Raw genomic sequence first — 72,089 nt, forward strand, 5'->3', positions numbered from 1 at the left:
ACCAATTCTTCAAGTACCGCAGGATGGCGGGGATGGCCGTGACAGGCTCAAGTCCACCAAAGCATCTCAGAACATCTCTTCCGGCTGCATGTGATGCCGAGAACTGCGTCCTGATGTCTATCTACTAACCAAGAGTTGCATAGTCAGCCAGGTCACGGAAGGAGGCCACGGAAGAGCACTGGTCCCAGAAAGTACTAAAGTCTCCTCCCCAAAGATGGTGAAAGATCCCAAGGTAGAACTTGATACAGGAAGAGGAAGATTATGTCATTTCCCATCATGCAGGAAAAATAAACAAAGCATGCCATACGAAAACCATCTCTTCTGAGCGTGATGACAAAGCCCCGACACCACATCCTGTGGCGCCGCGTCCCGTGATGCCTCCCCGGAGACAGCGTGGTTTCAGGAGCCTCGGGGATGGATTTGATACTGAGGGTTAGTGGACCGTGTTACATACGTCACAGATAAAGCGTACGCTATACGGTCTACTATCTCTCCAAGTACCACATAGAGACTCCGAGGACAGAGACCGCTGGTGCGTCCAGAAAGCCCTCCGGGGCGAGGCGCTGAGCCGGCTGGACCAGAGGACAGGCCGGGCAGGACACATGCACCATGCGACAAGCACACACAGGCTAGGAGTCTTGTCTTCATGGCCATGGTGGACCAACACTGGCACCAGCTCATCATCCCTCCAAGTGGCAGCGCTTCCGGGAAGCCCTCCAAGGCTGGAAGTCCCGCTGAGCGGAAGTGGATGATGCCACGAATCTCATCACTCCATAAATGCTGGTTCAGGGGCCTGCTCTGTCCTGGGCACTATGGTTAAGTGCCTACTCTGTGCTGGCACTATACTGAGTCTGAAGGCATGGGCTGTGGGTAACAGTGGGAGGGAAGACATGGCATGTAGCTGGCAAAACTGTGGGTGGACGGTGGAGAGCAAAACTCAAGACTCCAACATGGCCGTGCGGAACCAGAAAAACCACCTGTGCAGGCCACGCACATCTGTCGGGACATGGGAGACACGGACCCCACCGCCTGCTGAGCCCTCGCCCACTAGTGTGCCACAGGGGAAGGCCTCAAAGCAGAGGTGTGTCCAGGAGAACCTACACCGCCATCATGCCATCTCCATGACTTGGTCAACGGCCTGTCTACGATCAGAGCCTCTGGCTCAACCCCCCGCCTCTGCCAAGCCCCGGGACGGAATGTGATCTGCGGAAGGATGGGCATCCACGCAAACCTGGGCAGCGTCGCCAGGGAGAACACGGTGGTAATGGCGGGAGGCAGCAGAGCGGAGGCTGACTCGTGGCTCTCCCTCAAGGTAAGACTGACTCCACGGCGCCTCGGGAAGGCTGGCGGCCGGGAAGTGGCGCGGGAGGTCACACAAACGTCTCCTCCTCGTGCGTCTGCCATGTGGGAAAAGCACCTCTTCAAGTGTCATGGCTGCGGATGCAACTGGGGGAGGGGGTGGTCCCCACGTTGTATGGCCTCTAGAACATTCCTCAAGTGGGGGGGAGAGGGGGCACACTGAATGCCCAGAAGAGATGGGGTTTTGTTGCGTGGGTCAGACATCCTCAACAGGAAACAGGAACTACAGAGCGGACGGAGGCTCTACCCAGCATTCCCCTTCCCCGGTGCAGGCCACACCTCCAGGGTGCCTTCCCAGGACGGATTGGATACCGAGAGTTAGTGGACCATGTTACATAGGTCAAAAATCATAACGCCTACGTTCCATAGTCTACCACCTCTTCAGGAACCATGTGTGGCGCTGAGCCCAAACCCCGGGCCTCGCCCCTGAAGCTGGCGTCATTCCCAGAGAGCTTCTCAGGCTGATCTGGCACTGGGAAACAGGTGTGTGGTGAGCATAAGCGAGCTCCCCTGGAAGGGGGGGCGGGGTGCTGACAGGGAGTGGCCTCTCACCCCAGCAGCGCCCATGCCAACTTGGAAGAGCAGGCAGAGGCAAGCCACCGGGTTGGCCGTGCGTTATGTATGACACGGTCACTGATCCCTTGGTCAAGGTGCAGGAGGGCAGCGATGGGAGCCCCATGGACGACATGAAGGGATGAAGGGAGGGCGGGGCCTAGGTGGCAATGCACCCAGGCTACCCCACGGACACGGACTCACACCTCAGGACTAAGACAGTAGTGGGCCTCTCCATCTCCTGGGGAGCACCTACACTCCCCCAGCAACTCTGTCCACACCCCATGAAGGGGCGCCGGGCCCTGAGGACTAGCCATTCTCCAGGGACGGGCCAGGCAGGCACCCAGGCATGCCCCTGCCCGCTGGCCATCCTCACTTCAGATGTGGAGGTGCAAGCCCCTCAGAACAGCCCCCGGGGCTCCAGGGGTCACCCTGCCACGCCGCCCCTGTCTTGCACGTGGCTGGGAGTCCCTGCCGCACATGGTGGGTATCTTCCTCCACTTCCTCCACCCAGTGCACACCTCTGCCAACCCAGCTCTCAAGCCCTGGGCGACAGGGTCCTGCTCCAGCCCGGCCAGCACGGTCCCTGCATGTGGACCACCTGGTCCATGGTGCTTACTCAGCACCCAAGAGGGACTAGTGATGGAGACACGGATTCATCTCTGAGCCCTGCAGCCCCTAGCTTAGCAGAAGACACACAGGAACTTAGTAACTTCGTACGAAGCACTGGACTGAACTGCCAAAGAGGCCCAAGCGAGAACAGGTACTGTCTCGGAGTCAGGGAAAGTTGTTTCCGTTTCCAGCAGAAAGAAGTGAGCGAGCAAGAAGCGGAGGAAAGCGGACGAGGCAGGCAGGGAGCAGAGCGCTGCCGGAAGTGAGGACTGTGGATGGATGGGCGTGAAATGGGCTGAGTAGGAGGCATGGACTCGGGAGATTCTCAGGGGAACCAGAAATGGGTCTGGGGGCCCAGGAGGGGTTCAGGTCATGGCAGGCCTTAGGAGAAAGGATGCAGAGGTTGGATTTTGTCTTCAGGCCAAGCAAAGTCACTGGAAGCGGGTATGGGACACAGTACGAGTCTCACATTGCGTGATCTCCCTTGCCAGCACAAGAGGGGAGTGCGGCCCGGAGCAAGGCTGAGCGCAGGGGCGAGTCGAGGAGCCACGGTGGGGTAGGAAAGAGACGGGTACGATGAACACGGCCGAGACTCCAGGAAGCAGTCGCAGGGCATGTGGCCATGCTGTCTACGGGGAGAGGGATGGAGATGAATACTAAGAAAAGGCCCACAGCCCCAAAGGTGTGGGTGGGTGTGGAGGCTGGCGAGGGGTGTCACGCTGAGTTGGGGTACACTAGCTGGGGAACAACATGGAGGCCAGGATTTCCCTCTGAGTGTGGGGCCCTGGAAGCTGTGCAAAGCGGATGTAATGCACTGGGGCTGGCCAGCAGGTTGGGCACCGGTGGGCTTTTACAAGGACTTCCTCAGCAGAGCGTGTTGGGGACCAAACCCACGGCCCATGGAGAAGCTAACAAGCCACCAGCAAGAAAGAGAGCCAGAGGAAGGGCAGTGCATGGTGCTCGTGAGTTTTAAGTTCAAAGGCACCGTGGCGGTGTCACCGCTGACGGGAAAACAGCAGGAGAGAAGGCCACCAGGCCAAGCTGAGGGTCCTGTGGCCCTGAAAGGCGAGAGTCTGAGCTGGGGTACAGCCAGATTCACCAGGACCAGGCAGAGACAGGTGATGAAGACTATGCCAGGAGGCCGGGCAGATCCCTCAGGTCCTCCCGCTTGGGTCTCAGTGGGGCAGCAAGGGGCCACTCAGGCCTCGTGCCTGCAGCCCCAGGACCCAGCCTGGGGGGTCCCCACCACACAGCAGCAAGGACAGAAGGAGGAGGCGACGCCAGAGGCGGAGGTGAACTCTGAAGGCAGCCCCCAAGCCCCGCGAGGTAATGTGGCTTAGCCCCCCGCCCCCAGCTGTCTACAGCCAAGCAATCCTATGTTCCTACCTGGTATCCCACCTGGAGACACCCTGCCCACCTTCCCCCTCCCCGGGCCATCACCACGGGGAATTCCATCCAGCCATCTGCCCCCTGTAGGGACTCTGGGTCCCAAGAATTCACTCCAGCACACAGTTCCCAGCCCCTCGGCAACCCCTCCTGCGGTGCAGTGACACGAAGCACATTCTAGACCGTGGCCCACACAGAGGCAGAGGGCGATGCGGGGCCTTAGAGAAGCTCACAGTCCAGACCGGGGGAAGGCACGACACAGCCCATACAGGACAAGGGACCCCCGCTTGCAGAGACGTAGCCTTGGAGTCCACAGGAAGGGGTCCCAGTCCCAGCGACTGCCCTGTACTGGGGACAAAGAGAACCACCTGTACCTCCTAAAGCCCAAGCCAGAGGACCCAGGGGAACTAGTGGAGAAAGCAGCCAGCCATGAAACCTACAAGGCCTTCCATCTGTAAACATGTGGGCATTAGAATGGGAGGAAACCACAAACACTACACTGACTCGTTTCACACAGGGCAATGTCAGAGAACTCACTCTCTCTCTTTCTCTCTCTCTCTTTTTACTAGCACAGTTTTTAAGAAGCTGAAATAGAAACACCGACAGATTGAAAGCTGGTTGGTTGTTGTGCTTTCTGAATCGCCAGAGAAAATTAGAGAAAAATATAATAGTCTGTATGATATCACAAAAAAGGGGCAGGGGGAAAAAGACGAAAAAATAAGACAAGCATAGAGTGCAGTTTTTTTTTTAAAGCTCAAACATGCCAATCAAGAAAAAAAATGTAAATGGCTTGTACGCCCTTAAAAATAAAAATTTCTCAACTGGGGTCAAAAGCCTCAAATTCTAACTATATGTTGTCAATTGGAGATGCATTTTAAACAAGTTAACTCAAGAAATTTCAAAACCAAGGGATGGCACGGAAAATAGGAGGCCCTAAGTTTCATGCAGAACTTACAGGCAGCCCACGCAACCATTCACTGCTGCCTCCCACGCCCCGAACCTCACACAGCAGCTGACTGCTAGAAGCACCCCCCACACCCCATGGGCCCGGCTGGTCATATATAGAAGTGTGCTCCATTTGCTGGCGCAGTCATGTACATGGGTTACAGCAGAGGCTCTCCACAGGTCATTTTCCTCAGGAGGAAAAGGAGGATCCTCCAAGATACTGTAAGGGTCTGCCCAGAGACCACCGCTCAGAGCCATCTTCAAATAGGGCAGCTTTGATTTATTTTTGTTGGGAGAACTCTAGGTAGTAGTTGGACTGAATTTTTTAAAGGGTTTAGTAAAACTCAGGATTTGATTCTGTTTCCTACTTTTGCTTTGCAAGTAAATGGAAAATGGGAAATCAAATTGCTGATAACTTATGCTAAAAGCATAGCTCTTGTGTACACTTTAGGAAATGGAACATGGAAACCATTTGGCAGGGCTGAAGCAGCCCATATTTAGCTTCAGTAGGTGAACTTAGGGGCAGTCAACTGTGTGTTTGGAAAGAACAAAGCTAAGGGATGCCCGGTGCAATGTTAGGGAGCCCCAGGGTAAGGAGAAAGCCGTCAAGCCCTCAGCAAGCTGTGCAGCATGCCAGTCCATCCAGCTCAACTTCCAAACACCACGTCACCTTCACTGCAAGCTTCCAGAAGCAATCACATGAAAAAAGAAGGTCCCCAAATGGGAGCAAAAAGCAAAAGCAAACATGCATGTGCTCTGCAGTTTGCAAGTCAGTCAGCAGGCCAAGGAAATCACCTCAGAGAGAAAGCAAGAAAGCAAACCACAACCATGATGTCCCACCACACACATGCACATCGGGGAAAAAGAAAGTATCCCAAACATAGAAAACCAGTCTCCAGACCCTCAAAGTTAAAGGCAACAATCATACATAACAGAAAATGAGAAAAAAATTTAAAGATGCTCACTTCGTTAATATTAGATTATACATTCCCCCAAAACTTTAAGCAACAGAACAGATCAAATATTTATAGATTATAGTTATTTATAGATTTCAATAAAGTTCTAAGAAAATCCATAAGTATCTTTACAACCAAACTGATGTCACACAAACAAGTAACAAATCTTGCTTTAAAGGTCTATAAAGCACTTACAAAATTTGAGTATGTTATGCACAAAAATACATCAGTAAAGTTCTCAAAGTAGAATTTATATGTCCATATTCTCTAGCCACAATAAAACAAAAATATAAATAACACAGTGGAAATAAATCAGAAGTTAATTTAAAAGTAGGCTTGGCCTTTTCACATTTAATTCGCATAATCATCTCTTCTGACAACGAAAAGAAATGGAAAATGTAATTACAAATATTTAAAAATACTGAAAAGACTTCACAGCAAAACTTTGGGAAAAAGCAGTCAAAATCATAACACGAGGCAAATTCATTCCCTGACATGTTTTCATGGTTAAAGAGGAAGAGCAAAGGGACAGAGCCATAAAACAAACTCAAAGCAGAAGGAAGAAATCACTACAGATAAAGGCAGATATTTTTTGTATATGTCAAGACAGAGACATACACCTACAAAAGTTGAATGGCCCAAATACCCCCAAACTGATTCTCTCTAAACAATTTGTTTTCAGACCAAATTAAAAATAACAAAGCCACATAATCACAGAAATAGATAAAATTCTATAACAGAATATGGTTTATTGCTCTATATGAATATTTTTTCAACCTCAGAAAAATGGATTATTTTCAAGGAATAATAGATACAGCAAGCAATCATAGAACATACCCTAGTGACTCAGACCCAGCACAGAGCATTTCAGAGGGGTCTTACTAGGTTCTTTTTAACCACTTAGCAAAATAGGAAATTGGAATGAGGAAGGAGACATCATTTTTTTCTAAGGTTACATGGAAATGTAATTTATCAGATTCAATTGATGACAGGTTTAAACACTGAGATATGCTACAAATAAACAAGCAAATCTTAAAAGATGTAAAAGATCTAAAAATTCCAAAATGTCCCAAAGAAACAGCAAATATCATGAAACATATCCCAAGAGACCCAGGAAAGCAGATATTTTCCCCTCAAATTTTCATGGACTAAGTCATTTAATTGATGTATATATGGTACAGAATACAGAAAGCAGTAAAAAAATATTCCCTAATATTACATATAACCAGTATAACATTGATACCAAAACCCAATAGCGAATAGATTTAAAAACTCCTTAATGAGATACAATAAAAGCAAATCTTATGAAAAGAACAAGATACAGCAATCAAGTAGAATGTGATCTAAAAATGTTTCATCAACATGAAACATTATTATAGTTCATCCCATCAACAAGCCAACTGAGAAAAACAATGTAAATACCTCTTTGACATCAAAAAGGCAGTTCACAAAATTCTCAGTTTTAAAGTCCATTCCTGGTTTTAAAATCATCCACAAACTAGAAATATGTCATTTGCATCTTAGAAAAATAAAATCTAGACTGAGATAGAGATTTGTAATTAGACAGTGAACTAGAAACCAGATTTCTGTTATTACCCATTAAATATTTTATAATATCTAGACATTGATGAGATAAAATGAGACAAAATTTACATTATAGAGCTCCAAATGAGTCTTTACCTAGAAATTCCAAAGTACTCAACTAAAAAGTCACATAGCATATAATTCAGGGAGACAGACAGCAACTATAAATACATAAATGTGAACCTCCATCTCAGTAACAACCCATTAGAAAGTATGAAGAAAAGGAGCCCTGTTCACCATAGAAGCAACACTCAATTCTTGGAAATAATAACACAGGATGCAGCTGTCAAATGTGATAAAAATTGTTTTTATATAAATATCAAACTGTAAAGTATCATGTAAAGCTAAGTGAAAAATACTAATTCTCTTTTAAATTAATTCACAATTTTTGGTGAGGTGGTGTCTCACTAGGGCAGGGCATTGAAATTCACATTTTCCCACGTCAGCCTTCCACATGCCCAATGTACAAATGGACGCCTCTGTGCCCTGACTTTAATTCACAATCTTACAAGAAAGCTAGAGTATTTTAAACTTCATAGCCTCAACCAAGTTCATCTGAAAAAATAAACAAGTGAGACTAACCCGGAAACATCTTCCTCAAAATACCAGAATGAAGGAAGAGCATTGTCAAGGCCATGCCATCTACAGACAACAAGGAGGACAGTCCATTAACACAGAGCTGGCCTAAAAATGAAGAAACCAATGGGATCATGGGAAGGCACAATAAGAGCAAAAGCAGAAAAGCATCTATGATGGGGGAAGTGTGGAAATGAAACCCAGTTATTTCTTAAGACAATTACCTTGATGGATTAAGATTCAAATATCAAACGTGAAGAAATCAGGACTAGTCAATAACTTGTGGTGTACGTGAGCTGCCCCCAGGAAGACCCCTTTTGTATTAGGAAAAATGCAAATGAAAAAACTCTAAGGAAAAGTTTGTGATAGGTTTGCTGCCACAAAAAATTGAAATGAAAAGGAACTCCACAAACCAAGTAGAATGGCACGTGACAAGCAGAGCGGTGGGAAGAGCATGGTAAACAACCAAAGAACGGAAAAGAGCTCTTGTTCTTATTTTAACAGCTTCAGAAAACAAAAATCAAAGCAGAGAGGGAAAGGCAGGGACGGTGAGGGAAGCATCTCTGGGTGTAAACACACTCAGGAACAAAGACAAGGGTGGGGCACCTGAACCCTCCTGAACCCAAGTGTCTGCCTCTATCTGCCCTGGGCTCTGAGGGCAAGGCAGGCAGAGCCTGCCTCCACCACCGCTGAAAGTATGTTAGGGCCCAAACTCTGGCCCTGCTGGGAGCGTGGAGCAAGTTCTGTGGTCAGCACCTGTGCAGTGCTGGGGTCTCCAGTGGAGAGCAAACATTTAAGGACAGGAACTCCAAAGCAAAGAGGCAGAGGAGGAGGATTTGGCCAGCGGATGCTGAGGATGTAGAAACATGCGGAGGCAGCGCAGTGATGGCGGCCTAGCATGTCTGAGGCCCTCACTTTTATCCCTAGGATTACCCTGGAAGGAAGGAAGAAAGGAAGGAAGCAAGGAAGGAAGCAAGGAAGCAAGGAAGGGAGCAAGGAAGGAAGCAAGGAAGGAAGCAAGGAAGGGAGCAAGGAAGCAAGGAAGGGAGCAAGGAAGCAAGGAAGGAAGCAAGGAAGGAAAGAAGGAAAGAGAGAAGCATGTCCAAGAGGAGCTCCACCAAATGAACGTAGACACACAGCTCCAAAGAGCTCCACCAAGCCACACCAAGACAGAAATTCATGAGTTTCAAACTAGTGGAAGACAACAAAAAAATCCCACCAGTTTCAGAAAATCTAAGGGGTCGCAAAGGCGAATAGTTCTGACCAACAGCTCTAGAAGCTAGAAGACAATGCTGAACGATTCACAATCAGAAGGAAAAAGGTTTTCTGCATGGAATATTACACCTTGCCAAGTTACCAATGTCAGTGTGGATGCTTCTCTACTTGGACATGAACTTCCTCCAAAAATTTCCCTCACAGCAATGCTGTAAGACATACTCTGGTGAAAGGGAAGGGAAGGGGGAAGGAAAGGAGAAAGGAAAAGAGAAAGGGGGGAAAAAAGCAAACACACACACATACACACACACTCACCAACCACACACAGTAAGTATTAATTCCAGAAAAAAAAAGTAAGGGGGAATTAAGTCCTTATCTTCACTAGTGAAAGTCAAGAAGATAATGCCTAAGCTTAAAAAAAAAAAAAGAAAGAAAGAAATTAAAGAAAATCAAGAAGTAGAGAAACATAAGACTGTCACTTAGAATTCGATGCAAATGTCAAGAGACTCAGCAAAGCACTTATCGGGTGCAGTGGTTGCTTGCAGGGAACATTCTGGGTGGGGCCGGGGATGGGGGTGGAGTGAGGCTTTGCTAACTATCTCGCAGAACAATTCAACACTTCAGATGATGTGCGTGCATGGCTTTGACAAAGACAAACTGTATGAATCATGAAAAGTGGAGAAGTGTGGCAGAGCCTGAACTGATACCAATAAGCAACCCAGGAGAGAGAACAGTGAGCCACAGGTGATAGAATTGCAAAGGAAGCGAGCAAAATGCCATGTGGGACAGAGCAGAGGTACGGTCTCACTACCAGAGAGGTTGACACTGGCAAAGTCACGGGCCCAGGTCTGGGGAGGGTCATCTGGCTGTAAGGTGCTCTCCAGACATGCAGCACTCCTCCCAGAATGAACTGCAAAGATGGATGAGTGTTCCCCTCAGGTTCACCAACCGGCCACAAGAACCAACTGAGTACATCAGGTATTTTATTGCCTTCTGCTAGACTACTCTACAACCATGAAAAAGCACAAAAGGTAGGAAAGTGCCTAGTGGTATTGGAAAAGGCTCACGGGATACAGTCAAATGAGAAGAAGAAGAAAAAAACAGATGGCAAAGATGAGACACACACACACACACACACACACACGTACGTAACTAAAAGCTAGAGGCTGGTTGCCAAGCGCTGGCGTTGTTATCTTTTGAGTGGTAAGACAAGGAAGATTCTTATTTTCCCATTTGTTCTTTTCAATATTTTACAAGGGTGTGAAATTAACATATATTTTTAAATGAGACAAAACATTATTTCAAAATTATTATACATGATAAAGTCTATGAATTCGGGATCCTTCACAGGAAGATCTTCCATGACCTCGCAATAATTACTGGCTTCCCCTTGACAGAAAACAGCTAACCGAATGACGTTCTCTGTATAACTGTTAAGGTTTTATGCTTTTCTCTCTCTCTCTTTTTCTTTCTTTCTTTCTTTCTTTCTTTCTTTCTTTCTTTCTTTCTTTCTTTCTTTCTTTCCTTCCTTCTTTCCTTTCTTCCTTCCTTCCTTCCTTCTTTCCTTCCTTCCTTCTCTCTCTTTTTTTTTTTTTTTTGGTCCAGTCGTGGGGCCTGAACTCTGGGCCTGGGCGCTGTCCCTCAGCTCTTCAGCTCAAGGCTAGTGCTCTACCACTTGAGCCACAGCACCACTTCTGGCTTTTTTCTTTTTGCTTATGTGGTGCTGAGGAATCGAACCCAAGGCCTCAGGCATGCAAGGCAAGCGCTCTACCACTGAGCCACATTCTCAGCCCCTCTCTCTTTTTTTTTGAGACCGGGTTTGCTATGTAATGCAAGCTGGTCATGGATTCACAATCCTGCCCTCACCTCCTACGCTCTGGGACTACAGGCATGTACCACCACACTCATCTGCATTATTTCTATAAAGATGATGGACTGGGGAATCAACATAGCCCTGAGTCTCAACTCAAGCTTCCACTGAGGATACTGGTGTCTGATCAGCCTGAAGTCAGCAGCCCCCTGACCCCCATTTTGGGGGTACTAGAGATGAGGGCCTTCTCTGGCCAGCTTGGTCCACTCAGAGGAGCAATGGCCCGGGCTGGCCCAGCCTCTAGTCCATCAGGCTCTGGGGAAGCGCAGAGCTCTGGGCCCCTAGCTGGGGGACCTGGGACCTACACCCCGGCCAGGCGTTCACACACTGCAGCCCTCATCAGGGCCCACCTTCCACCACCTTCAGTGTTGATGCCCTAAGAACAGGTCTGTGTGTCCCCCGGGTGCACAGCATCACAGACGGTAACCATGAAAAGCAGAGCTCACCCACAAGACTGCGCTGCACCCAGTAGCATCCTCCCAGGAGGCCAGGGCCCCGGCGACCGCATCTCTCGGATCTGCGCAGGACCTTCCAAGACAGAAGGCATGGGTCACACAGGGGAAGACAGGGCTGACAGCATGGTGGGGGCAAAAGCTGAGGGGCCACCGGCCAGGGGCAGGGGCCCGGGGCTACACCCTTGTCTACTGCAGGATGCAGCGGGAGAAAGGGGCGGCAAGAAGGCCAGCACACAATGCCAGGCAGGAAGCAGGAACCTAGTGGCAGGAAGGGAGGCGAGGGGGGGTCGGTGTCAGGACTCAGCACTGGGGAGCCTTGGGGAGGATCCTGAGGAGGATGCAGGAGAGGATGGGTGCAGACAGCTGCAGGGACGGCCCTGGAGGCGCCTCGCGGGGTAGAGGCTGGGAGGACAGGCCTCATAGGGTCGGCTAAGGCTATGAGCCCACTCTGATTTAGACCACCTGAGTTGCTGATATTATTCATTATTATTACTATTGTTTGCTGTTTTCCTTAACAGTGAGACCCACCCAGCAGCTGATGGGAGTGTCTCACCACCCCCCTTCCGCCTTGGCTCACGGCCGGCTTTTACTTTCTTCATTGAACTTCGTCACGATTGTACCGCACGTTTGCAGGCATTCCCCGGTGACTTACGTGCACTGTCTGCTCCCTGGGCAGGCCAGACCTGGGCTTCCTTTGGGCTCTCAGGCCTGAGGCGCTGGGGTCCCCGTATCCTCCCTGTCCCAGATTCAGGAGCCACACGGCAGCGATCAGGACAGACAGGAGACTCAACAGGCTGTCCTGGCCGGGGAAGAAATGAGCGCAATTAGTGAACACCCCATCAAAGCTCTCCCTCTGAGCAGACGGAGAATCTGAGGGCCATGGGGCGGGGCGGGGTATGAGGTGAGCCACACAGCCCACGGAGAAGGGAGCGGGACTGGTGGCGGCAGGGCAGAGCTGTGCGAAGCAGCACCCGGGACAGCGGCCGCGGGCAGGACGGCCCGAGGCTCTGCCAACCATCACCTTAGTGAACGTGGCCAGCAAAGTGGAAGCGGTTTCTCTATCTTTTTTCATCCTAAAGAGCAAACCCCGAGCAAGTAGAACTAAAATGAACGAATACTTCTCAAAAGAGAAAGGCTCTGGTCCAAGACAGCCATCTAGGCCGCTTCTGCCGTAAGCTCCCCGCCCAGGCATCCTGGGAGAGGCGGCCATTCCTGGAGGCTATGCTGGGGACACCCCCCTTCCTTCCCCCCCCCCAACCCTGCAGTGCAGCTCAACTCAGCCCCGTGGCCGCAGGGGCGGGAGGAGCGGCTCCCATGGGGACCCTGGGCCCCCCCCCTTCTCCAGCTGCGCCGGAGGTCTCCTTCCACGCCCCCTCAGTCGCCCCCCCCCCCTTCTCCCTCCACCCAGCCACACTGCGAGCCCTGCGGGGGGGAGAGAGGGGGACAAGAGCACCTCAGGGCTCCAGCCCCCCTTGCACCCCATCTGTGACTTCAGAGGCAGGACATGACACTGGAAAGCCCCTCGGACTTCGCGCGTGGGTCCCGAGGGCACCATCCACCGGGGTGTGGAATGTGTGCCTGTACGGCCCACAGTGCACAGAGAGGGGGTACAGGTGTGTACAGCGAGGTCGTCCAGTAAGGTCTGACCTCTGACCCAGGGCTTCCCCCCTCACTCTGCCCGGAGAACCCCACAGAAAGGTCCATCAATACATGAGGGCAGGAGCCTGGCAGCCACCAAGACAGCAGAGGAGGAGACAGGCAATGGCAGGGACACGTGTGCCCGGGTGGTCCTGTGCTCTAGGTGACTGGGCAGGTGGGGGGGGGGGCTGGAGGGCTGGGAGGGGCCTGGGGCAGGGTCAGTAGTCCCTGCTGGGGGGGGGGCTGGAGGGCTGGGAGGGGCCTGGGGCAGGGTCAGTAGTCCCTGCTGGTTCCGGGGCGGCTCCATGTGGCAAAACGTAAGTGTTAGAGGAAACCTCGAGTCTAGAGGAATACACAGTATCAGCTGATAGGATAGGTGAGTTGAGAGGAGGGCTGGAAGGACAGGGGTAGAGCTAGCCAGCCCATGCCAGACAGAGCAGGAGAGCCTCCTGCCGGCTACGGAGAGGAAACTGAGGCTGGACCGGGCAGCCCAAGAGGAGGGAACAGACATTTCCTTTCATGGAGCCGAGCGGAGGACAACAGGGTCTCTGGTGATCTGGGAAGCAGCTAGGAGGAGGCTGGCACCAGGAGGCCAGAGGAAGGACAGAGCCTCCACCGGCGAGTGGGGACCGGAGCCGTGGAGACGGAAGAACGGAGCTGGGGACGGGAGACTCCATTTGGGACCCGTAATGGGCACCTCCCTGCTCCCCTCACGGAACACCCAGCAAAGCCCACATGTGATGCTTGGGCCGCGTGCCCACACTCACCGAGTGTGCATCTCAGAGCAGAATCACACATTACACATGCACCCCAGAGAAAATGAGCAAGGCAGATCTCCTTGTTACGGAAGGTTCTGGTGACATCTCCAAGGGCCCATGCTGGTCCTTTGCTGGCGGGGAAAAGAGTGAAAAGAGAAACAGAGGCCAGAACCTCCCGTCGTCGGGGCCTGTGGAGGGCAACAGGGGCCTCTGCCCGCTCACTGCTTGTGAGGTGCCAGTCTCAAGTCTGGGTCGCTATCCTGAGGGAGCATGCCCACTGGCGAGATGCCCGCAGAGCACAGGGCGGGGAGTCGGGGCGGCTGGGGTCTGGGTGTGGTAGGGATGGGGCACAGGGCGGTGCTGTCGCCCCCTTGTTTTGTACAACAGAACGGAAGGGGTAGGCTGGGTCCATGCTAACCGAAAAACAACCATGTTTTTCCTGATCCTCACAGAACACGAGTGCCATCCACGTCAGGACCAGACGAGGGAGGAGTTGGGGCTTGACAGAGGAGCTAAGAGGGAGCCCAAACTCATTCCCTTGCACCAGAGAAAGCAAGAGCAGACCGCGGAATTCTGACTTCAAACCTGCAGCCTGGCCCGGGACGGTGAGGGCTGGTTTTCACCCTTCCTTCTCCTCCCTTCCGTGAGAGGAAGTCCCAGAGGGCCCCCACCCACCCTGACTTGGCCCTGGTTGGTGGCCACCAAGTTTTCAACTTTGAAAAGAGGCCTTTTGGAAACTATTCGCCTCCAAGCCCTAGTCCGAGTGCCCACATCCTGTTCAAAGGTCCTGGGGAGTGAGGGGAGGTTTATTTAAGCAGAGAATAAAATCCCACGTTCCTGCACTGAGGGAAAACCAGTTCCGAGCCAGAAATTAACAAGTCACAGGCAGAAGGCAGGGGTGGCTGGTGGGAAGAGTAGGCCGGCCAAGAGCAGGCGCATCTGCTGCCGGGGCGCCAGGCTGTGGCCAGGGACATCCTGTGTGTCCACCCTTCTTTCCTGCACCTATCAGGCTTTTGTTCTCCCTGGCAAGCATCCATCTGCTTGCTTCCTCTACTCTGTTCTACATCGGTGGTGGAGAAGCTGAGGCACCCAGAAGAAACCAGCCATCCACAGCCAGGGACTTCCAAGTCTGCTGGGAGTGGCAGACACCAAAACACGTTCTGATCTATGCATCTCTGAAGAGAGGTCAAGTTCACGGGCAAGCGATGGTACAGAGTGCGAGCTGCAGCTCGGGGAGAGAGGGGTGCAAGTCCTGCCATTACTGAGCCATGTGGGGACACAGAGCCAGGGGGCCAGAGTCGAGACTTACAGGCTAAGACAGGTATGGGTGGGGGAAGCCAAGGTCAGAGGGCAGGCGGCCAGAGGCAATGCGGGCCTGGGCTACAAGGAGCCTTGCTGGTGAGGCCATGGGACATGGACTCGGCCCTGGGGTCTGCCAGAGCAGAAGGCTTGAGATGCACCCAGGTTTGGTAGTATTCTGGACGTCTTCACTGAGCAACAGTGAAGGGGACAGGCTAGAAAGGGAACAGGATGACCATTTCTAGGTGGTGGCTAGGCTGGATGAAAGAAGCTTCAACTGGAATGTGATGGTGGTGGTGATAGTGGTAGTGGTACGGTAATGGTGGTAGTGATGGTGGTAATGGTAATTGGTGGTGATGGTAATGGTGGTAGTGTTGATGCTGGTAGTAGTGATGGTGGTACCAGTGATGGTGGTGGTAGTGGTGATGGTGGTGGTGGATGAAATCTTGGACTGGAATGCTGAGGTGGTAATGGTAATGGTATTGGTAGAGGTGGTGATGGTAGTGGTGATGGTGGTGGTGGTGGTGGTGATGGTAGTGGTGACTGTGGAGGTGATGGTAATGGTAGTTGTGGTGGTGACAGTGGTAGTGGTAGTGATAGTGATGATGGTGGTGATGGTGGTGGTAATGATGGTGGTGATGATGCTGATGGTGGTGGTGATGGTAGTGGTGATTGTGGAGGTGATGGTGATTTTAGTTGTGACAGTGATAGTGATGATGGTGGTGGTGGTGATGGTGGTGGTAATGATGGTGATGATATGGTGATAATGTTGGTGATGGTAATGGTGGTGGTGGTGCTGCTGCTGATGACAGTAGTGATGGTGGTGGTGGTGGTGATGATGGTGGTGGTAATAATGGTGGTGATATGGTGATAATGGTGGTGATGGTGGTGGTGCTGCTGATGACAGTAGGGATGGTGGTGGTGGTGATGGTAGTGGTGATTGTGGAGGTGATGGTGGTTGTGGTGGTGACAGTGGTGGTGGTAGTGATAGTGATGATGATGGTGGTGGTGGTGGGGATGATGGTGATGGTGGTGGTAATGATGGTGGTGATATGGTGATAATGGTGGTGATGGTGGTGGTGCTGCTGATGACAGTAGGGATGGTGGTGGTGGTGGTGATGGTAGTGGTGATTGTGGAGGTGATGGTGGTGGTGGTAGTGATAGTGATGATGATGGTGGTGGTGGTGGGGATGATGGTGGTGGTGGTGGTAATGATGGTGGTGATATGGTGATAATGGTGGTGATGGTGGTGGTGCTGCTGATGACAGTAGTGATGGTGGTGGTGGTGGTATTGGTGGTGGTACAGGAGGCAATGAAGGAAATGGATCATAGGATTACAGGGCGTGCTGAGGAGTAGGATGGAACGGTGCTGTGGCCAGGAGGGCGGGGCCCTGGGAGGACACCTGACCTGACACCGTCCTGCCATAATTCTGCCCACAGAACACGTCAGCAGCCCAGCTGTTTCTCAGGCAGCCATTTTGAGAAGCCCAGAGTGAGGGAAAAGAGGTCAACTCATGTTCCATCTACTCTCTGTTTGTCATCTGGCAGAGCATCTAAGAGAAATACTTGAAGGCCAGCCAGGGACGAGCAAACCCTTCACTGCGCTCCCTTCATAAACACGGTGCTTGAGTCAAGTGTGGTGTTTGGCTGGTCACAGCTGCAAGTGGAAGTGGTAAATGAGCTGAAATCTTCCAATCCACTCATTTCCCTTTCACACATCCAAAGAGCCACGGGTCTGACCACAGGGACCAAACCACTGGGGACCCTGGATGGTGGCTACAGACAATCTTGCCCTTCTTGCACCCTTGCTCGGGACAAGACACTGAAGCAGAGGGGACTCTGGGGTGTCAAGCACAGCCCTGTTAAGATGCCCCCAGCCTTTGGCTTCAAAGCATTTACTGCAAGTGTGGTTGCATCTTTGCTTCAGCAGACATTTGGAATCTAACTCCCATCCCAGACTTGAAGGACAGAGGTGTGATTTCTTGCTATTTATTAGATCAACTGTGAGTACGTGAAAGAATGTGCCACTGATATACTCACTGAGTATATTTCCTGAGGCCTACTGGACAACGTCATCAGAAGACATTGGTCAAGAAGCTCATAGTCCCTGGGGAGACACTGGAGTCTCATGATGCACAAGGCAATATGGGCTCTGGTGGGCATTTGGTGGAGAGGAAAAGGGCAGGACTGACCTCGGCTTTCGGGGATCCAACCTGCCATCAACGTGGGCTGAGTTCTTTTCATGAGGGGTTGAGCACTTGCCCCAGTAGAAGACAGTAGAATTCCAAGAGTCACAATTAGACTCTCGGGTGTCCAAAATTAGGAAGGAAGAACCTACCTACTTGACCTGAAACAGGAGGCCCAACGGAGTGAGCTCAAATTCAGTCCTCATGAAGGAGCAGACTGCACCTCAGACGCCATGGCCAAGCACCCACAAGCCAAGTCTAAAGGAAAGATGTCGAAGGAGGAGGATTCTGGGGTCAGGAGCCAGGCAGGGCAAGGGAGGAAGCAGATGATCAGTGACAGGCATATGTCAGTACTGGACACCCATTGGTAGGAGGGAGGGTGGAAGGGAGGGGTGACAGTGGGGCGGGCTTTGGGCAAGTGGCCCCCCTAGGGTGAAGGTGTTGGCTACTTACTTCTCTAGTCTGTTTCCTGGGGAGAATGGCATGTTGGATCTTGCCCATCTGGACAGGCATTCTTCTCGGGACTCTGCTGACATCTTCGGTCTTCTAGAACAGAAGAGTTTGGGTACCACATCCATTTGGGAGCTTTTAAAAAAGCATGGTTAAACATCTAATTGAGCTGCTGTGGGTGGAAGAAGAGAAGAGAAGCATATCACATTTTTGAGGGCCCTATTCCGCGGCACCCCTTCAGCTATTGCACAGAGCATGCATGAGGTCATTTAAGGACCCTTAGAATAAGCTCTTGGTGAGAATAAATGGATACAAGACCATCAGGCGGGTGCCATGGGAGGTCCTGAAGCAGAGGACTCTGGGTAAAGGTCAGGAGGTGCTTCTCCTTTAACTAGACGTTGCACAACGAAAGGCAGACAGGAATGTAGCCCACCACTCACTGGAGGCACAAAAACAAGACTGAGTTAATTTTGATCTCCTGTCTTGGCAGAAAGAAGGGCAACTTTCGGGAAGACCCAGGGCTTCGATTCCACCCTGCCAAGCCAGTATTGCCCAAGGACGGGCCCGCGTCCCGGGCAGTCAGAACTGCCAGTATCCTGTCTCATTGTCTGGCACACGAAGCTGGACTCCAGTGAGAATCTGGACTTGCATGGGAGAATGCCACCGACCATCTGACACACAGCACACACTTCTCCAAAGAACAGCTCCCAAGCCCCCCTGCTTCCACAAAAGCACAGGTATTTTTAGTGGTTCACTCATTCATTCAGCAATAATTGACGAGGCGCCTACCAGGCTCAGGGCTGGGCAGGAATACAGAGAAGAATTGGACTCGGTCCCTAGGCCTCAAGGCAGGCTGGTTTAGTGATGACATGTAAACAAACACCCAACGGTGAGTGGCACCGTGGAGTTGGGTGTGGCTACTGTCTTCAGGCCAGTCTGGGAAAGAAGAGCAGTAAGTTCATTCATTCATTGCTCAGGCGTGGACAGCTGACTCATTCACTCCTTTATCTTCTCCTTCACTGATTCTCTCACTCACTCATTCACAGAGCACTGAGTTCATTCCTCGATTACATAGTCAATGACTCATTTGCTGACAAATCAATTATATTACTCATTAACTATTCATCCATCCAACCATTCATTCATTCACCAATTTGTCATTTCTTTCACGGGCATATTTATTTCCTCAGTTAATATGCTCAGTGTTTTCTTTCCATGGGTTCATTCATTCCTGAACTAAATTAGTTATCTTACTATCATATCACTTTAGCCTTCTCTTAGCAGCAAGTAACAATACTTAGAATATAGGGTCTTCTATCAATACCCACAAATAAATAAACTCACTAGAATTTCTGCATGCTTAAGATGAACAAAAAAGGAATCCCTAAATCCCACGTTAAATTAATCAAAAGGTTTCATTAGTGCCTATTATCCAACATGATAAAAATGAAGATTCAAAAGATCAAAGGTTTTATTTCAAGGATATCAATAGTTTCAGAATTTTAATATTTATAGTCTTTGTTTCAAAACACATTGTGATCATTGGTCCATGATTTGCTAACATCTAATTTATTTTTTCATAGATTGACTTACTAAGTAGTGATAATGATTATTACATGAGCCCACAAAAAGATAAGAAAAAATGAATATTTTAACATGTCTCTTTGACTTCTTTATATGCACGGGATATAGATTAAATCAGTTTGGTAAAATGGATTTCAGAGAAGTCAAATTGAGTTGGCTATAATTCTTGTTCCAAAAAAAATTTTTATCATTAGATTAATTCTGCTCCTTTTAATTGTCTGTATATAGGGATTTTTCTTACTGGCTAATTTAGTTACTCATCAAAAATGAAGTCCAAAATATGGGCTGGGAAGGTGGCTCAATGGTAGAGTGCTCACCTCCCACACACGCATGAAGCCCTGGTTCGATTCTCAGCACCACATAAACAGAAAAAGCCAGAAGTTGTGCTGTGGCTCAAGTAGTAGAGTGCAAGCCTTGAGCTGAAGAGCTGAGGGACAGCACCCAGGCCCAGAGTTCAAGGCTTGAATAAAAATAAAGTCCACAATAAACAATAAAACTAAAATAAACAATAAACATTAAAAATAAAGTCCACAATAAACAATCTGTAGTCAAATAAGGAATAAACTAACTTACTAATTTTCTATGGACTTTTAAAATACAGCATACCTAACACAAGTTAAATAAATCCTTCTTCACTGATACGATCTCATCATTGGTGAGAAGTGGACACAGTACCTAATAGGAATTTTTTATTTGTTTGCCTGCTTGTTATTAATAAAATAATAATTCTTGAGGAAACACATGACCCAAGAGCAAGGTCTTTACTAAAGGCCAGAACCTGTCTATTAGCTCCTTACTCTAAGCAATGTCTAAACCTAATGTGTGTGCGTGTGTGTGTGTGTGTGTGTGTGTGTGTGTGTGTGTGACTTGAACTCAGAGCCTGGGCACTGTCCTTTAGCTTTTGTGCTCAGGCTTGCATTCTACCACTTAAGTCACAGCTCCATTTCTGGCTTTTTAGTGCTTAATTGGAGATAAGAATCTCACAGGCTTTCCTGCCTGGGCTGGCTTTGAACCACGAAGCTGACTAAGTAGCTAGGATTACAGGCATGGGCCACTGGCACCTGGCTACAGCCACCATCTTTATCAGGAGAGGGGGGGATGCTGGAATAATCAAGCAGAAATTTATTTTGGAAAATTAATGAAAAAGGCTGGTTTTTTTTCTTGTGCATTTGTGCTAAACCAAATTGACTTGGGTTCATAACACATTGTTATCATAGACCTAGACTCCTGAAATTCAATTAATTGTTGTAATGACACAGTGGAAGCCATGAGCTAATGACTGGAACCAAGAAATTTATTACTTACATTACACGATATTCTCCACACCCAGGGAGCTGACACCGAGATCTTCATGAATGGAGGACGACCGAATTAGTCAGGGCCCATGCATCCTGCGAGAAAGGCCTAAACTTCAGTTTAATTCAGTGGACGCCAGGTGCCCATCATAGAAATTAATCATAACTGGTCATTTGTGTCCCAACTGTATTACTAATTCATGAAAATGAGTCCATTTTACTAATGTATGTATTCAGTTATTCGGTTTAATCATATTATGAACACCCTTAAATGAATGACCCAACAGAAGAACTATGCGAGACAGTCATATGACTCTACAGGCCTTAACCAAAGAGCTGAGAGCACAGAGCTCCTTTTGACAAAAGTACTTTTGGACCAGGATTGATGGTCCATGCCAGTAATCTCAACTACTCAGGAGGCCGATGTAGGAGAATGAGGAGTTCAAGGCCAACTCTGGGCAAAGTCAGTGAGACTCTATCTCAAAACCAAAATACTGCTAGACACTGATGCCTGTAATCCCAGTTACTTAGGAGGCTGAGATCTGAGGTTAGTGGTTCAAAGCCAGCCTGGGTAGGAAATCCATGAGACTTTTATCTCCAATTAAACTAAAAAGTCAGAAGTGGAGCTGTGGTTCAAGTGTATAACTACGTTCTGTCAAGCGAAGGAATTACACGAATAAACAATTCACCATGGCTCAATTATCAGTATTATAGCACTGTGGATTTAGTGTATCATGTGCAACTCTGTCTATAATTCACACTGCCTACGCCACATTAGACAAAGCAGCATGCAGAATTTACTTTTCTTTGGACACCACTGTCTTCCTCAGATAATTTTTACTTTCCTACATATGGTGAGAATTGGACACTCCCATCCTTTTATTCTACTCTATTTTTGTTTATTCACTCTCACATCCATGTCCCTCATGGAGTTAGTTTCAGACAGTGCTCACTCATGCCAGCACCATGCAGCCAGCACCAGCCTCTGAGTCTCCTTTTCTTCCTACTTTGCCTGTTGATTTAATCATTACTTCACTAATAATGATTAGGAACCGTATCATTCACACAAATCCCATGACAGCCTGATGGTTCCCATCTGTATAAAAAGCCACCTCACATCAACGTATCCATGTGTCTCCAACAATTGTCCTGTTTGTCCCACGAACCTAATTCAAAAATATGAATCCCTGTTTGCTCCACATGTGGCACTGTTTGTGCCTGGCCTAATGGGACCATCTTTCACAATTTTTAACAGCCCAGTGAATAACCTTCAACAAACCACCCAAGCCACGAAGAACTTGACTTCTACTCCCATTGGTCCTGAATGCCACCAGGATAAGACCCGTGGCTGGAGGTCTTACTGCCCACTGAGGCTTGGGTCAGTGGACTTCGGAGCTTCCATTCCGGGGAATTCTGAGGAGAGGACAGCATGGAAAAACACATCCCTCCACCAGGCCTGCCATTTCCTCTTACCTCTTGTGATGGACATCAGACACCCAGAGCTATGGTCAACTCCCAAGACTCATGGTCGCCAGAGGTCTTCATGGTCCAAGGCTGTCCCCTCTCCTCTCATTTCCATATTGTCTGCTGGGACACTCATCAAATCTCTACTAATCACTTGGGAATTTATGACTTAAAAAAATCCCAGAGGGGCTGGGGAAGGTGCTCAGTGGTAGAGTGCTTGCCTCGCATGCATGAGGCCCCGAGTTCGGTTCCTTAGCACCACATAAGCAAAAAAAGCCAGAAGTGGCGCTGTAGCTTTGCCTTGAGCTGAAGAGCTGAGGGACAGCGCCCAGGCCCAGAGTTCAGGCCCCAGGACTGGCAAAAAAAGGTAAAAAATAAAAATCCCAGAGCAGCACTGCCATGCCTAATCCAATGGTACCATTCTAATATGAATACACTGAGATGTATTAACATCACGGTTTCACTCCCTGTGCCCAGTGTCTCCCAATAAATTGACATTTTCCTATCACTGGCATTTCTCACAGTCCCTGGCTAGAGTGGCCATCTTGCATGGCACTAATCATACACTTTTTCTTAAACTAACCAGAGCAAGACGAAAGCCCTGGCTCTTCCTCTTATTGGTGCAAATACAGCATGTGACCATGGAGCATTCTGGGAGTAGAAAGAACCATACAGTGAGGGTATGCAGGCCCGAGCACCGCCACCTACACTGACTTCCCCTAGAACAAGGGTAATGGAGCAATCTTGACCACAACAGAATGCTTCCGTCAGCCCAGCGACTCTGCGCATGACTGCCAAGAAGGGGGACATAAGATGACGGATTCCCAATGTCCATCTTTCACGCAACCTAAACGTCACTATTACTTCTGATTGCATTTATCATCATTAGTCAAAAATGTTATATGCCTGACACATTTTTAAATCTATGTATGTACAAATAACATACACATTATATATTTTATACTGAGTGTCATGTTTTGTATTATAAAGTATAGATGATACATTATAACATATAGCATATGTGGATATATATAATTTACTAGTGATCATGTAATTAATTGTCCAAGGTGGGTTCCTTGCAATATTTACTTCATGAACACTACATGCCCTGATTGAATTCACCCCCTTCATTTTTCTCCTTCATCATTCCTCCTGCCGTCCACTCTTAAACAGGGGTCACTACCCTAGCTTTATACATATGTCTGGGTACTTAAACCACACTCACTTTCCGTTTCCTCTCAGAGAACCCTCCCCATCCCCCTGGGCCCTCACAGGAACTCTGCAGCACTGCCGGCACTAATTTTTTAGTGTATTTGAGTTATAAAAAGGTGTCAGATTAACCCTTCTTCACCCTTCTTCCCCACCTTCCCAGTCTCCCTATGTTTAACAGATTTCAGTGACTTTGCTTATTTCCAATTAACCATCAAAAAGCAGGAAGTGGAGCTATGGCTCATGTGGTAGAGCACTACTCTTGAGAATAAAAGCTCAGGGAAAGCATCCAAGCTTGAAAGCTCAGAGATGGCACTCAAACTGGATACTTTATGTCCATGGATCCTCTTGTATACAGGGTCTTTTTTTCCTGCCAGTACTGGGCCTTGAACTCAGGGCCTGGGTGCTGTATCTCAACTTCTCTACTTTAAGGCTGGTGTTCTACCACTTGAGGCATACTGCTTCTGGCTTTTGGCCAGTTAATTAGAGGTAAGAATTCCCAGGAATTCAAACTGATCCTCAGATCTCAGCCTCTTGAAATGCTAGCTACATCTCTCATCCCGTCAGTCATTTAGGAAATCATTCATTGGGAGGATGTAATTTGATTTTCTCTCAAGAAAACGCAAATTTCAATCTTGCCACAGACGCAGACATGGAGAGGCCCCTCGGTTAGGTTGTCTTGCGTCATCGTTAGCCGAGGCACTGACGGTCATTTGCGTTCCGAACATTTATTGATCATGTTTTCTGTCTTGCCACACATTTCTATTCCTTTCCTCTTTCATCCTGACTTATTTATATATTTATCAATTGATTCTTTCATCGATCCACTTGTACAACTACACTGAAAGTGTAAAAAAAGACCAGATCACGTTTATGCTGAAGCTCAGAGTTCCCAACATGTGCAATTTATCATGACCACTCCAGCATCCAGGAGAGGCCTGTTTTTCCTTCATTCGTTTCTAAATGAATTATTGATTCATTCACTAATTATAACTTTAAAACACTACGATTCCAAAAATCCAAGAAAGACATAAAATCCCAGAACTGCATGTACAATCATTTTTCCATTTTGTAGATCTGCATCATTAATAATCCTTGGTATTTCCTACACATATTAATCAGAATAAGACTCCATATTAATTACTGATTTTTCACTAGGCTAGAGTTCACCTTCGCTTTATTTCACACATTTTTCAATGAGTATAGCAGGTGCCGTTTACCCACAGATTTATTTTCCCCGCGTTCTCCCATGGACAACTATGGTCTGAAAACACTAACATTTCAATATTATAGTAAAAATTTAAATACTTAAGCATCAACTTAACTGCTTAATATGAAAATAGTATAGCTAAGATTCTAGAAATAAATAATACATAAATTTTGAGTATTTTATGATACTATTTAACAGTTTTTGTCTTATTATTAGCTACTATTGGACATTTCCAATTTCCTAATGTATAATTAACCATTATCAGCATGTACATATAGGAAACAGCTAAATATGTATACAGTTTTCGGCCCCTCTAGGAGTCTTGAATCCCAGCCCCGATCAGGTAACAAACCTTAGCTACTCCTCACATGTCTCCTCCAGATTCTATGGCACTGTGGATCCAGAGAATCTTTGTATCTCTTTGAGTGAATCTACTCTAGAGAGCAAATGTTTGTGAAATGGAAACCACTCAGCATTGACCCTTGCTTTTACCTTCCATTTAGTCCGTCAGATAGCAAATCACTAACTTCATATCCATCTTCTGTACTGTATAAAGTGAGTGACTTGACACACGCTCCACTGCAGACAATAAACACTCACTGTCACTTAAACTCTCTACATCCTTGGCCAAAAAGGTGCCCATTTATGGCCAGATACCTAAACACAGGCCAGGGGTTTCCTGATACATCAGTGGTTTTCTTGAATCACACCTGGACAAAGTCTTAGTGAACTCACTTTCCTGATTGAGTCTTTCATTGACACAGGCATGATGATAGTTTGAAGCTGCACAGCACAACAAACTCCCCAAGTTCCCCTGTGTTACTGACACCTGTGTAGAGCGTCATGTGTAAGTTAACCACAGGAGGAGGGCCTCATACCTCCTTCCCATCACACCTCAGAACAACAGACCCATGCACTCACCTGTGACTCACACACCAGTGCTCATCAGCAGCCCCCATTCATAATCCTTCTCTGATGTCACCTTGATTTATGTATTACCTTACTGAATTTAGTAATGAAAGGGCTGGAAACATGGCTCAACTGATCGAGGTCATTTGCCTGACAAGCAGGAGACACTGAGTTCAAACTCCAGCCTTTTATTAACAAAAATGTGAGAACAGGAAAATTTCAAAAGGTATAAATGTTATCATTCAGGAAAATCTCAAGAACAGCCTCTTACTCCTAATCTGAATATGAACTGCTTCTTAGGCCAATAGCTCACTTGAATTCATTATCCTCATTATCTACGCTCCTGGACTCCAACTGTAGGTTTTAACTATATTTTATGTTGTATAATCATCTTAGGATTCAAAAAAGGCCTTGAAATCAAGGAAAAAAAACAACCATTGCTCACACTAATCTCAGCCCACCTAAGCAACCATAAAGGTCAGGACCATGAGATGCTGCTTACATGCCCTCCAATCTACAAGTGAAAAGCAGAGCAGAGTTTGGCACTAGCAGCTCACACCTGTAGCCCGGGCAAGGAAGTCCATGAGATTCTTACCTCCAATAAGCGACCGGAAAACTGGAAGTGGTGCTGTGGCTCAAAGTGGTAAAGCACTAGCCTGAGCAAAAGAGTTCAGGGACAGTGCCCAGGGCCTGAGTTCAAGTCCCAGAAAAAGAAAGAAAGAAAGAAAAAAATTGATCTTGAGATTAAAACATAACAATACAATTTATCGGCACTTATGCCCTATATTACTCCTCCTCCCTGAAATGGCAATATTCTGCTCAGTTATTTCCAAATGACCACAGCTTTTAAAATATTAATTAACAATGTTCAGAGTTGAAAATGCTTTGCTCTCTTCATCATATTTTCAGCTGAGCATAATGAAGCTGTATTCCATGTATTAGGTGCCATTCTAAATCTACAACATGAACACAAGGACCTTGTCATGGTATCCCTGACATTTCTCTACAGCCATCTCCTGTAGGAGAAGCAGCCTCATTAGTTGAGCGTTGAAATTCAGAGTTTTAAATGCACATTATTCCTTGTGGATGACTAAACCACCACTCATTATTACCACTGGTGCATCACCGGGTCACTCCTCCATTTGTTCCTAAATATATTTACTGCCTAAATTAGTATTCCAATGGTAATAATAATCGATGGTTTAGGAAAAAAGCAAGCTCTTTCAATATAGGTCACATCCATAGACAGACTCCTTATCAACAGGCATTCATTATCTTTTCATTAATCAATATTTACATTGCATATGATACACTAAAACCACAGTGCTATAATATTGATACTTGAGCCATGGTGAATTGTTTATTCTTGTAATTCCTTCGCTTGACAGATGTGTTTGGTTATACTGTACAACGTACGTAAGCGACGTTGTGCAGGGACCAAACGCAGTTAAGGAGCCTGCGCTGCCTCATACATTCTTAACAGGAGATTTCTGTGATGATGTCTACTCACGTCTCATTTAAATATTAATAACTACAATGGACCTCTTGGGTTAGCCCTCCTCTATGATTGATTTGATCATTTTTTTGTGTGTCAGTCCTGGGGCTTGAACTTGGTGCCTGGGTGCTGTCCCTGGGCTTTTGTGCTCAAGGCTAGCACTCTACCATTTGAGCCACAGCTCCACTTATTGCATTTTTGTTTTTGGTGCTTAATTAAAGAGTCTCATGGACTTTCCCACCCAGTCTAGCTTTGAACCTTAATCGTCAGATCTCAGTCTCCTGAGAAGCTAGGATTCTAAGTGTGAGCCACCAGCACTTAACTGAGCTAATTTTAATGCTATTATGAATGTAGTCAGAAGAAGAGACGCATGAGAGAACACCATTACAACTCCCTCACTGGTCCTGCGGGTGGCGCTGGTGTCCTCGGTCACCAAGAGGCTTCCATGGGCTCAAGGTGTGACTTCCCCTGCGTGCAAAGCAGAGGGTGAGGAAAAGAAGTTCTCCCCATGGGAAGGGTGTGAGAGAAGGTGAACAAATGCAGCAGCGATACTCATTAGACACCATGTTGAAAATGAGCTATACAACTTGTGAGGGAGGGGGCTGGGAGGGAAAAACTGGGAGAAAACTAGGGAAGAGGTGACACTGTTCAAAAAGAAATGTACTCAATACCCGACTTCTATAACTGTAACCCCTCTGTACATCACCTTTGCAATAATTCAAAAACATTCTCTCTAGTGATCCCTATTTACAGTCATTCATAAATTTTTAGGCTTCTAATGAATGATTATAAGATTTCTTTTACTGCTAACCAAAAACTCTAAACTTGCAATTGGTGAGGAGCAATAGTAACAACTCTCTATTGCTGTCTGTGTTACCCTTAATGCAGGATGAAAACACCAAATTGAGGTATGATTGAGTATTTTGCAAGCTATTTGTTTTAGTAATAAATGATGCTACATTCTCTTCACCTCTGTTCATTTGTACATGTATTCAATCATCTGTCCTTGAATCTTTTAGTGATCCTTTCTACAGACATGAGCAGAAAGATCCTTCTAGATCTTTCTGGAAGGATCTGACATCAGCACAGAGGACCCCTTCACAAAGAGGAGCCAGGTCAGGATTCCATCTATGCTGGCCCTCAGATCTTCAGTCCCAGTGCTCATGACACAGCAGTCACGTGAGCATCTGTGCTCCTTCATCCAGAAGGAGCCCTGTCACTTCATGTTCATAAGTCAGTCTATTGATCAGCTAATTCAGAAAGAGAACCTGCAGACCACAAAATACAAGAGTAATCGCCGTGAGGACGTTTGAGGCCCATCTTTGGGTTCATTTTATCAGAGGCCAAGTACCTATCTAGGACCGTCCTCCGGGGTTCAAATTTGTATTGTTCTGTAATGATCATTACAGATATTTTGATTATAGATCATGCTTTTCTTAAACCATCTTGCTTTTAAAATGGACCACCACAGCGAGAAGAACACTGGCTTCCTTCTGTGTGCGTGGGTCTGAAGGCTGGTGGAAGGGCCGGGCCGGCGAGCGTGAAGAACGGATGTGTGCTGAGGGGCACAGGGCAGCGCAGAGCAGATGACAAAGAACGAGGCGTTGCTTGTTGACCCTTGGCCGGAATCTTTCATTTGGACAGTTATGTAGGCAATTGCTACTTGGAGAATATTCATTTTCATCTGAAATGAATGACTGTGACCTTTCTCCAGAACACAATCATTGTCTATAATTTAAACTGAGTACATGATTCTTAGACAGGAAGTTAACGGTCATGGGCCGTTTGCTCCTCTCTGAGATGTAGTGTGTTTAATGGGTTTTCTTGCCTAATCGCCTATTTTTGTCACTGGGCAGTGCTTCTCCTCACTTATCTGGATGTGTTTCTGTTGCTCCTCCTGGTTTGCTCACTGATCCGTGAGAATGAAGACCACAGGTCTGCGGGATGAACCACACAGCTCTCTTTGTACCACCCGGGACCCTCCTCACCACCAGGCCCTGGGTCCTTGCTGCAGTGTCTCCTGACACAATCATTAATTCACAAATACACTAATAATAATTTAAAACACTATCATTCACAAAAGCCCCAGATAGTCCTCATCTGGATAAAGAACCATTTCGCATAAATGTGTGCTCTGCGATCATGACTCTCAGTTTTTCCTACAGACATAATTGAAAATGTGACTGCAGATTAATTCCATCTGTATCATTCGTCACACTTGGCCTAATGCGATTACATTTCCCATTTTTAATAATGCAATAAATAATCTTTAACAAATCCCCTACGCCAGAACAGGAACTCTACTCACACAGGTCCCAGGAGAGCTGGAACAATGGCGCGACGCCCGCAGAAAACCTGCCAGCCCCCTCGGGGGCATCCATCCTGAGAAGAAACAGAGCAAAGGGTAAAAAATGACACACTCCTCCAGAGACCCCAGCTCTTCCTCTTCTCTTTCATGTTGGACAACAAGTAGGACTTACCACCTGAGATTCATATACTAGTGGGAGTCATCATTGGTCCAGGAGGGTCCAGACCCTCCTCTTTCTTATCTACTGCGTTGACTGACCACTAATTCACCAATAATGCTCTTTTAAAGCCAGTGATTTGGGGATACTCAACAAAAGATAGCTTCCTATGAGACGTACCCAGAATGATGATCAGATCAATACAGGACTCTTATTTATAGTCGGTAGATTTTTATATATGCATCACTCGGTCTAAAGACCCTGCTTAATTGCTATAGATACTGGTAAATGCAGGTCTCATGATTATGTCTTCAAAACACAGTGAATAATGCCAAACAACTCACACGGACAAGCTCAAAGTGGAACAGACACATACACAGCATTTCAGAGCAACAGCCCAGAGTGCGGGGGAACTACCGGAGCTCACAGGGCCCGGGGCACAGCACGGGACAGACCGCAAAACGTAACACCTACAAAAGCACAGCAACAATACAGGAAATACCGATGCAATCCTTAACTAAGAATTTACTTTCTTACGTCTGAAAAATATGTATACTGGCATATACCCGAGCAAAAACATTGCTTTAAATGTGTTCTCCCTACGCAACCCCCAGCCAAGGAGGAAAGCTAGGAGACATTTACTTCAAATGGGACTTCTGTGTTTTCAAAATGCATCAGTAGAATTTCTTGACATAACTTTTTAAAAATGGAGTAATACTTCATTAGTTGATCGAGGCCTTCATTGATTAAGTTGTAACGTTGATGCAAACCATTGAACCACGTGGCAAGGACCAGGTGCATGTGCCTCGGTGTGTGTCCCCTGAGAAAGGAGCTGCTGGCTTTCAGGCCAGACATCCGGGTTCAGACAGGTCTCCTTCACGCTAATCATCATGACCCAGGCTTTAAGTAGTGTACAAGGGGTTCCAACATGCCAGCTTACATGTATATTCCACTCTCTTAAACCTCCTGCCTCTCCTTGTAACAATATTTAGTGGGTCCCTTACCACCTATTTTTGTGTATTTATTATTATTGATGTATAGTAGTATATATTATTTTATATGTGTGTATATGTAGATATGTAAATAGGTAAAATGTGCTCTGATCCAACTTATTTCCCACCTCCCTCTCCTTCCCATATTGCCATCTACTTTGGAGCATTGATTATTGAATGTGGAAACACATAAATCACAGAATGCAAGAATAATGGGTGTTAGGATCCTGAGCATGCACGCACAGAGTCAATTAGACAGAGACTAAATACCTTCACCACTGCCCTTAGTTTTTCATTTAAGGAACTGTCACTATAATGCTTCTACCATCTGATAATAAAATTGGATTGTTTAGCTTTCTTGACTTGATATTAATATTCCACTAAAACCTTTCAAAAAGTGACTCCAGCAGAGAGAAGATCATTGGCGGTTCCACAGTCTGGCCCCGGCTCTGCCAGGGACCGTTCAGAAAGCGTGGATCCACACCGCGTCATTCTGAGGAATTCAGAAGCAGCAGATGATAGGGAATTGCGCTCTGACCTTTGTCCTGTGTCTTGCATTTAGACATTCACGCAGGTGGTCACTGCTGAGAAGTTGTTCATATTCCTGTCTTACAAAGTGAACATCTTCAAACTTCCCACTAGCCCAGAGCAGAAATATTTCTTAGAATTTATACTGACTACCTCATCCATTTCTCTTTGGACTCCATGTTTTCAAAGCACAGATGGGATTTCTTGCCTTGCTTTGTATTTTCATAATTGGATAATGCTTCACCTCTTCACCTATCTGATGTGTGTGTGGGTGTTTGTGTGTGTGTGTGTGTGTACACGCCCACACACTTGCACGCATGCTGATACTGAGGCTTGAACTCAGGGTCGTTTGCTCTTGCTTTTTTTTTTTTTTTTTTCTCAAGGCTGACACTCTACTGCTTGAACTACACTTCTGTTTCTGGCTTTTGGCTGGTTGATGAGAGATATGAGTCTCATGGACTTTTCTATGCCAGCTAGTGTCGAACTGGGATCCTCAGATCTCAGCCTCCTGAGTAGCCAGGATTATAGATGTGAGTCACCAGTGCCTGGCAGTATTTGTGTTCTTGATTTGTTCAACTCAGCCTTAACTATGGCATGAAATGCATGAACAAAGTCCAGCCTTCATTGCTGTGGACTTCAGAATTCTAAATATGTACTCATCAACTGCCACTCATATGCCAATGTGGTCATCACTGACACCATACTAGCCTCTGTTTCTCCTTCCTTTTTCGTGTCATCCATTAATTCATTAGTATTAGTTTAAATCAATATCATTCACAAAAATCCAAGAGAAAGCCTCAGTGTTCCTCATCTGTGTAAAGAACCTTCTCACATGAATTGAGTTGCAGTTTACCACATATACTTAATTTAATATGTACTTCACAGTAATTTCATTTGGCATCAGTTACACTAGGCCCGAATTCATTATGCTTTGCAGTTTTTAATAATGCGATAAAAAACAATCTACTCACACAGGTTCCAAGCTGCCTTACGTCTGACCGAGGCAGTGACAGCCACGGGACCTCCACCTTGAGGAGTATAGCACAGAGCAGAGGGTGAAAAATAACACATTCCTTCATCAACCCTGACCCTTCCTCTATCTTTCTTCCCAGACCCCTGAGTTCTAAGCACGTGGTATTCATGATCTAACACTCATCATCACTGGCCTAGGAGCAGCCAAGTCTTCCTCACCCTTATCTCTCACATTTATTGACTGATCCATTAATTCATTAATAAGATTTCTAGATGCCTCTGACTCACCAAACGCCCGGCAAGAACATATGCCTTTGTGAAATACCTAGTATGGCATCCTATCAACATAGCTGTCATTAATCCACTGACAAATCTCGCATTATTTGTCTTCAGCCTTTCATAGTTGCATTCCTAAGTGTGATGATTCTTCTTAATGTCAAATTATACTAGTTATGGTTGGCTTCATGGGATTATTCTTCATATACAAAAATACAAGTATAAAAAGAGAGGAAATTACCCTAAACAAACCACCAAAGCAAGCTAGTATTTGTCACTCGGTGGTAGTTAATTTTGATTCATTAAAAATATTTAGGAATTCTTTGCATACCTCTAAATCAGCTCCCCAAAATAGAATATGTATTGTGGCTATTAATCATTGTGGCCTCTCTCCTAACACTATGCCATCACAGGAAGTCTTTTCCTAGCAGAACTCTTAAATCAGCTTAATGCTGGTGTTCTGATAAAATAAGCTTAATGCTTGCAATTGACCAAGAACAATGGCTATAATCTATCACTGTCTGTCGTCCTTCGTTCAATCTGAATACATTTGATTAACTTATAACCGAGTCCTTTTCTATAATATGCTCGTTATATATTTTAGGAACACACAATGTCTCTCCTCCTTCATTTCTTTTCAATTGGACCATTTTACCCGGCTGCTGGTCTCTCACTAGGCTGGTGTGTGTGTGTGTGTGTGTGTGTGTGTGTGTGTGTGTGTGTGTATGTGTGTGTGTGTGTGTGTGTGTGCACTAGGCTGGTGTGTGTGTGTGTGTGTGTGTGTGTGTGTGTGTGCACTAGGCTGGTGTGTGTGTGTGTGTGTGTGTGTGTGTGTGTGTGCACTAGGCTGGTGTGTGTGTGTGTGTGTGTGTGTGTGTGTGTGTGTGTGTGTAATTCATCAACAGGAAGGTAGGAAACACAAATCATATATGCCCTGACGTGCACCTATCAGATCCATTCACAAAGGGGACTGGTCCACGTTCTATCTATGCTGGACACAAAGTGTCCCAGACACATGGCGTTCACCCCTCATGACTCCCACGCCATCCGCTGTCCTTGTGGGTCCTGGATTGCCCTCTCTATGTCTTGTCAAATACATTATCGATTAATACACTGGTAATGAAATGCACATAAATCTACAAAAGGAGACTCTTGAATATCATGAAGATCCATCTACATAATCATCTCCACAGGGTCCATATTTCTTTTATAAACCAAGCTCTGAGTTTCACACTTGAATTCCTCAATGTAATAACATCAACTTGATATTTAACATTGGCACATTTCACCTTCTTTGGTTATATTTAATACTGTTTTAATAATGGAGCAAATACCTTTTAAAAACACTCAAAATAATAACTCTGATTATTATTCACATTGATTTTCTCTCTCCTAACAGAGATGTAACCATGGAGAAAATGCATAAATCAGCTCAACGCATCCCAGCTGGGGATGACAGAGAAAATCAGATCATTAAAACCAGACAGTCTTCCTTGATTCTTGCTTGTCATCTTTCCTTTCGTTACTCATTTAGAAGGTCATCACTTAGAAGACATTTGTTGTATTTACTTATTTTTGTAAAAGAACAAAATGAACAACTGGCAACTTTCCTTGACCTAGAGAGTGACTATTTTCTGTTCATTATACTCGGCCATGAGGTTACAGCTATGTAACATCTACGTCCATTGGGACACCAATGTTTTTAATACCTGCAACTATACCTTACCTTTGTACATGACTGAATAATTCACATAAATGCATATATCATTGCAATGATCCAACTGTAAAATAGCATAAAATGAATATGTAAATGAAAACAAAATACAATCCCTATTGCTCACACTTGTCTGGCAGGATCATTTCAAACAAAGAATGGGATTGATGTGGATGGCTTTAGAATTCCACACAAATTCATCGTCTGTGACGCATATACACCGATGGTCATCACTGATGGAGGAGTGAGCCTCTCCCTAATTGTTTCTCCTATGCCTAATGACTGGGTCGTTAATTATAAATGCTAAGATTAAAAAAAACTTTGCAGGCTTATACCAGTGACCCTAGCTACTCTGGAGGCTGAGATCTGAGGATTTTTGTTTAAAGCCAGGCTAGGCAGGAAAGTCTGTGAGACTCAAATCTCTGCCTAAGTACCAAAAAGCTGGAAATGGAGCTGTGGTTCAAGTGGTAGAGTGCTAGCTTTGAGCATAAAAGCTCAGGGTCAGTGCCTAGGCACTGAGTTCAAGCCCCAAGACTGGTACAAAAAAACCTTCCAAGAACCTTATTGTTTTTAATTTATATACGGATAATTTGAATATTTATTTATCTATTCTACTATCGTCTTCAAGTTTGATTTTAGGGTTTGTTGTTTGCAGTACTTGGGATTCAACTCACAAACACATGCATGTTAAACCAGGACTCTTCCACTTGATCTATGAGCCACCTCCCAGACTTTTATTTGCATTTTGATTTTTGTTTTTGAGGTAGTGTCTCAAACACAATGTCGTATGGGCTATCCTTGCACTCACGATCTTGTTGTCTCCCACATGTGTGGTTTATCTCCCATTAGCCAGGTATTATTTCTTTTTCTTTTACTTAGTGATGCTGGGGTTTGAACTCAGGGCCTGACTCTTGTTAGAGAGGCATACTCTCACTTGAGCCACGCCCCTTTTTACTTCAGTTATATTTTTTTAGATAGGCTGTGCTCCCCCATCACAGGGATTACAGCTATGGAACACCACACTCAGACTCATCTACTCATTATTTGTAAAGTACTTCACGTGAACCTACTACTAATGGTTCAAAGGCAGCCGACCACCACTGGTTATTGTATGCAGCTTTTAATAATCCAGTGACTGCTCTTAAATAAACCCCCAAACACAGACAGGAAAGTAAACGAGAACTCACACTGGTTCTAGAGAAATCCTCATTCTGCCCATGTCCATCCTGAGGAAGAGAGAGAACATAGCAAACTTCACACATTCTCATTACACAAAACTGTTCACAGCTAGTGCTACCTGACTGGTGTTCTTTCATTCTCTCGCTCGCTCTCTCTTTCTCTCTCTCTCTCTCTCTCTCTGACTCTCTGTAATGGTGCTTCAACTCTGGGCCTGGGCGCTGTCCCTCAGCTCTTCAGCTCAAGGCAAGCACTCTACCACTTGAGCCACAGCACCACTTCCAGTTTTCGGTGATTTATTTAGATAAGAGTCTCATGGACATTCTCCCCTGGCTGGCTTTGAACCCCAATCCTCAGATCTCAGTGTCCTGAGTAGTTAGGATTACAGGTGTGAGCCACCAGCAACCAGCTCATTATCTCTTAAGAAGAGGAGTAATACCGGACTTGGAGCAGGCTAAGGACTTCAAGGTTGTCTAAAATCTATACTGTCTGACGTCATTAGACAAAGAGGTAAGAGGCTCTCACTTAGTTTACCTAATCATCATGCCATCAGTGAGAGACAACAACAGCTTGGGGGAATCATGGAGAGGTAACTTTCTAGATTCATTTGCTGGCTGATAAACATTAGTACTTCCAATGAAATTACCTGAAACTATGTCTGCCCTCACTCCAAAATTGGACAATGCTTTCTCCTTTTCCCATATCTTTATGTAATAAGTGTGAATTTAGTCATTTTTTGTAATAACAGAATCAAAATAAATGAGCCACAGAACTCTAGGGATGGAACCTTTGTGTACAGCTAATGCGTGGAGAAGAATACTTGCAACAAAGATAATTGGGCAGCTCACTCTCCGGGCACAAATAAGAGACTCTGAGATGAATTATTCATCATTCATGACCTACAGGACAGGAGTCATGATGACTGGGAAAGATTTTACCCTCTTTTCTTCATCCATTTCTTCATTCATTGATTTGTTAATTTCCAACATATTGATGCTAATAATTCCAAATGAATAACAGGCCTAAGTATCTGTAAGTACTATCAAAAGAGCAATTACTCTCAGCCAAATATTTTTCTTTAGTCAATCTCAGTATTATAAATATTGATTAAAGAACACAAATTTCATATTAATCCCATAATGGCCTATAGTTAATGTCTCATAATAAATGTATTTCTTAAAAAAATACAGTGAATAACTCTTAAATAAGCCACTCATACCAAGACAAGTGCTTTGGTTGTCACTCAGAGAGATCATGGCCATGTTGAAATGCTAAATGCACTCACTCTGAGGACTAGGACTAATTATGCACGGAATAATAAGATATCAACATATTCTTTACATCACTGCATATTGTTCAAATTTGATTATGTAACTACAATTAAATTTAGTTATTTATCATTTTGTACTATAATTTTTTCTCTTAAATAGATGAATACCAAACTTACCAGTAACTCAAAACAAGAATTCCATTACCTTGTTTCTCCCTTGCCTGTTTGTCTTGTGATCCATTTATGACTCCTGGAACACTCCATGACTTTCAAGAGATATTAGTAATAATTCGGGCCTCATACAATGTGTGTTCATGCCTGGATATGCATGATTCTCCATCTCTACACATTGCCATGCTGGTGTATTCTTTCATTTATTGACTTTGAATAATAAAATCAAAATCCATAAAACACCAAAGGTTATCTCACAAATCTGTCTGCCTTCTATTCCCACACTTCAAGCCTGTTTGAAATCGACTCACATTGTGGTCATGAAACACAGTTCCAAATGTGTTCCTCTCACTGGCCTTCCTTTGCCTTTCCTTCTAGAATTGGTATACTTTTTCTACATACAACACGAATCCACCCTCAGAACTCCAACACTGACAAATACTTACATCCCGTATGTGTGACTTTATCTTGTCAGAAATATTTAGCAGTCACCTAAAATAGAATTGAAAACATGAACTTGATTGGTGTTTTAAAAAAATTATCCTAATATTGAATCAAATTAATTGTCAACTAGTTTCTTGTCTTTTAAACAGCTTGGTTTTACTAGGTCCTATGCATGTATAGAATCACTTTTTCCTTTTTATTTTTCCTTTGGCCAATCCTGGGGCTTGAACTCAGGATCTGGGCACTGGCCTAAGCTTTTTAAATCAGGGTGCTCTGCCACTTGAACCACAGCTCCACTTCTGTCTGACTTTTTGGTGGTTCATAGGAGATAAAGAGACTCATGGACTTTCCTGTTCTGGCTGGCTTTGAACCATAATCCTCAGCTCTCAGCCTCCTGAATAGCTAGAATTACAAGTGTGAACCACCAGCACCTGGCTTTCATTTTCACATTTTAATACACATAGTACACACATCTTTGAAAACTCACATGAAGAACAGATAGAGGGAAATCCATCAGTCTCTATTACCAGAGAGTGGCCTTGGTAGAACATTTAAATCAACTGCAGTGAATCCAGTGTGCACAACAGAAAACTCCCACTATGCGTCGTATGCATGTGTGCATGGTATACACAAGGTGTGTGTGTGGATCACACACATGTGTATGGCATACATGGTAGTACTCCTTTGAACAACTAACTCACAGCCGAGAACCATGAATAGCAAGGAGCTAGAACCTGAGCTATCAGAAGAGGGCTGAGGACGAGAGCAGCGGGGTGGCTGAATAAAGAAAGGCAGGTTGGGAAAACACAGTCATAATATTCAATGTATACGTGTGAAGGCGGAACTAGGAAAATTGAGGAGATGGGTAGGCTTGGGGGAGAGGGGAGAGAAGGATGGGGGGATGGCAGTGTTCTCATGAGCTGGCATGTTGAATTGAAATAAAAATAAAAACATAAAACTCCTTCTGAAAGACTGATATATTCTCTATTGGACCATATAATTCACCTCTGATTTACTTAAAATTTCAAGTAATTATTATTGTGTGTGTGTGCATGAGAGAGAGAGAGACAGAGAGACAGAGAGAGAGAGACAGACAGACAGACAGACAGAGACAGAGACAGAGATGGAGACAGAGACAGAGAGGGCAGAGAGAGAGAGACAGAGAGAGTCTTGGGTCTTGAAGTCAGGGACTGTGCATGGCACCTGAGCATTTTTACTCAAGGCTAATGCTCTACCACTTGAGCCACAGCTCCACTCGGGCTGGCTTTTTGATGTTTAGTTGGAGAGGATAGACTTTCCTGTCCGGGTTGGCTTTGAACTGTGATCACAGATCTTAGCCTCCTGCCTGAGAAGTGAGGATGACAGGCATGAGTTTTCAATGCCTACCTTTAAATAATTATTAATATATTTTGTCCGTAACAAAGAGTCATATAAGCAGAGAAGCGATCAAAAATGGAATAATGTATAGCTAGGATAATCAGTGAAAAGCTCCGATCTTATTTATTTTTTAATTGATTTCCATGGTAAAACAACAAACTCACTCATTATTACTGATTCAAAATACAGCCTCAGAAGTAGCGCATGTTTAAATTACAGTTATTTCTGCTACCTGTTCTTTTAACCTAAATTTTACATAACGTTTTCTAATTTGCTAAAGGAAGAAACGAGTATGAATATACCATCCCGAGGATCTGCGCGTCCATGCTGTGCTGGCTACTGATGCAAGCCCCAGGCTGGGGCTGACAACGGTGTGGGAGATTTAATCATAAATTTGCTCCTGCAGATAGGCGCAAAACGAGATGGTACTTGAACCGACTTATCTATCCCATTCACGGTACTTATGTTTATTGACTCACTCATAATAAAATTAATGCTCCTGAACAACCCAGCAAAGCACAACAAGTTCTCTGAGTGCTTCTAATATTGGTCAATAGGCTCTTTTCCAGAAGAGGGAGTAGAGTTGGGTTTTTATTTATAATGGACTATAAAAAAGTAAAAATATGAGCATACCCCTCTATTCAGACTTGATTCCATTCATATCATTGCAGCGTGAACAATCGTTTTTTGTTTAGATTATATATTCTGTTCAAATGAATAAATAAACCATATGTGCTTTTTCTCCAAGATGGTAACAGCATATTTAACCATCCAAGGTGTCTGTAGAAACTATGAAAATGCTAAAAATGGTATATTGACTAGCTGTGAATGTCTAAATGGATGTCAGCCTGGATATTTTAAATTTTTCCAGAAAAACGTGGAATAACTGATTCTGATCTTCTGTGCTTTTAGATTTTATTTAGGTATATAGTCTTTTACCAATCTTTGATTATCTCTTAAGAATTAAGTTGCCTGGTTGTGGATTGATATGTTTGTGTATGTCCTGGTCCTGGGACTTGAACTCAGGGCCTGGGTAATCAGCTTTTTAGCTCCAAGCTAGTGCTCTACTACTTGAACCACAGCTCTACTTCTGGCTTTTTGGTGGTTAATTGGAGATCATAGTCTCACAGACTTTTCTGCCTTACCTAACTTTGAATCATAATCATAAAACCTCAGCCTCTTGAGTAGCTAGTATTACAGGTTTGAGCCACCAGCACCCAACTGTGAGGTTTATTTTAATCAACCACAATCTCCAACCAATGTGTCATGAAAAGCTTTTCAATACGGTATCCATCATTTGCATTTTATGAGCATCCATGAAAGCCACCAAGCAAGCCGCAGTCGAAGATGACAGCCATGACTTACGTAGGATTCGCATATTCCAGGTGAAGGCACACCACCTCCGGGGCAGGAACCCTGACCAGCCACGGGCACCAACTCCGGGGAGAACAAAGTAGATGCTAAAACAACGGAGTCTGGCTTTTGTTTGAATAAATACAAAAGGATCCAGACTAGAGTGATTATAAACACAGGCTAATGCTACTGTTGCTAACAAAGAAACACTAATTTACAGAATTGCCTAAATTACTGATTTTACATAAAATCGTAAACATTCTTGAATCCACCAGCTACATTAATTGAAAAAAACACCACGATGTTAATTTAACTGGACTCACAGCCCACCATGCTCTCTCCATTTTCATTTATGTTAACCTATGTTTTCCTTGCTTTGTATATACAGCTATACTTTATGCTCTTTTTTTTTTTTTTTTTTTTGCCAGTCCTACAGCTTGAACTCAGGGCCAACGCACTATCCCTGAGCATCTTTGTGCTCAAGTCTAGTGCTCTACCACTTGAGCCACAGCACTAGTTCTGGCTTTTTCTGAGTTGTTTATTGGAGTCTCATGGACTTTCCTGCCCGGGCTGGCCTCGAACTGTGATCCTCAGAGCTCAGCCTCCCGAGTAGCTAAGAATACAGGTGTGATCCAGGGGTACCCGCTTATGCTGCATTTTTATATGTTTATTTGTTCTGCCATTAATATTTTAATAATGATCTTTTTCAATTCATGAGCACAATAACAAGCAGGTCCTTGCAACTCATTGGAATCTGCCTTGAACAGAGATGTGAGAGGGACTTGCACGCTTGAGACATGTAGCCCTTGTCTAGGAGTCAGAGGCCACCCGTGAGTGCCATCTTAGCAGCAGGCCTCGGGTCCATATTGTTCATGAATGATTTGTCATTCATGAATAATAATAAAAAATCCACAACGATCAGTGAATGCCTCCCATTCTCATCATCTCCCTCATTGCATAGACCACCACATGGTCCCGAGACTCTACTGAACTTCACACTGCACAGCAGCCTCACATTCATCCTTAAAACATGGTTATTCTTTTGTTTGTTTGTTGTTGTTGTTGTTTTGGTTGGTCATGGGGCCTGAACTCTGAGCCTGGGCGCTGTCCCTCAGCTCCTCAGCTCAAGGCTAGCACTCTACCACTTGAGCCACAGTGCCACTTCCAGTTTCCTGGGGGGAGATAAGAGTTTCACGGACTTTCCTGCACAGGCTGGCTTTGAACCGCAATCCTCAAATCTCATCCACTTGAGTAGCTAGGATAAAGGCTTGAGCCACTGGCACCCATATGGTTATTCTCTTTTAATTATACTTAAGTATGCTTTCCAAATACTTAACAGAAATCTCTAAACAGAACCACAAACCACAGACGCATGTGACAGATACTCACATTTGTCTATGTGCACCTGGAGTTGGAGATGACCAGAAGCTGGACAAACCATGGTGAGGTCAAGCTACTCAGCTCTAAAGACCACAGAGCATAGCAGATGATGAGGGAAGGGAGCTAGTATGCTCTGTTGTTCCATTCATTTGGTCTTTCAATTAGGCAGTCATTTCCATATATATTAACTTGGGGTAAGAATACTTAGTAATTTTCTATTACAATGAATAGTAAAAGGATTGCTCCCACTCAGCGTCAGAACTTCTATTAGCAGTGTCGGTGTATCATCCTCAATAAGACAGCTGGAACACTTTTAAAAGGAATTCATTATTTTCCATACATTGTCCTATTACTTACTGCTTCACGGCAAATACTAAGACAAACTCACACTTCTCTTATTGACCAAATTACCTAAATGATTAATTTTACATAAAAGAGTAAAAGTGTGACAGCATCACACTTCACGCTCTTCATCATCACATTTTGGTATTTATAAACACTGATAGGAAATTCCTTTGGTGTATTTATGAAAGAGAAATAGAATAAAGGCAATGCATAAAAATACAAAATGCAAATAATAAAAAAAATACATAGCCATACGGTCACTCCAACCCAGGCAACAGATGATATTTGTTTATGTATGAAACCTCAAGGGGTCCACACACTCTTCACCAATGATCTCAGACCAGTAGCCTTTGGTCATTGGTCCAGACTTCATATTGAAACTTCTTTCTCATCTACATGTGATTATTTATTCGTTAGTCAATTCACTAATATAGGGTTTATAACTGGTATAACTCACGATAACCACAGAATGACAGCATTAGTTATGGAACTGGTTGTCTGTGCTATGATGTGTCAGGTTGAGCCACTCAGTTCCATACAGAGGCTCATGAATACCATGTTGGACACTCACTCACACTTGTCACGGCTGGCTTTCCACAGTGAATATCCATAAAGATAAATAAAATCCCTCAAACGAAAGCATGGTTTTTATTACTTACATGGTCTCCTTCTTCGAAATGATGATGCCTCAGCTTCCACAGGTCCATTCTGCAAAACACAAAGTTGAGTAGTTAATTAAAACAAAAATGAGGCCTGATCTCTGTTGACCTGTCTGCCTACATTTCTTTGACTCAGTCATTTAAGCAGTTACTAATTTATCATGTAGGGATGCTTTTCCCTATTACCAAAAGAAACTTGAGGGTGACCCGGAAAATAAAATTGGCTCTGATTAATTAGAATCTATATGATCATTACCCATAATCTGTGTATTTTTGAAGAGACACCAAAGTTCAAAAGTTTTAGTAATGAGGTTTCTTTCATCATTACATACATTCACAGACAATTACCCATGCTCTTCTTTATCTTTATATACTTAATTATTCTGTCATTGATCCATTAATAATCACACTAAATATATGCACTTAAAGATTACTATCTTTGCTTATTAGTGGTTTCTCTCTATAGAATTATTTCCCAAAAAAGCAATTGACTATGCTATGTGTTGGAGCTCAGAGATTCAGGCTCAAGGTATTAATAATCATTTACAGCTCAAACTCCACCAGTGGTAATCACTGGGCTCTGTTCCTTCATCCATGACTACATTTTTAATAAATCAATAATTCACTAATAAGAAATAAATGTGATTCACAAAGTCTGAGAACGAAATTCACTAAAACCCTTGACATCAGTCTATAGACCGATTAAAATTTCTGCTGGTGGGGAGAGATGGGTGAGCGTATTGAAAGAGAGGACAAGGATCGAAAGATGCACACTGTGTTCTTAAACTGCTTTGTAAAATGGCAACTCCTTTGTACAACTACTAAAAGATAACAATAAAAAATTATCACTGGACACGGGTGATTTACATCTGTAATTCTAGCTACAGGAGGATCTAGGTTCAAACCAAGCTTGAACAGAAATGTCTATGAGATTCATTTTCTAATTAGCCAGAAAAATGCCAGATTACAGGCCTGGTTCAAGCGGGAGAGTTCAAGCCTTGAGCAAGAAAGCCTTCTGGCAGTGTAAGGTCCTATGTTCAAGGTCTAAAACTGGCATTTTAAAAAAGGAGAGGAAGAAGAAGGAGAAGGAGGAGGAGGAGGAGGAGGAAGGGGAGGAAGAAGAGGAAAAGGAAGAAGAAAAAGAAGAGGAGGAGGAGGAAGGGGAGGAGGAAGAAGAGGAAGAGGAGGAAGAAGAGGAAGAGGAAGAAGAAAGAAGGAAGAAGAAAGAAGAAGGAAGAAGGAAGAAGGAGAAGGAAGAAGAAGGAAGAAGAAGGAGGAGGAAGAGGATGAGGAAGAAGAAGGAAGAAGGAAGAAGAAGGAAGAAGAAGAAGGAAGAAGAAGAAGAAGAAGAAGAAGAAGAAGAAGAAGAAGAAGAAGAAGAAGAAGAAGAAGAAGAAGAAGAAGAAGAAGAAGAAGAGCCCATGTAATTGTAATCCCTCTGTACAGTATTTTCACAATAAAAAAGAAGAAGGAGGAAGAGGAGGAGGAGGAGGAAGAAGAGGAAGGAGAAAATATCTAACATAATTTACAGAATTCTAGAGGATCTCTTTTATGTTAGCCTCAATGATGCATATTATACATTAATCAACAGAGAGAATGTGCCATATTTATAATGGGACCAGAGTTAATAATACAGTTAACACTTACTAACAGTCTCAGTAAGACCCTAAAATGACCCAAAGCCAAACAAGCTGCTGACCATTACTCACACCAGACCAGCCTTCCTTCCTTGCTGACAGCAAGGCATTGAAAGCAGCTACTGTCTCCATTTGGAAAGAAAAAGGAATAAAGAAAAAGTTTTCCTTCTTTCCCCACTGTACTGTATTTTTGCTATATTGTTTGCTATACTAATGCATAGCATTTAGATAGGTATTCCTTTAGGGAATGACTGACTTGCAGTTCTCTTCATACAACACACAAACCTGCACTGGATTGAGCTTGTAATCATCAACATGGCTGCTCATGTCATCTTCAGCTCACGATGTAATCCACTGATCTATTTACCACCCATTTCAATTTATCTTCCTATTTTTTAACGTTGAAAACAAATGAACCTGTTTATCCTTTCATTTATACAGTTAACAGAATTTTTTAAAACATTTAGGAACACAAAAGATGGGTAAAAAGCCCTTCTGTTTTCCCGCCACCATTTGGAAGGATCCAAACCGAGAAGGGATGGGAAGCTCTTGAGCCCTAGGCATGGATTACCTACGGCATGTAATTCACATATGGCTGGACATCCACCATGGTTCAAGGCTGACGCCCTGTACCTACATCTACATGAGATTTCTGTTCAAGTTTTAATTCACTATGAATAATGACATCAGTATCCCTGAATCAAAAAACTCAAGGACGAGACTCAGTATAGAAATTTACTTGTTGACATAAATATTCCTCTTCCATTAATCATCACCCCCTGCATATATCCATGAGTCAACGGAAAGTTCTAGGTCAATCGCACATCTCACAGGACATTCTTAACCCTCTTTGAATATATCTAATAGTTTCTTAAGTGACAAAATACACTACATAAATCACCCAAACTAAGAAGTGGTCTGATGGTGCCTCCACAGAAGTATCCACAGAACTCAGGAACATGGAGAAATACGGACAGGAGCTCATGTGTTGATTCTGAGAAGCACAAAGCAGAGCATTAAGAAATCAAGACTGAGCTATTCTCTCTTGGTCCGTGGAGTCCATCTGTTACCTGCTAGTCATGAGTGCTTTGAGCCAAGTGGGATGAAATTATGATTCTCCTCTGAAGAAAACCAATTCTAGCTGAGCGCTGGTAGCCCACGCCTGTAATCCCAGCTACCCAGGAGGCTAAGATTTGAGGATTGAGGCTCATAGCTAGCCCAGGCAGGAAATACTGTGAAATTTTTTTATCTACAAGCAATCACCAAAAGCAAGAAATAAAGGTGTGGCTCAAGTGGTACAGTACTAACCTTGAGTGAAAAAGCTAAGAATGGAGTATATCAGCCTTGAATTCAAACAGTTAGAGAGGAGAACGGAGGGGAAGAGAGGGAAGGGGAGGAGAGGAGGGGAGAAGAACAAGAGCAGTAACTATTGCACGTGTAAATAAGATGCTTTGCATATTCATGTGCCTTTTCCACTATGCAGATCTATAACTGTATCATAGTAATTGCATATTTGTTGTTATCCATAGGTAGTCTTTACATTAGGATTCATATGTGTAATAATATACTATCTTAAGAGAAATCTCACGTTCACTTTATTACTCACGTGGCGTTGTCAGACTCAGAAGGTTGGTGCCATACAAGCAAATCCACTGGGAGGCTCAATCAGCTCCAAAGTGTCCTTTTAAGGGACACCAGACAATGACTGTGAATAAAAAGATGACACTGTCTCTAAATTGGTCTCCTTGTACTTCATTTCCTCAGCCTTTCAGGTGTTTATTAATTAATAATATAAACCCACATATAAAACATCCTTATATTCATGTATATGTGTGTTCAGGACCCATGTTTACAAAACTGTATCTTGCTTATCATTATCTATAGGCTCCTGAGAACAAGAAATAGCATCTTTGATCTACTTATTTCTTAAAATAAATGTGTATGGCTTGTATCAATAGCACTGCATACGTACTCATAGTGGGAAAGACTTCCTTCACTCTATTACCTATCTGTCTACAGGAATCTACCCTTCCACACACCATCCATCATCTGCCCTGTTCTATCTATCTGTCTGTCTGTCTATAATCTCCTCTATCTATCCATCCATCCATCTACAATCTCCTCTATCCATGTTTCATCTTGGTTTTTCTATGCATTAGTTCTCATCTATTTATAGATCTATTATTTATCTATATGTCTATATTTACTCCTTTATTGGCCTACAAATAATTAATGTTCATTGATACAGTAAGTTCATGAATACTAAATAAACCAAGACTCTCCTCTATCACTCCCTTTCACCCACAGGCTCGTGTAGAACAGAGGAGTCAGACAATGTTCCATTTTGTATTGGGCTTCACATTTCAAATCACATAGCATACGTCACTCAGGAGCTATCCCCCCCCCGCCCCCCGCCATCATTTACCCGGGTTTGGGACTTCCTTCATTCTCATCTGAAGTTGTTTTTTGGCCGATGTATTGGCTCACGAACAATGATTATAACTGAAGCACAGACCTCGAGGACAACATCTACCTCATCCCTAGCATTTGCCTTTGGAAGAATTTGCCTGACTGATACCACCTCTTTCATTAGTTATTTTTATTAGTGCAACGATCATTTAGTCAACATGATTCATATAATCCCTGTTTATTCACTGGTCCATGCTTGGCTTTATAAGTGTATTTTTCATACTAATTTTAAATGTTACAATGAATACCATAAAAAAGACAACCAAACCAAGATAAGAGAGCCTGGACCGTCGGAGGGTAAACGTTCCCACACACAGAGGCAGCCACGGACGCCACAGGCATGGCAGAATGATTACATTCAATCAAGCATGTTCTTTCTGTAAAGTTAAAAGGAGATGAGAGCGAGGGTAAGGCCTGTGCTACTTTCATTCAAGTTATGTGAATATTAATATGAGGTAATGTTTAAACTTTCTTTTATACGTAACAAAATCAAACCATTTATCCATTTATTGTAAAAGAATCAAAACCGCTTGTCACCAGCGTACTTGTATAGCTCCAGGTTCTATAAATATGATCACATAAGACAGGCAAGGAATAGAAGTGATGTGTAATTTATATTTCACAGTTCAGACATACCCCACCTCCCATGGCCCTTGTTGGTTGAGGATCTGTTTCATGTGCATTCTTAACCTACCCATGTTTAGGAAATAATTTAATCAACTATCTGAGTTAAGAGGCTAGGAAATAAGACTTGAATAATTTGTTACAATGTGGTTCTTCTATTAATTAATTACTCTCCAAGTTGCATATGTGGATTGATCAATAAAATGCTACAGATCAATTCTATATTTCTCGTATTTTCCTATGATCCTATGTCATATGTTTGAACTACAGAATACAGATGTATAACAATTCACATTACTTCCACAGACCAAACTCCAAGCACAGAGCCAACCATGAATCTCTGACTAGCTCAGCTCCCAGTGTCCATTCTGCAAGATACAAAGCATAGTAGTTGATTTTTTTTAAAAAAATTAGGGCCTCATTTCCACTACATGTAATTTAAATACTGAATTTATTCTATCACTTAGCTCTTACTTATTTTTCAGACATATTTTTTTCTGGGCAAAAAATGTAAACACAACTTGGACTAACCTAGAACTAAAAACAGTATGATGATATAATCATTAATGAGTTAGCACTTTGATCAACCAATTTCTTAACCTGAGTTTTCAATTTATATAAAATGATATTTCTTAAACAGCCATATATATTGATAATTGAATGTTTTACCATATATATCAAATCATTCATATTGATTTATATACTTATTGAATAGTTCCATCACATACCTATTTATGCTAACACTATCAAATCTTCAAATACAAAATAAATGGGAAAAGGTCCATTTATAGCCCTAATATGTGATCCTTAGGCCATTTCTGTTTTTTTCCCCCAGTCCTGGGGCTTGAACTCAGGGCCTGAGTACTGAGTACATTTTACCACTTGAGCCAAAGTGCCACTTCCAGCTTTTTCTGTTTATGAGGTACTAAGGAACTGAAGCCAGGCTTTCTGTATGCAAGGCAAGTACCCTACCACTAAGCCACATTCCCAACCATCATTGGGCCATTTCTATCATAGTAAAAACACTAGATGTCCAAGTAGGTTTATCTCTAGCATTTTGGGAACATGCTTCACATCATTCACAATTTCCCTGCCAACAATCACCATCCTTTGTCCAGCCTTGGCCTTCTTTTCCCTTCACTCAATTCTACAAGTTGATTTTGTAGAATTCTGAAGCTATATGGCCCAATATGGTTCTTGAGCCCTTGGACTTACCTTTTTGGCACAGCATCAAAAGAGGATGAAGCTACAAGCAAGTACCACCATGCCCAGCTTATTTCTACGCAGCTAGATTGGTTGACAAACCATCAAACTAATAATAAAATGAAGACCTGTGACTGAAAAACACAGCAAACAACTCATTTGAGAACAATATCAGCACATTAAGCTTGACATCTGTCTATTACAGAATGAGTTGTTGCATTTTATGCTTTTTTCCTTAATAATTTTCAGTGTGGTAAACATAATCTAAAAAACGTAAGGTTTCATGTCCACCACATTTTATCACTGCTTAATAAATGGCTCTTTTTGGAAACTTGCAATATATTACAGTCAATATCATAAATAAACCACTGCAATTCAACAAGAGTGACTTTCACTATGGACACAGAGGCACATTCTAAATAGGAAATGACTTGTAAATATAAAGAAGATATACGTGTGTGTGCACGTGCGCACACGCACATGCTCGTACCACAGCTAAAATTCACTGCTTCCCTCTCTTCCTATGCTTGTCACTAAATGTGGCACGTTGCTACTTTCAGCTTTTTTCCAGATACTTGTAGATAAGACACTTTCCAGTCCGTAGGCCCGGGCTGTTTTTGAAGTAGACTTCTTAGATCTCAGCCTCCTGAATAAAAAAAGTAAAAAACAGGATGAGAATTTATTTGCATTGCTTCAAATATGCTAACCAATAGTGAGAGTAATGATTGCCTCAAGCAAAACTATGGGAGCACCATATTGTCAAAAATGGAACTTTTCAAAACAGTCCTAGAAGTGACTGCGTTGTCTTTACTGTGACTCAAATATACAATGGCGCTATCAGTATACAGTTTGAAAAATGCATATTTATTACTGTTTATGGTCTTATTCATTGAATTAATTTTCAAGAATATTATTACTATACCTAATGAAATTACAGTGAATATGGATAAGGTCAAGATCATGCAAGATCTTAACAGATCATAAAAGACCATCAGAGATGTTCTTCAAACCTAATTCTAACATTTTTCTTGATCACCTGGGCTCACAAGTATTGATTAGTGGATATGGTAACCAGTGGTCTGCCATATATCTCATAGAACCATATTTGGACTCCTTGGGCCCTATGGGATGCTTACCCAATGTGACAAACAGCCATAGAAAACTCCCAAACCAAGACAAGAACATGCGGTCTACTCACACTGGTGCCTAGGCTAGTAACACATCAGAGCAACCACCAACTTCAGGACCAGGGAAGAAGGTCTAAGTCCACTGAGGAGCATCCATTCTGACAAGACAAAGCAGAACACATCGGAAAACATTGGAATGCTGCTCTTGCCCATGGTCTCCCCCATTCCTCTTTTCTCTAGACATTTCATGAGAAATTCTATCAGGTGACATCTGGTCCCTGAAGAGCAGGTAACACTGAACAACTAAGGGCCAGTCCTAACAATAACTTGGGCCTTGAGCTGGACCCCAGTGCCCTCTTGGGCCATGGAGGGAGCCCTTCTGAGGCATTTCTTTGATCATGGACTCCAGTGATGTCTATTTATATACATATATATTTATATTTATATATAATTTCGTGTCTCTGTTGTTTTTCATAATGTGACTACACGCAACTAATTCCTTTCCACTCAAGTTCCCATTTGTAGCACTGTCATGTCATTGAGTAGATTGTCCAAACAGAATGGACATTCATGAATGGAAATGCAAGTCCAAGAAGAGCCCTACTTATGACCACACTCTATCCCTAGCACAGGGGTAGGATTCTCCAAGTTTCCAGTGTGGACCTCAGATTTCCAGGCCTGTAGTCATGGATCCAGGACTCATACACCTCCAGTGGTCATCACAGATCCCACACTGGACTGCCTTTTCCTCTTCCACTTCTATGGCTGTTTCCTGACTGGCTCTTCATTTGAATAAGAATATTAATGATTGCTCACAGGAAAGAGAGAGACCCCTGAGGATCAGTTAAGATTCAGATAGGCTGTCCTGCCATTCTGATTGGATCTCTTTCCTGTTGATTAATCAACAGTGCTTTATGGCCATGAAAGTTTGCCACTCTGCCACACTGGCTTTTTCAGGACAAGAACCATCCTTCCCAAGCCACCCACACCAAGACAAGAGCTGTGACTGTACTCACAGTGGTATCTCAGCTCCTGACACAGATCTCTTGGCCAAAAATGCTAAAATCAGCTGGGATAGGGACCATCAGTTCTGAGTACAAAGCAAAAAAACATCATGAGAAGATTCAGAGGCTGTCCATGTATATTGGAACCCATTTCTTCATTAGTTGTTCAGGATTAAACCCCTTGTGGTATGTTTTCTAGAGAAATCAAGCAACATGGACTCTGTCTCGAATCTCACAAACAGTAATGTCATTCCTACAAATTGTGTACATTCATCTTAGAAAGCCAATCATGGATTGGAGCTATTGACTTCTCAAAACATTTTCATCTTTTAGGTCTTTGTCAACAGGACTCCACTCTTTTTATAATTGGAGACTTTACACCCAACTTATCCTAATGTAGTCCCATGTTTGGGTAACACTGTATTCACTAAACCCATTATGAATAATGAATGAAGATCCAAGAACATTTAGAACTGTTACCTGCTTGATCCTTACTAACATCTGCCCTACCACCAGAGGCATTAGACACCTACCTTGTGGTGGGCACCTCAAACTTCTGGAACCAAGGGTCACCATTCTTACTTAATTCACAACCCCCCTGTGGCTGTCACTGATCCAAGTCAGGACCTGGCCCCCTGCTCATTTCCACATGTCCTCAGGCAGTCATCCTAAGTCTCATTTCACCAAGAATAATTCAATTGCTATGAAGAACTGAGAGTTAAGATTCATTGGAGATTAATTTGGAGCTCTACAATACCTATCTCACAACAGTAAATCAATTCTTTACCTCGCAGCTATTTGCATCTTGCTAGTATATGATATTATGTGCTTCTCTTTTACCTCTAGTACACAATTTTGGATTAGATAAACACCTTTATCAATATTGGGACCCGATTTTAAACACTCACTTGATGAAGGTAACAAATTTGGTCATACTCACACTTGGATCTCATATTAGGGGACCCAACAACCCGACATTAAACAGGAAGCATCCATTCTGAGAGCACAAAACACAAAAATATACAAAATTAATTCTGATCTCTCAAAGATTTTACTTCATTCCTAATACAATACAAATGGGGACTTGCTTTGTGAGCACAGAAGCTCAACCCTCAGGACACTCAGCTTGCTGTTTCATTGTAGCAGCCATCTTGGGCAAAGCAGTCATTAATTTCATAATTGGACAGTGCTCACCCATGTTTTCTTCCTTTCTTTATGCCAGTGTAAAAGGATAACGTCATTGATCCAATTATAAAAGTAAAATTTGATTTCAGGAGCAGGAAGACCAAAAACACCCCACAGTGTTGCGTTCTTCTGGCCTAGGAACAGAAGTTTGGTCTCTGCATGTTTCTCCTGTGGACCTCAGATTTTGAGACCTGTAGTCACTGATCCATGACTCATACACCTCCAGCGGTCATCACTGGCCCAGCTTCCCCTCTCTGCTCCATTCATTCCGACCTTTATGTACTGACTAATTGTTCACTGCTCTAATAATATTTCAATAGGTATGGATCTCAAGGATAATGGTAAGATCCTTCATTCAAATTCATACTTACACAAGGGATCCTTGGAAACACTGAATCTATTTCTTTCCTTGGTCAATTAGACTCAAAAATACTGAGGAATGAATATGGCATGTCAGGGTCATGCCAAATAACTCATGGACCCATAAGTGCTCCCTTAGTCCCTATGTAATGATTTTCCCAATGCAATGAGTAGCCTTTTAAGAATTCCCAAACCAAAATGAAAACTGGGACTCTACTCACACTGGTACCTAGGCTGGTAACACATCAGAGCAACCATCAACTTCAGGACCAGGGAAGAAGGTCTAAGTCCACTGAGGAGCATCCATTCTGACAAGACAAAGCAGAACACATCGGAAAACATTGGAATGCTGCTCTTGCCCATGGTCTCCCCCATTCCTCTTTTCTCTAGACATTTCATGAGAAATTCTATCAGGTGACATCTGGTCCCTGAAGAGCAGGTAACACTGAACAACTAAGAGCCAGTCCTAGCAATGACTTGGGCCTTGAGCTGGACCCCACTGCCCTCTTGGGCCATGGAGGGAGCCCTTCTGAGGCATTTCTTTGATCATGGACTCCAGTGATGTCTATTTATATACATATATATTTATATTTATATATAATTTCGTGTCTCTGTTGTTTTTCATAATGTGACTACACGCAACTAATTCCTTTCCACTCAAGTTCCCATTTGTAGCACTGTCATGTCATTGAGTAGATTGTCCAAACAGAATGGACATTCATGAATGGAAATGCAAGTCCAAGAAGAGCCCTACTTATGACCACACTCTATCCCTAGCACAGGGGTAGGATTCTCCAAGCTTCCAGTGTGGACCTCAGATTTCTAGGCCTGTAGTCATGGATCCAGGACTCATACACCTCCAGTGGTCATCACAGATCCCACACTGGACTGCCTTTTCCTCTTCCACTTCTATGGCTATTTCCTGACTGGCTCTTCATTTGAATATGAATATTAAATAATGATTGCTCACAGGAAAGAGCGAGGTACCTGAGGATCAGATAGGCTGTCCTGCCATTCTGATAGGCTCTCATTCCTGGGTCAATCTTAATTTTGCAAATGTGATTAACTAATCAGGCTCATGGCCACACCAAGTTTGTCACTAAGCTCTACTTTGCTTTGTCAAGACAAGCACAATTCTTCCCAAGCCACCCACACCTTGAGAGGCACACTGACTCTACTCACGGTGATGTAGTAGCTTCTAACGCAGACATCACTGGGGACAGGCCAGAATGCCATATTGGTTATGCTGGGCACACAATTTCTGAGTACAAAGCAAAAGATGTCATGAGAAATTTCAGAGGCTGTTAATGTGCACCTGAAACATTTACTTTATTAGTCACTCAAGAAGAAAAACTTTCATGATATATTTTCAAGCAGATCAAGCAACATGAAACCTATCCTAAGCTTCAAAAATAGTAATTTCATATCTTTAGAGTGTATAAATCAATCTTGGAGAGCAAGTGGACTCTTCAAGGTATCTACTTCTCAATAGACATCTATCTTTAGGTATATGTCAATAGCATTCCACTATTTTCATAAATTCACAATGTGTACCCAACGTATACAACACATTTAGATATATCTGGGTAATCATTAATTCCATTATGGAAAAAGAATGAAGCCAGGCACTGGTGGCTCATGCCTATAATCCTGGCTACTCAGGAGGCTGAGATTTGAGGATCGCAGTTCAAAGCCAGCCCAGGCAAGAAAGTCCGCAAAACTCTTATCTCTAGTAAACCACCAGAAAACCAGAAGTGGTGCTGTGGCTCAAGTGATTGAGCACTAGCCTTGAGCTGACAAGCTGAGGGACAGCTCCCCCAGGCCCAGAGTTCAGGCCCCACGACCGGACTCCCCCCAAAAAAATGCAGATTCATGAACACTAAGGACCATAACATCGTTGATCTTTCCTAATACCTGAGACGGTATCCACTAGACATCTTGTGGGCAATGCAGACCTGCAGAGCTGGAATCATCACCAGGGCTCGCAGTTTGCCCGAGCTCATCACCGATACAATTTACGCCCTCCTTCCCCTTGCTAATTTCCACATGTATTTAGGAAGTCTTTCTTCATTTCAATAAGAATAATTCACTTCTTATGAAGGACATTGGAGATTAGTTGGGATCGCTACTATGGCCATCTTGAAATAGTGATCACCTCTTTACCTTGGGGTCATCTGCTTCCTCAGACTCCCTAAGCAACCTTGGGCTTCCCGGCAATGCCAGGTTTCTGTTACACCCCTAGTAGGCATCCTTGCATTAGATATAATGTCTTTATCAATACGTGGAGCCTTCTTTAAACACAACCTTTATTAAGACTATGATCTGACCATACTCACACTTATATCTCTAGGTTCCAAAATGCATGAGAGCATCCATCACCAGAAATCAGTCAGGAAGCATCACTCAGATAGCGCAAAGCACAATCACAAATGTGTGATCTCTCAAGTATCCGTTCACCTCACTCCTACTCTAATAAAAATGGTGACTTTGCTTGCTGAGAAAATAGACAGCTTTACACAAGAGCCCGACACTCAAGGGAGTGAGGTTGTTATTTTCACTATCTCGGCCATCTTGGCCACGTGGCCACTAACTTCATAACTGGACGATGTTCTACATATTTTCTTCCTTACACAATGAGAAAGGATGATTTCATGAATTCAATTAAATGTAAAACTCAATTTCTGGCATGCAAAGACCAAGATCATCTCTGGCTCTAGGACAGTTGTTTGACCCCTACAGACTTCTGATCCGGACCTCAGTCTGTGAGACCTGTAATCACCCACCCCTGACTCCTACACATCCAGTGTCATCCCTGGGTCGCCTCTCCCTCAGCAATCCCCGCTCTCCATTCATTGCTACATTTATTTATTTATTGACAACTGTTCATTGCTCTGATGAGATCTGAGTCTGGAGAGATCTGATGAGATCTCAAGGATAAGGGTAAGATCCTTCATTCAACTTTACAGTTACATAGAGGATCTTTGGAATCGCCAGTTCTATTTCTTCCCATGGTTAATTAGAATTGCAGCTATTAATTAATGTACATGATGCCTCTACCTATCATGAAGCTATAATTGCTCTCATTGTATTTGATTGAATGCTTTTCCCAAAACTCCCAAACCAAGACAAGAACTTGGACTCTATTCACATTATTGCATCAGAGTAACCGCCAACTTCAGGAATGGGGAAGAAGATCTAAGTCCACTGAGAAGCATCCATTCTGACAAGACAAAGCAGAACACATTGGAAAACACTGGAATGCTGCTCTTGCCCATGGTCTCCCCCATTCCTCTTTTCTCTAGACATTTCATGAGGAATTCTATTGGGTGACATCTGGTCCCTGAAGAGCAGGTAACACTGAACAACTCAGGGCCAGTCCTAGCAATGACTTGGGTCTTGAGTTGGACCCCACTGCCCTCTTAGGTCATGGAGGAAACTCTTCTAAGACACTTTTTCTTCATGGACTATGGGTGACCATATAGACTCAGAGGACTTGGTGTATCAGGGTGATGGTCATAATGCAATCAGGATCACCTAATGGATTTCTATTCAAGTTCCCATTTGTAGCACTGTCATGTCATTGAGTAGATTGTCCAAACAGAATGGACATTCATGAATGGAAATGCAAGTCCAAGAAGAGCCCCAATTATGACCACACTCTATCCCTAGCACAGGGGTAGGATTCTCCAAGCTTCCAGTGTGGACCTCAGATTTCCAGGCCTGTAGTCATGGATCCAGGATTCATACACCTCCAGTGGTCATCACAGATCCCACACTGGACCTCTTCTTCCTCCTCCACTTCTACAGCTGTTTCCTGATTGCCTCTTCATTTGAATAAGAATATTAAATAATGATTGCAAGATCCCTGAGCATCAGTTAGAGCTTCAGAGAGGGTGTCCTACAATTCTGATTAGATCTCTTTCCAGAGTCAATCATAATTTTACACATGTTGATTAATAACGAGGCTTATGGCTATGCAAATTTGTCACTAAGCCCTACATTGCTTTGTCAGGACAAGAACCATCCTTCCGAAGCCACCCATACCAAGACAAGAGCTGTGACTTTACTCACAGTGGTCTTTCAGCTCCTGACACAGATCTCACTGGTAACAGACCACAAATCAGCTGCGGTGGGCCATGAATTCTGAGAACAAAGCAAAAGACATCACAACATGATCCAGAGGCTGTCCATGTACACTTGGGACACTTCCTTCATGAGTAACTCAAGAAGGCAGACCCTCTTGGTAGGTTTTCTAGAAAAATCAAGCAACATAGAACCTGTCCTGAGTCTCTCAAATTCCTCTGGACAAGTGGTTAAATCTCAGTGTACTGATTTCTCTGTAAATTCCTGCCTTTTGGGTATTATCAGTAGGATTCCACTATTTTCATAATTAGAACATGTACAGTTACCTTATCCTAATATAATGACATGTTTGGGTAACAACTCAATCCTTGATTCCATTAGGAAAACAGAATGAAGATTCATGAACCCCAAGGACCAGAAGATCCTGGATCATTCCTAACATCAACCCTAGAAAGTATCCACTGGATACCTTGTGCTAGACACCTCAGACCTCCAGAATTATCATCACTGGTTCCTCACATACCACCCATGGCCCCCATGGGTCCAAATCAAGCCCTTCTCTTCTCTGCTAAATTCCACATGAATTTAGGGAGTCATTCTTCATTCCACTAGGTAGAGTTCCATTTTTTTAAGGGGAACAGGTAATTATGATTAATTTGAGATTATTATAATTATACATGCTTTCTCTCCACAGTGATCACCTCTTTAACTTGGGGCTGTCTCCATTTTGCTAATATTAATTAAGCAACTTAGTGCTTCAGGTCAGTGTCATCTCATCTGACATTATTTATATTTGTATAATGACTTTTTAATTGATCCAATTATAAAAATGCAAAGAAAAATGGGTCAAGATAAACATCATTAAATTCCTGGCCCCAACACTCATTGCCTAATCAGACTAACTCCGCCATATGTTTTCTGCCGTGGATCTCAGACTTGAGAGCTGTAGTCACTGTCCAACACACAGACACCTCCAGTGCTCATCATTGATCCTTTATGGGTCAGCCTGTGACATTGATGTGAACTGGTTCTGATTGACTTATTCTTCATTTCAGCAGTAAACATGCAGATAACTCTAAAGCCCAGATAGTTCAAGATCCTCAGCTTTAATTTGGAGTTATGAATGGGATCTTTCCCACAGAGTACCCATCAATAGACGTGTTTCATTGTCTTTTCATAGACAGTCAGAGCCAGGTCCTTGCATTCTGTATTTACCAATACTGAGGACATCTTTTTAAAAACATTCAAAGACCAAAGCCTTCTCCATCACTCACCACTGGACTTCCATCCTTTGAAGAGGAAACAGGCATCACAAAGCCTGGGACCAGGGAAGAAATCTTCAATCCATCCTGGAGCATCATTTCTGCAAGTTCAAAGCAGAACATAAAAACTTTGAGTTTCTGTCCATCTATCCCTCATTATTCCTTTTTGTCACTTGCTTAAGGATGCTTTAAATTGTGATGTTTTCTTCTTATAAAACAACCATTACACAAAGCTTTGAAATTAAGGAGCATTTAGCCCATTAAAAAAATTTTTTTTTACTGTGTACAGCATCTTTAGTCAAAGAGATAGCAGTCATGATCCATTCAGTCCTATTGGACTTACATGTTTTATCTACAGGTTATTAGTGTTTCTTGCTCTGGTATTTATTCTCAGAGTAAGAGAATGCTTCCACAATTTTATCTGTATGCTTATGTAAGCGTAAAAATGCAATTAAAGTATGTAAAGACAGAGACCATGATAATATGCCTGGCTGTTCCTTTTTCTTTCCCTAGGATGACATGTACCCTGCCAGAACAGTATAGTGTGGACCTCAGACTTCCAGACCTGTAGTCACGGATCCATGATTCATATACCTCCAGTAGTCATCATTGGTCCGACACTGGCCCTGCTCTTTCCCGCTAACTTCTACATTTGCTTATTGATTCATTAATCCTGATCACCAATAATATGTAGACAGCTCTCAATCATAAATGCCTGAGAACAAGATTCTCAAATGTACTTTTAGCTCTCTCCTGGATGTTTTTTGTAAATCACACTCTGCTTATCTCTTTCATTTCTTACTCCTAACAACTATTATTAATTCACACAGTATTTAATGGCCATGCTGTATTTCTCACTGTACAATAGCTGGCCTCCTTGAATTAAACGTGATGCCTATACCAATACAGTGAATATATCCTTTAGAAAGCACCCACAACCAAGACAAGAGCTTCCACTCTACTCACTTTGGTCTCTATTCTTCTAACTCATAGGGGAGCCCTAGAACTGGTGGCCAGGGCCGAGAGCGTGCTTCAGCTCTGGAACATCCCTCCTGGAAGTACAGAGCATAAGAGATTGTAAAAATAGTGGTATGTATCCAATTACTTTTTTTTCATTTCTCCTTTCATTTATTAGTTATTAAGAGTTAAATTGTTATAAGAATTTTTAATTAGATATCAGATATTGGTCGTGTCACACTGACTCTAACAAGGACAAAAGCTAATAATTTAATGCCATATTCAGCCAAAGATATAACACCTTTAAGCCAGTTATTTCTTAATGGACTTCGGTGTGTTGTATATATTAATAGTATCCCATTAAATATTTTCATAATTGGTAAATGATTCATGCACTTCCTCCTCATTTATGTACATAATTGGGTAGTGATTCTTTCACTGGTCCAAGAGAATGGAAATGTATGAGCACGAAGACAAGGTAGGACCGACTGTCCCTCAAGTCTAGCCCCAGGAACACAGGTGTCCTGCTGTGCAGCCCTCAGAATTCCCTAGCTGCAGCCACCACTGTGACTGGGACACCACCAGTATCGTTGCTCATCCGAGATGCGCCCTCTTCTTCTCCAGTCGCTTCTGTATGTTACTCACATAACTCACTTGACTCACTGAGAGCAATACCCACAAAATGGGATGTCCTAAGAATAGCTTCAATCTCCACAACCATGAATGTCATTAGTGGATTACATATTTCACATTGCATAGTGCCAAGAATCTCCGTAAATGAGCCAAGGCAAAAATAAAAAAAATAGAGGATTACAAGAAGCTTCATACTAACACAGAGTCAAGAATGGAGTTCAAGGTCAAACCATAAGCAAGTACAATTTGCAAATAGCACAGATGTTCACAAACTTACACCTGCAGCACCAGAGGCTGCCCCAGCCTGCCATCTTTGACACCGTGGGATGGGACCACGCATTCTGACAAGTACAGAGCAGAGCAGATGATCACACACTTAATCAGTTCTCTTCATTCGCCTTTTATAAAACCTACCATTTTAGGTACTTACTAATCTGTGGTAATATCCACATATTTTCCCCTAACAAAATTAATGATGTCAAACTTGAATAAACTCAGATTAATACTACTTACTAGTATTTATTGTCGGTCTGAATCTTAGACAAAGAGGTGACACCACTGATCTGTCTGTGCTAAAAATTTAATTTTTGATTTAGATGCATAGTATTTCCTGTCTCACCACATGTATTTATAAAGTGCACTACATCTCATCAACTTTCAATTAGTTGCATAATTATAAGTTGGCTCTTTAATTGGTCAATTTACAATAACAAAATTAGGATTCATTATAAACAGCTTGCTATTAGATGTAAGAACTTAGACCATTTCTAACCTCAGGCTACATACTCTATGCCCACTTCTGTGGTCATTAATCCCATGGATCCATTCTGTGATGTACAACAGCTTGTAGGAAAACTGAACCTACTGTGTTTTTTTTTAAGGTGTCATGCTTTACTAGAGTACTGAAACCCCTGATATATGAACAGATTTTAATTGCTATCTTCTGATTGGCTCATGAATGTTCATTTTTCCTTGTATAACAAGTACAATGAACTCCATCAGTGAAGACAAGGAAAAGAATATTTACTGCAAATGGTATTATCCATGTTCCTTTCTCATGCACGTGACAATTTATGTCTACCTTTTAAATAATATTTAAACCAAGTAAATCTAAATGAGCAGACTCCTCCGTGGGCTGTGCGAAGCCCTGCTGAGATATATGAAAGTTTGTGAACATCTGCATATCTATTTGCATATCTACTTCCTCGAGAACTAAATCACATCATAGTTGTAAAGTAAAATGAACCATAATTGAACAGCAATGAAAAAAATATGAAAATAACAAGTATGTCTAAGTCTATAACCTCAACGCTGCAAAGACTGAGGCTGAATGAGTTCACAGTTAGCCTGGCCTCATAATTAAGTCTGACCCAGTCTCAAAAAAAGAAAAGAGAAAAAAGAAAAAACAAAACAAAACAGGCAAATCTTAAATCTTTTTGTTGCTTGTCCAAAACCATGCTTCTATTGCCTATTTGTCTAGGTTATATTTTTGTTTAACCCTTAGGTTCTTCTTTGGTTTATCTAACACATATCTTATATATCACTATGTCCTCTATCACAGGAACACGCACTGGACCTATCTGTCTACCAACTGCTCATTCAGAGGGACAGCATGCTGCATCTATTTGGCATTGTTGTCAGTGTCCCAGAATTGTTTTTTATTATTACTATTATTTTTCTATGTGCTCTAAAATAGATGCATTTCTTCTTTTATTCATAGGCTGGGAAAATGGACTCACATTTACACATTAGTATCTAGATACAGCGAGAGTAGCACTACCCAGAGCCGCTGCATCACGGCTGTAAGATCTGCTTGCACGTCATTTCCTGTAGCATCAGTAGATCACAGACCCTCAACCCTACAGGGAATGGATGCTACCCAATTTGGATTAGTCATAATCCCTGGTTCACACCCAGAAAATGCCCCCAGAGCCCTTATATGTTTTTTTTATCATCTTTCATTTACATATTTGTCCATGTGACGTACATCTTGTGATACCCAAATTAAAACACAAATACCAAACTCACAAAATTCCCAGAGCTGGAGAGGTCACCCGATAGAAGAATACATGTCTCGCCCACGAGAGGCAAGAAAGAAAGATAACAAGACCTTAAACTATCCTAACAGGTCTCCATTATTCACTTTTACCGAGAAATCCATTTCCTTCCTGTAACAGACTATTCTGCAGACTGTAGTACCTCCTGCTGTCAATCCCATACTTTAGGCTCATTAAGACTTGATCATCTTTTATTTACCTTGCTAAAATGGTTAAGATGCAACAAAACCAGGCATGACCCTGCCATCATACACCACACATACACATGAACCATTATCCGCCATGCTGGAACCTAACTTATACCAGATCTCTATAAACAGATGAGTGGGAGGAAAAACTCACTGTTGCTCAAAAAATGCAATAATTAGTTTTACATTAAATAATTAACTGAACAAATTAATGAGGAAGATAAAAAGCTCTATCTTTTATCTTTTTAATGGACTACAGCTGTGCTGGATTGGCCCCATGAGCCCCACATTCCTTTTGTTTTTATATGAAACCATTAATTCCCTTCTAGTAACAATGTGAACATCCCAATCAACCACAAAACCAGAAGGGATTACTGCTTTCCTTACATGGATTTCTATCCACTGCTCAAAAAGTTAACCACCACCAGTCCCCTCCCCAGAGAAGGGCTGTCTCATGGTCCTTTGGACCTAGTATAAAGCAAATATAAAGACAGATGGATAGACAGGTGCGTAGAGAGTCAGCGCATAGCTCAATCCACATTCAGATGTCTAAAAGTGAGTTTAACCTCACAATAAGGCACTGGGGTTATCACATACACTGAAGTTTGTCACACACTCAAACCTGAGGGTGTGCCACCGATGGATTAGTTGTTGCTATTTGTATGACATTTGTAGTACTAAGCAATAGACCCTAAAAGTAAGAATCACAGCTATTACGTGTATCTGTCCATGTATATGTCCTTACAAGGCCTGGTTAGAGCTAAATCTAAATTAATTTTGGTGGAAGGAGTTAGCTTCAAGCACACCCCTTAGCAACTCTCCACATATGCATAAGGACAAATAAAAATATGTCATTTCTCAGAGTCACTTATCACTTCCATTTTAAGGAAACTGACACAAACAAGGAGAAACTCTGTCTATATGAATATAATCTCAGTTTTGTGAATGTCTCAGTAAGGCGAGTGGTATGCAGAACTGTACCAATCAGCTCCCTCATTTCCTAACTGAGTCCCCACTGGCCTGTGCTTTATGTTCACTAATTGGCTGAGATTTATTTCCATAATAATATCATGATATCTTTGATTCCACGGAAACTAGAAAGTATTAATGCCTGGTTCTCTGCTCATTAGACACAGAACAAAAACCATCAGATCTTGTTTTTTCTAATAAAACTGAGGAGCTGAATTTAAGCAGTGAAAGTTACTAGACATCATAATAGGTTATGTGACATGTTCTCAACCTAGATTCATATGTAAACTATCAGGTTTTATTTAATCAATAATGTAAATATATATTTTGCCCTTTACAAAAAAAACCTAACTGAGAAGAACAAAGATGCCAACACCCATTTATCTAAATGCTCTTTATCCAGATGGTCAGCATGGATCAATATGTATTACCAGAACTTAGTGTTTTGTAAATGTATAAGTAATGATTCTTATTATATTAAATATTCTCCTGTTTGGACCAGAAATATGTCATTTTTCTATATTCATTTATTGGTTTCTTGATTTATTTATGAGCCTGTCTTCCTGCAAAGAATGGAATCTATACTTAGGAGGCCCAAAATGTAACTGATATTATTTTCTAACTCCTGGGATAAACTCATATTCCACAGAGACAATAAAGAGAAATCTTTTTGTAATGAACTTCAAAGTTACAGGGCTGAACCCAACCCCCCCCCCCATTCAGATACCCCAGGGTCCTTGTCATTGATCTGGGGTAGGCAATCTTTTTCTGCTTTTCTACTTTTGCTTAGCGATCCATTCATGTCTTCACTGGCAGCCATAAAATCAATACTTATGAATGAAACTCATGAAGTACCCAAGAACAATCACTTAAGACTATAATGAAAACCTGTCCATAGGATCTTTCCCATTGAAAGTGTCTACATCTGGGCTCTGAGTGAAGCATGTATGGTTCAGCTGACAGCTTTTCTTTCTATCTCATTCCTGTTTTTTTAAAAATTAAAATTTTTATTGTTATTATAAAGGTGACATACAGAAAGGGTTATAGTTACGTAAGTCAGGAAAAGCATACATTACTTTTTGGAATGTGCCACCCCTTCCCTCTCTCTCTACCAGTTTTCCCCTCCATTGCCAATCTCTTTCCTCTTCCTGTGGGCTCCTTCTTCAATGTAGAGATGCTGCACTTTGTGCAAGATCCTAAAGGTGCTGCTAATTGCAATCCCTAACATGGCTTCCCAGAACCACGGGAAACTACTAAGTCCTTGACATGCAGCTACCACAACGGGAAACAGTAACAATTTATCTAACTAAAATCATTTTAACTAGAAAGAGCTACATATGGATAGGGACAGCTGTATTGAATATGCAGCCTAGAACTCATTACTGGATAAACTGTAAATTAAATATAGTACATATATAAAACAAATCATTAGGCATTCTAAACAAAAAGAACTAGCATGACTTTTTTGGGGGGGTTGGGGGATTTGTCGGTTGTGGGCCTGAACTCTGGGCCTGGGCGCTGTCCCTCAGCTCTTCAGCTCAAGGTTAGCCCTTTACCATTTGAGCCACAGTGCCACTTCTGGCTTTTTCTGCTTATGTGGTGCTGAGGAATCGAACCCAGGGCCTCATGCATGCAAGGCAAGCGCTCTACCACTGAGCCACCTTCCCAGCCCAGAGCAGCATGACTTTTGTCTCATGTTCTACCAAAAATGGTACCTATTGGATTAATGACAATAATTCCTACTGGTATAACCTCAAGACAAACTATGCTCACTCTTATTTTCAATTAAATAACCACTTAATCAACAATTTATTTATGCGATTTTCTTTTCTCTAAACATAAAAATTTCCTTTCCCTAATTGTAAATCCAGCGACAAACAGCAACCTATTGAATATTACATCTGTCACATGTCCTTCAGAAAAGGGACAATTTTATGGACATGAAACGCTGCCCACTCTCTTCATCTTTACAAATTTATATATTTCTTTATTGGGCCATTCAATTACTCATAAAAATTCAGCCTATGTATCCATCACTGTGGACACTTCTGATCAAAGTCTCTGAACATCTGCTAAAAGCTCATTTCCTGGGGGGAGAGGGGGAGGCCACTTTCAAAAATGGACCTGCCGGTTCCAGATGGCTTTAATCAAGATTTTTTATTCAGACACACTCCAATCTCATCCTTGGTGTGAACATGGCAATCTTTTCTTACACCTTTACTTTCCATTAATTTTGAACTCTAAAGATCAAGGTCTCTGATAAATCTATAGTATTCCCTAGGCTCTGTTCCCACAAAGTGCTCAGACTAAATAACTCTCAGTGGGGGATATAGATTACTCAATAAATCTGTCTTCATATCCAAATAAAAATCAAGCCAGGCACCAGTAGCTCCTGACTACTCAGGAGGCTAAGATCTGAGGATCACGGTTCAAAGCCAGCCCTGGCAGGAAAGTCCGTGAGACTCTCATCTCCAATTAATCACAGAAAAATCCAGAAGTGGCTCTGTGGCTCAAGCAGTAGAGCACCAGCCTTGAGCAAAAAGGAGCCCAAGGACAACGCCCAGACCCAGAGTTCAAGCCCCAGGACTGGCAACAACTACATCAATGATCAATATGGATGTCAATGACCCATGATAGAAACATCTTCATTAACTCTTAGCTAAAGATGATAAAACCAGCTATCAAATTCCACAATGGTACCCAACAACCAGAGCACAGACAATCTGCCACTTCTTTAAAAAACAAATCTCTAAACAGTCAACAGCCTGGATATCTGCCAATACAGAAATGCTTCTATCAACTATGGGGCAGAAATGATTTGAAATCAATGAGATTCTGTTTACCTTTTTGTTTAGAAACAAATCTCTCTCACATGGAGCTGGGTCACCATGCCCCTCAGACCACTCCCTGCTCCTTTTATTGAACTGTCACTGCTTCTGGGTTGAGCTTTAGCACACAAATCAGCCACTCACAGAAATTCTAGTTCTTACAACACCACCCCTTACCTACAGCAGATGACCAAACCCAGTATTAGGAGCTCTGTCTGGACAAGAGGGCCAGTCGCCAAAAGAAAAAAGATATAAAGTTTAATAGATTTTTCTAAGTAAATGTTACATCTTCATACACATTAGTTTGCATTCCATTTTCACAATCACTTCACAACTGCTATGACTTGTATTTGTTCCATTTTCAATATAAAATAAAAAGACTGGCATTCAGAACCTTTCCCTCAATACAGAGAGAATGATGGTTAGTATCTACCTAGTTAGCCCTACCAAATAGCAAAGGCAGATAAATTTGTGTGTGTGTGTGTGTGTGTGTGTGTGTGTGTGTGTGTGTATGTGTGTGTGTGTGTGCGCGTGCTGGGGCTTGAACTCAGGAAAACTCAGGCTTGAGCACTGTCCCTGAACTTTTTTGCTCAAGGCTAGTTAGTGCTCAACTCCTTGAGCTACGGCTCAACTTTGGCCTTGTGTGGTGGTTAAGTGGAGCTAAGAACCTCACCAACTTTCCTGGCTGGGCTGGCTTTGAACCGAGACCCTCAGATCTCAGCTTCCTGAGTAGCTAGGATTACAAGTATGAGCCACTGGTACCCAGTTCAGATAACTTTTTAATAGAGAAAACCTGTGAAAAATGAGCTAAAGCTAAAATCCATGTTTCCTGACACAGGCTTGTCAGTGGTCCACATAGCACAGCAACTCATGCATTTGCTTATTTATTTGATAGTTCTGTGAACCCTGTAAGTGTCTATGGGAGGGAGCATACACAAGACGAAGCAGCACTGCAGGCCAGTGGGAATACTGACATCCCCTGAACTAACAAAATGTTCTCCAGGGAAACAAATGTCCCCGGCACTGGCCAACATTGGCCGCTAGTGGTTTGGAATGTGGCTGGCGCAACTGGGATGCCAGATTTTTATTTTTGAATGCCTCTAGACATGAGGGGGCCTGCGTAAGTCCTCCCGAAAAGTGGAGGTGGGGTTGGGAGAGATGGGGAGAATAAGGAAAAGGGTGACATTCATCCAGGTGTACTGCATACATACACGGGCCTGTTGAGTGGAAGCCCTCCTGTGCAATTGTTTCCAGATGATGAAACAAATAAATAAATAAAATAAACCTTGAATAAGTTAAGTGGATGCCAAGAGGTCAGGCTGCAGTCATGATACCACGCTGGACCCTGCCCAGTCATCTCTGGATTCTTCCTCTTTAAATAATGGATTGAAATAGGAACTATTTCTATTCACTTGTTATTCTAGATGAATACACACACACACACACACACACACACACACACACACACACACACACACACACACACACACACACACACACACACACACACACACACACACACACACACACACACACACACACCTTTTGGACACTGGGGAAACTAAATATGTTAACAACCTAGCATTCACAAAGTCACCCCAAAATTTAAATCCATGCTTCTTAGCGAGCAGGAGTAGGTTTGCAATTATTCCACTCACCCAGTGCTCATGCTCAGATCCTTTCCTGTTTCAATAGCAAGTCATTAGTCTTTAGTTTTGTTCATTATAATAAGGTACTTATCAAAATATTTTCACATTAATACATCTGGCATAATGACTTATTATAGTAAGCTATTATGGAATGTATGCACTAACTTTATTAGCCGTACTTATTAAATATCATTCTGTTAAATGCATAATTTAATTAGAGAAATTTTTCGGTCACTTTTTAAAGCTAGAAGGCTAATGCACACCGCATCACTAACCCAAAACATCCCTCATAGTGGAGACAGCCCAGTCCACTTGACTTGAACTCCAACTTTCAGAAACAGACAACAATCCTTGACTCGTTACGCTTTTCTTAAATGACTGAGATACCAACCTTCTTGTCTCTATGTAATAATTTACACAAGACAGTAAGTCTACACCTGTGAAGAATGAAAGATCAAAACTTCCATGCCCCAAATATTCATAACATCTCCTTTAAACATATTTCCTACCGATACAAGTGAGCCTCAGGGTCTCCCACTGGATTTATCAAGATAATTGCTTTTGTTTTTAGTTTTTTTGTGTGTGCTGCTACTGGGGCTTCAACTCGAGGCCTGGACGCTATCCCTTAGCTTTTTCAGTCAAGGCTAACATTCTACTATTTAAGCCACTTTTAAACCTTAAATAACTGAATAATTATTAAATTAATAAATCTGCAAGATTTCTGGTGGTTAATTGAAAATAAGAGTCTCATGGACTTTCCTGCCCAGGGTGGCTTTAATATGCAGTCCTCAGATCTCAGCCTCCTAAGTAGCTAGATTACAAGTGTGAGCCACCAGATCAAGATATGTGACCCAGATGCTGTGCATATTCACCATCAGTCTGGACATAGTATTCTATGCTTGTAATCAGTTACATTTTTCTTGATGTAGTCATTGGATTGTTAATAGCATAATCACTGTCCTGAACTTAAGGACAGAAGATTCTTGAAGACACTGTTTCTACTATAGATCACGTCCCACAGAACTATAGGTCTACATCGCTGCTGTAAATTGCCTCAATGTTGCAAGTATGCATCAGTCCATTTCTCTGTACCATCCTAATTTCTGGGAGTCTGGGCCATACTTGGGCCTCTTCCGCTTAATGTCTGTATTCTAAAGACGGCACAGGGAGCCAGGTACCAGTGGCTCACTCCTGCTACTCAGGAGCTGAGATCTGAAGGTCATGTTTCAAAGACAGCTGGGGAGAAAAGTCTGTGAGATTCTTGTCTCCAAGTGACCAGCAAAAAGCTGGAAGTGGAGGTGTGGGTCAATTGGGAGAGCATTTTGAATAAAAAAGCTAAGAGGCAGCACTCAGGCCCTGAGTTCAAGGCTCAGTATCAGTCCACAAAAGGGAGTGGAGGAGATGGCCCAAGGGACTACCGTGTTTTATCACACCGAAAGAGAAGACTTGGTTCTCCATTGTCTTTATCCTCTCCCTCTGGATGGAGAAGTGTATAAATCAGCTGAAGTATAAATCCTTTCATCCTTGTGTCCTAGGGACACTTTGTGTCCAAAGTGGTCATGCTTAGGAGCTAATTCCTTTGAGATAATTCTGTGAATACCATCATCACCCCTACAGTGTGAGTTTGGACTTACTTCCATAGCTCCTCTCCTTCATCTAAGTGGTTGAAAGGCAAGCTCTTCCTCAGACAATAATTAAGCCACATAGATGGTGTGCATTCTGAGGGGTAAAAAACAAATATTAAGATAAATCAATTCATCTGATTTAGCTGTTTTAAAGGCAGCAGCATCATGTGGTAATCAGCAGACTGTGAACCTTGGTTTGCATTCTACCCTGAGACCTTGGGTAAGGCACTACTTCATATTTATTCGCTGTGCAACTGGGAAGTGGGAACAACACTTTATATTTATTAACTGACGTTATTTTGGCTTTAAATAATATAATGAGCACCACTGAATCAAGCAGTAAAAAACAAGAAAAATAACTATAATTATTAGCAACATCTGTCTGAACTTAGTACTTCAGATGAAGGAGCAAGGTCAGACACATGGGAGTTTGGACTCAGTGTGCAATCTACCCCGTGGCCCAAGCTTAATCCTGCCCTCCTTAATATACTTTAATATTAACTCACTACCTGGTATATTTAATAATGTATACATTTCTAAGGTTCCACAACCATCCAGACAGAACTGAAATGTATTTATATAACAGACACCTGTATGTGTCCTTGAAATGACCTTGACATTTTTGCCCTCTTCTGGACTTTGCTCACGGATAAGATGATGAATCTTGATGTTTACACCCAGTCCCATGCTTCCCATTGGTTCAGTTAAATGTGACTTTTTTTTCCCAAAAAGTTTCCTCTGTGTAAAATGGAAACATTTAATGTGAGGGTATAAATGGGTGTGGTGAGGAAAGATGGGAAGGAGCAATGGAAGGAGTGATTTGTGGACTGAAGTCCTCTTTATACAACTACAGAGAGATAACTCTAAAAATTGTTGGAGATATGGATATTATCTTGAGCAATTTTTCAAGCAAATTTATAAATTCCTGCAATTATGATTATACTTTAACATATGTGAAAACATTGAACAATATTTCCTTTCTCCTCTGTGTCGTTTCCCAAGAGCAGAAAACTGATTCAATTGAATGTTGGCTTGTTTGAATAAAATTGCATAAAAAGATTGCATTAATCAGCAATGGGGTTGTACAAAAGTCTCACTGCGCCGGGCACCGGTGGCTCACACCTGTCATCTTAGCTACTCAGGAGGCTGAGACCTGAGGATCACAGCTCAAAGCCAATAAACCACTAAAAAACCAGAAGTGTTGCTGTGGCTCAAGGGGTAGAGCGCTCACCTTGAGCTGAAGAGCTGAAGGACAGCGCCCAGGCCCAGAATTCAAACCCCATGATCGACAAAAGAAAAAAAAGAGTCTCATTTCTACATGCCCTCTCTCTATCTCTCTCTCAATGATTACTAATTATTTAACCAAATGTCTTTCTTCTCCTTAATACTATGCCCACTGGACAACCTGCCTCAACACAGAACAAAACCATTCATTTTTAGGTTCAGATGACCCTGGGTCCTTAAGAGTGATTCAATCCATGCCTCATCACAGGCCTTAGAAAGGAACTGAAGGCATACCTTTCTATCGACTTTCTATCCATCTATCTATCCATCTACCTATACATCTATCTACCTATACATCTATCTATCCATTCATCCATCTATCCATCTATCTATCTAGCTAGCTAGCTATGTTTTTTTTTTCTTTCCGAGATAAGGTCTTACTACATATCTGAGGTTTGCCCTGAGCACTCTATGTAGTGCAGGCTGACTTCAAACTAGTAACCTCTCTGTTTCTGCCTGCTAGGTCTGCACCTCCGTGCCCTGACACACACTTCTTACTCTCCATTCATTTCTCTATTTTTACTCGATGCTAATTTTTGTTTGTTTGTTTGTTTGGCTGGTTGGGTTTGCTTTTATAATAATTGGACTCATTTGCCCAAACACAAATTCTAAGGTTCTACAGATTTGTTTCCCAAGAAGAGAATTCGGGAATCTCTTCAAAATGGACCTCAGATTTGCAGACAGGTTTAATCAATGTCCTGGTTCAGAAACCCCATGCCATTCATCATTGGTCCATACTGGGCCATTTAGTTATTTTTCAGGTAGGGTCTCATGTTTTGTCCAGGCTAGCCTTAGACTTCAATCCTCCTCCGAATGGCCTCCCACATAACTGGGATCAAAGGTGCACACCACTGTGCACTAACTTTTTGCTTGAGCTGGCTGCCAACCTCAGCTCTCCTGATCTCCACCCTTTGAGTAGAAATGGCCACAGGTATCCATCACCATGTGGTGGACATCTGATTTTGTCAAGACCCCGCTTTGTATGGAATCCACACTTAACCATGATTCTTCATTAGCTCTGTTTTATTTAATTCATCCCTACATCCTGGCCAATCTGAAATGCTCCACAATCCCTCACTGTCCCCCAAAAGGCAGCAGCCACAGGGAGGGTAATGGCAGTGCAGACAAGGTGCAATGCCAAACCCATCTGAGAACAAATTAAATAACTTCTATCATACTTCAAAATCACTCTGTTGTGCTGATTATAGGATGAAATATAATGTTTGATTCATAACACAGTCCCATTACTCAGGTCTACACTTAGTTTAATTTATTTATGTGTGGAGATATTCATCACTATGAAATTTGTCCGCTAGCACCTACAAACAAAAACACGATCCAGACAAAGATTATGTACTAGGAGACATACCTCTATCAATATCTATGTTCCTGCAGAAGGTGACAATTCTTTTATTAAATGATCAAATCAGCTGTCCTGCATCACAGCAAGGAGGGAAAGGAACATTTGAAATAGATTTAGATTTTTTGATGGATTAGCCAAGCCAAACTAGATAACAATAAACTTTGGATCAAAAAAAAAATCCTACAATTTAGATTAGCCCAATATTGAACTTAGAGCATTCAATCAGTCTATCACCTAGCTCAAGAACAGGATCTAAGGCAGTTACAAATACTGCCTAGAAGAACATTTGTTGAGTGGATGGTTATTGAGATACTCTTTCCCTTCATTAAAAGGAAAAAGCACAGAAAACTGCAAAAAAAAAAAAAAAAGTATCTTAACTACAGATACAAATATGCTCCACATGACTTCATCTGCTCATTTTACTTCTGATTAATAACTACACTGGCTATCCAGAAAGCCGTAATATGAATGCTTCTTGCTTTACTGTACTCTCCTAATTGTTGTGCGAGCAGGCCTTTTCATCTTGTCCTGTCTTATTTCTCTACTTATTTACGTATTGATTTACTCGAAATAACACATACCATAAAATGCCAGGGACCGGTTAATTGGATTTTCCTAACTTGTTGCCATGAGGTAATTTCTACAGCAAAACAGGTGCTGCCTCTCATTCTCTAATGGGCTTCAGAGTTAACACAGAGGACTTAATCAAAGCTGTTGATTCAGTTACCTCCACAGATGCTCAGCACTGACTCAGGCTAAACCCTCTATTCTTGATTTACATATGGCTTCCTTGTCTCAGACACTCATTCCAGGACTCACAAACAGGAACTACACCATCCACACTCCCTATTGCCAGGAAACCGAGACGAAAAGCACTCTCGGAACCCACATTGTCTCACTGTTCCCCTCCATTCAGGGACTGACTTGACTGGGTCACGAGACTCAGAGGACCTAAAGTTCCAGCATGTGGGTGACCGCACCCCCCTCCCTCCAGCTCTATGCCAGCCTCTCTCCTGACTTGATGTCTGCCCCAAAGCTGGGTCAGTGACGTGGATGTCAACAGTCCTCAAAGAAAGCTGTCTGCTAAGGAAGGACAGCTGAGGACTGTGGGGACAGAGCTGGGGTGGAGGGAGTATTTGAACCACCTTCCAGGTCTCTACTAGAAGGCCTCAGCTGGGTGGATTAAATTAAACGTAATTTTCTAAAAAAATGCCAGGGCCTTGCACTGTCACTTGGCATTTTTACTCAAGGCCTATCACTTGAGCCATACTTCCAGTTGCTGTTTTTTTGCTAATTAATTGGAGATAAGCATCTCAATTTTTCTGCCTAGGCTGTCTTCAAACCATAATCTTCAGGTCTCAGACTCCCGAGTAGCTGGAATTATAGGCATGAACCACTGGTACCCAGCTCATGTCTTTTTTTTTTTTTTGGTCTGGTCGTGGGGCCTGAACTC

General features: G+C 43.0%; 9 non-coding genes across 9 annotated transcripts; all 9 read right to left on the reverse strand.

Moving 5' to 3' along the window:
• Nucleotides 1-31,621: 31,621 nt before the first annotated feature.
• LOC138810603 (small nucleolar RNA SNORD113/SNORD114 family) lies at nucleotides 31,622-31,692 on the reverse strand. The gene has a single exon (XR_011367191.1). It is a non-coding gene; the product is annotated as a small nucleolar RNA SNORD113/SNORD114 family (small nucleolar RNA).
• A 10,940-nt stretch (nucleotides 31,693-42,632) lies between these two features.
• On the reverse strand, nucleotides 42,633-42,712 carry LOC138810604 (small nucleolar RNA SNORD113/SNORD114 family). The gene has a single exon (XR_011367192.1). It is a non-coding gene; the product is annotated as a small nucleolar RNA SNORD113/SNORD114 family (small nucleolar RNA).
• A 7,134-nt stretch (nucleotides 42,713-49,846) lies between these two features.
• On the reverse strand, nucleotides 49,847-49,919 carry LOC138810596 (small nucleolar RNA SNORD113/SNORD114 family). Its single transcript, XR_011367185.1, has one exon. It is a non-coding gene; the product is annotated as a small nucleolar RNA SNORD113/SNORD114 family (small nucleolar RNA).
• Nucleotides 49,920-51,548: 1,629 nt separating this feature from the next.
• LOC138810597 (small nucleolar RNA SNORD113/SNORD114 family) lies at nucleotides 51,549-51,621 on the reverse strand. The gene has a single exon (XR_011367186.1). It is a non-coding gene; the product is annotated as a small nucleolar RNA SNORD113/SNORD114 family (small nucleolar RNA).
• Nucleotides 51,622-52,545: 924 nt separating this feature from the next.
• LOC138810600 (small nucleolar RNA SNORD113/SNORD114 family) lies at nucleotides 52,546-52,618 on the reverse strand. Its single transcript, XR_011367188.1, has one exon. It is a non-coding gene; the product is annotated as a small nucleolar RNA SNORD113/SNORD114 family (small nucleolar RNA).
• Nucleotides 52,619-55,437: 2,819 nt separating this feature from the next.
• Nucleotides 55,438-55,510, reverse strand: LOC138810599 (small nucleolar RNA SNORD113/SNORD114 family). Its single transcript, XR_011367187.1, has one exon. It is a non-coding gene; the product is annotated as a small nucleolar RNA SNORD113/SNORD114 family (small nucleolar RNA).
• A 1,234-nt stretch (nucleotides 55,511-56,744) lies between these two features.
• Nucleotides 56,745-56,815, reverse strand: LOC138810601 (small nucleolar RNA SNORD113/SNORD114 family). Its single transcript, XR_011367189.1, has one exon. It is a non-coding gene; the product is annotated as a small nucleolar RNA SNORD113/SNORD114 family (small nucleolar RNA).
• An 812-nt stretch (nucleotides 56,816-57,627) lies between these two features.
• On the reverse strand, nucleotides 57,628-57,700 carry LOC138810612 (small nucleolar RNA SNORD113/SNORD114 family). The gene has a single exon (XR_011367198.1). It is a non-coding gene; the product is annotated as a small nucleolar RNA SNORD113/SNORD114 family (small nucleolar RNA).
• A 12,234-nt stretch (nucleotides 57,701-69,934) lies between these two features.
• On the reverse strand, nucleotides 69,935-70,008 carry LOC138810602 (small nucleolar RNA SNORD113/SNORD114 family). The gene has a single exon (XR_011367190.1). It is a non-coding gene; the product is annotated as a small nucleolar RNA SNORD113/SNORD114 family (small nucleolar RNA).
• Nucleotides 70,009-72,089: the final 2,081 nt, after the last annotated feature.

This window comes from Dipodomys merriami, unplaced genomic scaffold (genome assembly GCF_024711535.1).
Source record: "Dipodomys merriami isolate MVZ:Mamm:240054 unplaced genomic scaffold, mDipMer1.0.p SCAF_50, whole genome shotgun sequence".
Classification (NCBI taxonomy): Eukaryota; Metazoa; Chordata; class Mammalia; order Rodentia; family Heteromyidae; genus Dipodomys; species Dipodomys merriami.